The sequence below is a fragment of the Euprymna scolopes genome, chromosome 10 (genome assembly GCF_053919585.1).
Source record: "Euprymna scolopes isolate OS-2025 chromosome 10, ASM5391958v1, whole genome shotgun sequence".
NCBI lineage: Eukaryota > Metazoa > Mollusca > Cephalopoda > Sepiida > Sepiolidae > Euprymna > Euprymna scolopes.
Window position 1 is genome coordinate 49,103,288 of NC_136491.1, and position 72,089 is coordinate 49,175,376.

The 72,089-nt window shown below is 34.6% G+C and overlaps 2 pseudogenes; both read right to left on the reverse strand.

Moving 5' to 3' along the window:
- Positions 1 to 28,576: 28,576 nt before the first annotated feature.
- LOC145286733 (U2 spliceosomal RNA) lies at positions 28,577 to 28,734 on the reverse strand (annotated as a pseudogene).
- A 10,599-nt stretch (positions 28,735 to 39,333) lies between these two features.
- On the reverse strand, positions 39,334 to 39,470 carry LOC145286674 (U2 spliceosomal RNA; annotated as a pseudogene).
- Between the last annotated feature and the right edge of the window lie 32,619 nt (positions 39,471 to 72,089).

A 72,089-nucleotide genomic window follows, 5' to 3' on the forward strand; every position in this document is an offset into this window, starting at 1 on the left:
TGGATATTTTTGTAAATTTGTATATGAGAACCCTATGATCCACCGACCCCCAGATATATACTGGACGCACGCACATATGATTAAATACTGTTAAGTCGTTTTATTTTTGGAGCTTAATCATAGTATATTTAATTATGTCATATATTTCAGAATCTAGCAAATTATGAGATGAAAGTTTGGTTTAATATACTATATTCATAATTGTGGTTATTTATATTCGTAGTATTTAAATATATCCTATGAAAGTAAAAATCTTTAATTTTCTAAAATATAAATTTTACTTATCGATTTCCTAGAGGAAATATATATATATATATATATATATATATATATATATATATATATATATATATATATATATATATAGCTGAATCTAGCGAAATTTGAAATCGTTACCCCATGGTAAGAAGCATAAACCTTTGCAACTACAAAAAAGTTGTATTTTCTATCTCGCGCGACTGCTGAATATATCGCGATTTATGTAAATGTTATTTATTTGTTTTTATTTTGCGATACTTTTTAAACGAATTCAATTATTCATACGAAAGTGCATTTTTACCTAAATGCAAATTGGTCCAAGGGAAAATTATTTCCAACTCGCATTTAGGTAAAAATGCACTTTCGTATAAATAATTGAATTCGCTCAAAAAGTATCGCAAAATAAAAACAAATAAATAACATTTACGTAAATTGCGATAGCTTACACAATTACGCGAGATAGCCTAGTGGCAGAGGTTTACGATTCTGACCATGGAGTTGCGTTTTCGAATTTCGCTAGATTCAGCGACTCTGATGAGTCGTAGACAACGAAACACGTATCAGTGCATATTCGTAATACCGTTGTTCGACCATCATCTGTCAAATTCAATTTTTTTTTTAAATTTTCACACTTTTGTACCGATTTTCCCCGGCTAAAACCAAAATATAAAGTTTCGCATGGGTTCAATGAAGGTTCATGTCTGTAGACCAAAAACTGACGGAGGAGTTTGGTAGGTAAACTTTTGTAAACATATAGACGTATAGATAAATATCTATAGGAAGCCATTTTTGTTTATTATAACTTTTTACGCAAATATTACGCAAATATAAATCATGTAGAATATCTTCATGAATGTAATTACACGAAATAGTTTTCTAAAGATGATCAACCTATGAGGAAACCGAGAAAAAGTAATAGGGAATTAATTAATGATTGTTGAAAATATTATGCAAATTATTTAGATTTTTTGCGATTTCACGACCCATATATATTAATCCCACGACCCATGTATAAAAAAAGTTGTATTTTCTTTTTAAATAAACAGAAAAAAGATTCGCCCTTTTTATTCTTGGCCTTCATGCCAATATCGTTTTTCTGTTATCAAAGTGTAGTATCTGCAATCAAAGTAATATTCGGGGGCAACCCCACATATCAGACCTTGGTCAATGTAGGGGAAACCCTGCATACCAATTGTCACTATCCAGCTCTCCTACTCCCCGGGGAGTTAGTCCCCATTTTCCCTTCACTCCTCACATTAAAAATCGGCCTTGTGCCTTATTTGCTCGATGGGAGAGCAAATAAATACCAACCCCACATATCAGACCATTGCCCTTGTAGCAATCAGTTATTGGCCAATGTAGAGGAAACCCTTCATACCAATTGTCACTATCCAGCTCCCCACTCCCCGGGGAGCTGGTCCCCATTTCCCCAATCTCTCCACATTAAAAACCGGCCTTGTGCCTAATTTGCTCAATGGGGAAGCAAATAAATACAACCCCCACATATTAGAGCATTGCTCTTGAGCAATAAGTTTTTGTCAATGTAGAGGAAACCCTTTATACAAATTGTCACTATCAAGTTCCCCTTCGGAGAAACTGCCACCTCCCCTCACTCTCCACATTAAAAAACGGCCTTGCACCTAATTTGCTCAGTGGGGAAGCAAATAAATAACTAAATAAATAGAAAAAAGGATTTTTAATATTAATATCAATATACAACCTCCCCACCCAAATTTATAGGAGTATATATATATATATATATATATATATATATATATATATATATATATATATATATATATATATATATATATATACAAACTTGAAAATCTTGCTGTTGTTACATAGCAAAATATCCTATCTGGGGATGGTTTTATATGTTTTTGTGTTCCCCAGAATGTTCGCCACATTACAAATGTAACAAAATACGTTAGCGATGGAAGAGGGCGGTTGTGTCGTCGATGGGGAGTGCATGTAGGTGATTGAGACCCGAGTGCTGAACTTTGATCTCTGGTTGGGTAAGTATGTAAACAAGCTCTATCGGGATTCAGCAAAACAAAAACGAAAGAAAATATAAACGAAACGAAAACGTGCAAGAAGAAAAGTGATAAAACTACAAAACAAAACAAGACGCTAAAAAAAAAAATAAATAAATAAACGCAAATAAGAATATAGCCCCCTTCCCCCTCGCCACCATCCCACGATACCAATTGATATTTTTTACAGTGTGCGAGAAAAAAAAAAAAGGAAAGAAAACTCAAAATGTCTGAAAGGAGGTGACAACATGTGATTGACTTGCAAACGACATTAAACGAGTAAGAAAACAAGAGGAACGTTGTAGAAGGTTCCAACCGATGTGTTTCCGATGCAGAAATAGTCGTAGATTTATACAATTTACCTTTGCAAACAAATATGAAGAAGGAAGCTAAGTTGATAACGACACGGACTGACAACGTGTGTGTGGCAAGTTCAAATCCAGTTCATTCCTCAGAACCAATTTCACTCGGGAATCCTGACACGTGTTCGCCATCGTAAATACTTGGCGTATTTGTCAACGAGATCACATTCCACTCCCCATTCTGAGAAACCCTAGACATATGGTGGAGAGCAAAACCTTTGATTGCAAACTATGTAGAAAGAAATAATCTTTACAGCACATCCTAATCGGTTGCTTCAGAGTACCGCTGGAAACACCATCAGATCGGAGAAGCAATCGCTAACGAGTTAATGTAGGCAGTAAAGGTTAACAACTATCAGCTTAGAAAGACCTCAAAGCTACTAAAGGATACCAAGATAGAAGCGAGATTGTGAGCCAGTTATTTACTGCCGATGACTTAAATTTAATAGTGAATTTAAAAACCCAACCAAAATTTCTTAGGCTGTCGTTAAAATAATCAGGTGTTAAATCTCGACACACTATTGCCAAAAACTCGTTACTAACATCTCGACGCACTGCTGACAACACTTGCTACTCTGACATTCAAATCTATAATCAACCCAGTCTTTAAAAAAAATCAGCCTTTTTATATCACAACCGGAAGCATCTCATTTGCATATTAAATGACAATATCGCAAGCATATAAAGAGAAAAGGCGGCCATTTTTTTTTCTTGATTTCTTTTTGTCTACACGAAACTCTACAGATTGCACGCACACATATTTGTACTGCGTTTTAAAGCGTTTAATTACAAAAGAGCAACTTTTTTTTTGCCTTTGGAAACATTCCCGACTACATAGACACGTTGCATAAAAAAGCGCGACCTGATAATACATTAAAAAAAAAATCAAAGTAATACATAATCTGGAAACTGTCGATGCACGAACGCAGACCCCACAATTTTATAATAGTCAAGCATATGGGAGCCTGTTCGTTACTACACACACACACACACACACACACACACACACACACACACACACACACACACACAGACGTTCAGCTTTATATTATATATATATATATATATGAATGTATATGTATATATATATCTATATATATGTATGCACATGCACATATATGTATCATCAGAAGAGTAGAGATATATGTGAATAAATGTGAATATATATATATATGCATATATATCTATATATATGCATATATATCTATATATATGCATATATATATGTATATATGCATATCTATGTATATATATATATATATATATATATGCACATATATGTATATATAAATATATGTATATATCTATATGTATATATATGCATATATATGTATATACGCATATACATGTATATATATGTGTATATACATATATCTATATATGTGTATGTACATATATTTATCTATATGTATATATCAGGTCATGTAATATGCTACTGGTACCATGTAACCCAGTACTATGTGCCCTATGGTCGGGTCACCGGCGACTAAGCTGGTTCCCCCACCAGACTTATTTGCATGAGGAGGGCGGTTAGTCTCTCTGAAGGATTAAAAACAAGACCTTCCAAAGGGCGAATGAATCCTTTTTCGGGGTCATTGGCCAACTAGCACCGTGTATATTTGTGTTTATGTATATATGTGTTAGGGTTGAGAGAGCTCCCGTAAGCCGTGGTGAAGGCAACCTTTCTAGGAGAAGCAAATCTCTGATTAAAAAAACAAAACATGAAGCGTGAGACCAGTACCCGCATTAAGCTGGTCTGCAGTTTAATTTATTGCTGGCTATCTTGCTTTTGCTTGTTGCTGGATCTCACCATTTTGACCCGTGTCCGAGGGAGTGGCACTCGTCTGGCAAGACGTTGAAATCATCATCATTATATATGTATATATATATGCATTATGTATATATGTATGCATATATATGTATGCATATATATGTGTGCATATATGTATATGCACGAATGTATATATATATATACACACACACATATATATATATATATATATATATATATATATATATATATATATATATATATATATATATATATATATGATATAAAGCTGAACGTCTATGTGTGTGTCTGGTCACGAATAGGCTCCTATATGGTTGACTATTATAGAAAACTGATCACAGATAATGATAAAAGATTATCGAGACACAGGAATGGGTTTGTTTGATCTGGCATAATGATGATTCATTAAAATTCTAGGGTCTGCGTACGCGCCTGGTCCACAAAGTACGAAAAAAAAAATTTAAAAATGAAAAAAAAAAAAAACCTTTACAAGTGTTTTTGATATAGATGTAAATAATAATACTTTGATAAGTATGCTTTAACTTAAATAGCGATGGTATAATAAAATTGTGGGGTCTGCGTTCGCGCCTGGCCTCCATAGAATAGAAACAGGCACTAACTTTAATAAAGACTTTTCATATCTATCTGTGTAATTATACTTTAATAATTATGTTTCAGTTTGAAGAAATATGGTATAATAAAATTATGGGGTGTTCGTTCGCGCCTGACCTCTATAGAAGGGAAATATGTCACAAAATTTAACAAGGTTTCTTAATATAGATCCACAGAATATTGTGATAAGTTTTTCAGTGTGAACAGGTATGGTATAATAAATTATGTGGTTTATCTATTTTATTTTTACTTTCATCATATTTTGCTTTGGTTTTGATACCCCCAAATTCGAAGCTATCTCTTTACAACCCTTCCTTTTCATAATCTGTCATACTTTCAAAAATCAGAGTCCATTTTCTGTAGGCTGTTTTTGAACCCAGTCAACAACGGGTACATTTTCTAGTGTTATATACATGGGTAGTCTATAAATATAAAAGCGAAAATGTATGTATGTATGTATGTATGCATGTATGTATGTATGTGTGTATGTATGTATGTATGTTCGCTTTTTCTGTGTGTCTACAAAAGGTTTCTTTCAGAGAAGCGGTCGGTCGCCTAACAACTTTTAAAAACTTTTTATATCACATACAAATCGTAATATCTCACACTTAACAACGGAGCTCGCCTGTCTATTTAATTTGCTCGATTTCGGGAAGATACATATTCAATATTTGTCGCTCGCCGCATGTGGGTTAGTCTTTTTCCTATAACATCTTCGGAAAAAAAAAAAAAAAAAAAAAAAAAAAAAAAAAAAAGCGTTCAGCAGTAAATGAATACTATCCCGCAGTCAAAACTTGGCCTCATTTAAAACGGGCACCTGCTAAATCCAACTAATTAAATAAATTCAAACGTGTTTCCGTTAGCATCTCGCGGTGGGGCAATGGTTAACATGGCACTCTTTTTTTTTTCACACTTTAATTTACAACTTTGCCTCAACGGTTCGGGTTCGATCCTCATACTTACTTTAACTCCCTCCCCCTAAACACCCGGGCAACACCGGGTACCCCTCGCTAGTTTATAACAAGTAATTAACAATATGAGAACATACAGTTGTTTATGAGAAAGAAATGTAGAACAATTTTTAAAATTATTTGTTTACTTAAATCCTTTCTTTTTTAACGTTTCACTGCGATCAGTTGTTCTATGTATATACGGCGAAATTTCAATATTTTAGGTTTTGTCATGTGTTTCTATTTATTTGTTCAGACAAATATTTCTATATTACGTACATATATTCGTTGGTTCTCAGAAAACGAATATAAAGAATCGCTTGTTTTCCAATTTTTTTCCTCTAACTTCCGGTACGTTCCTGTATTTGTAAGCCTTCTAACAAACAACTTTTATTTATTTTAATTGTCCTGACCGTTTTCAAGCGGGAGTGACAGATTTCGACCCTGATAAGACATTCTCGACAAAGCCGGGATGGGCGGTAATCCCTTATGTTTACTGGCGATTGAAGTTGTATTATATACATATTAGCGACCACCACCTTCCCCTAACAATGGTTTGTTATTCAGCGTATATTTCGTGTTCCTAGCACCCACTAGCATAAACGCGCGTGCGCACGCACACACACACACACACACACACACACACACACACACACACAGAGTTTATATGTGCATATGCATATGTCTATCACGTCAACATACGTAAAACGTCCTTGATAAATGCTAGTAAACCAACAATATACGGGTGTATATAAAAATACCCACACATATATGCTTCCGGTAAGATGCCTCATCCCCAGCTTAAACAAAATTATTTTAAAAAAACACATATAAACACATATAAATACATATAAAACACATCTACATACGCGCATAAATACACAGGCACACATACACACACGCATAGAAGAATACATACATGATGATGCTTGCAACGTCTTGTCAGACGAGTGCCACTCCCTCAGACAATGAAAGTTCATGAGCCCGAAAATGAAATATAGTCCTGCCGGCGAATTCACATGCTAAAGCAGACATGACACTAAAGACGGTCATTGGTATATATACATATATATACACGCACGCACACATACATATGTACACATGTCACACACATATATACATGCATACATACACAATACACATTACGCACACATACATATACATACACACATGCAAAAATACACAAGACGGTCATTGGTATACACACATATAAATATATACATGCATACATACATACATGTCTATAAGCATACGCTCATATATATCCATATACATACACAATTAATAATACACAAACATACATATACATACCCACATGCATGCATACACATATACATACATATACATCAACATATACACACATATACAAATACATACACACATATACTTACACATACACATACATATACCTACGCATATGCACATATATATACATACACTTACCTACATATACATACATATATATGCATTCATACACATACACACATACATGCACATATACACATACATATACATACACGCATGCATACATACACATACACATATATGCATATGCACACATGCATGCATACAGACGTATATAAATATACACACACATACATATATAAATATACATACACAAATACATACATAGATAAATATAATGATGACAGATTTATTGTTACATGCATCCAGTATTTCAGGCGTACACACGTCACAGCTTTTTTATCGCCCCAGGACAAATGCCTGAAGGAGTATCTATACAAAGATGATATTACAGAGTTTTAGCTTTGTACGACAGCTAAATCTCTCTCTCTAGGTGCAAAATGTTGACATCCAGCAACAAGCAAGAGCAAGATAGCCAGCAACACATACATACATACATACATACATACATATATATATTGTGTAAAATATAATTATCCACTGGCACGTGTTTCGTCGTCTACGACTTAGAGTGGTTGAATCTAGCGATATATATATATATATATATATATATATATATATATATATATATATATATATACTTTTTATTTATTTTACATAAGAATTTATATGTCGGTACACCTTCATGTTTATGTTTCGGTCAGCCAGTTACAAGTAACTAGAGACCTCTTTAAGCAATATTACTTGAACAAAAGTCGAGTCCGGATTACAAACAAATAAGAAGTATACCTTGCCCTACTTCGGGCGTGGACACCATTGTATGAACCTCGTTAAAAGTGCATTGATTGCTTCATATCCGGAAAATATTAACGTGGAACTAATATATATATATATATATATATATATATATATATATATATATGTGTGTGTGTGTGTGTGTGTGTGTGTGTAACATCGTATTTTTTTACACGGGTATCACCACTTATCAAGGCCCAGAGACCACTCGAAGATACGGGTTAAGAGTTTACAGTAGTCCATTGGACAATATAGTAATCGTTAGTCATGGAAATTCGGTAAATTTGTTAACTTAAGTGGAACAGCTCATCAAGAACTTGTTTACATTGGACTTGAAGATAATCACATTGCAATCAGCTGGAAAGCGGAAAACAGTTCCACAGGCGTGGATTTCTAAGAAAGAAGCTTTGTTCATGGAATCTATGTTTAGGTTTAGGCACAAATAAAGAGTGGGGGGAATTATTGATAGTGTTTTCAGCTAGACGAGTGTTTCTTGTGGAAGTTTGGCGAGGGGGGGGGACGATAGATGGAAGTTCAGTCGAACACTAACGATAAAACAGAGAAAAACTCGCAACAGCTCTTCTGTGAGATAGAGGTTGCAGGGAAGATAAAAGGTCATCTCCTACGAGGCGTCGAAGTTTATTTTGAATTATATCAAGGCAGAACAAGTCCTTTCTATTAGCTCCTGCCCAGATGTAGCAACAGTACTCCATCCTTGGACGTACCTGGCTCTTATATAGATAGAGAATTGTATCAGCCGTGAGATATCTACTGGTTCGATAGAAGGATTCCACCATTTATTTATGTATTTTAAATTTTTAGGCGTTTCTGTGCCACTATGTAACTTAGCGGTGTGGTCACATATATCTGGCACATAGAAATGACCTAGTGTTCTTACCCCAGTACCATTTTCTTCTTCAGAATTTTGGTCAGCCAGTTACAAGTAATTTGCGGAAAGTAAGAGGAAGAAAGTGAATTTATTTACAGTTGTTGTAGTTAGACAAGTTTTTATTGTACATGTTTCATAGGGAGAAATTAGACATAATAGCTCAGTCGAGCTAACGATAGAGTAAGTTTGTAAAAAAGCGTGGATGCACTTATGGCGGCTGTATGCAAATGGCGAGCCGTGTGCGAAATTACATCACTGCAAGGAAAAAGAAAACTATCATAAAAAGAAAGTATGCACCGACCAACGATCACATTGGAAAGGGTAAAGGTCAGAGAGAAGGAGCACGATCACGTTTTATTTGGGAAAGTACCCGGAAATAAGTGTCGTTGTTTCAACTGAAAAACGGGAATCGAGTTATTACTTGTCGTCTGTTCCTTGCGACGGAGTCTACAACGTGTTGGGTCCGAATGTCTTCATGTTAACGCGTGTGTAAACGTGTATTATGTCACAGAGGCAGACTAGCAACATCTTTTCTTTTGGGAAAAAGCAACAACAAAAAAATCAACAGCTTGTATTGAAGACACGCGGACACCCTCGCTCGACTTCGACGTAGATGTTGTACTCTGACAAGACAAGAAAAGAGTCCCCTGAGCGACACTTTCCTAGGTCTGACAACGCTATTAGATCTTGAGACATATCTGATTCTTACACAGACTGAGAAACTTTCTGGAATGATAGTATTGATCAACCATTTTCTAGTGACCTTATCAATAGATTTGATGTAATAATGAGTCACCGTTTATCATAACCCAACGGCACCTTGAGGATATGGGTAGAGGATTTTGGATAGGAAATAGACATTGGGTTTACTTTCAGCAGCCTCATACCTCTCGCTGTATTTATTTTGTCATTCACTTCTCACACTTCATGAGCGATATTTCTGACAAAGGGTGAACAATTTATGCTTCCTGATCCGGAATCTATCCACTTCACGCTTATCATTAGCTATGTCTAGACTCTAAAGTAATATTTTCAGCTCATTATATTAAGTGGCTTAATGCCTAGTCTGGTGCGATTTCCATAAAAATAGATTCCCGTTTCAGAACTGGTGTGAAAGTCAGTTTTAAAAACTTAAATTACAATCTTAATTACTAGCCCGCGTCCCCGGTGTTGCCCGAGTGTTTGGAGGTGTTTTTTAATTTGGGATATTACGATCTTGCAAGTATGCGAAAACTTCTCGCGGAATCTAACTGATGCAAAAAGCCTTTCGTGAACATACGCACACGCTCGTGCCCATTCTGTCTTTTATATATTAGACTAACCTGAGTGCTTGGTGTTGCCCGGATGTTTGGAGGTGTTGGTTGACAAACGCCCGTGCCCATTTTGCCCTTTATGTCATAGATGGTAAAGCGATGCTACAAGCGTTATTGATGAAAGAGGCTAGCTTTGGTTTTAAAGGTATTGAAAGTAATCGTCCTTTTTTCCTCCACGGTATCGTGTGGTTTAGGTTGAAAAAGAAAGAAGGAACGAGATCAAGAGAGAGAAAAAGACTGAGAAAAAGAGGCAGAGAGAGAGAGAGAGAGAGAGAGAGAGAGAGAGAGAGAGAGAGAGAGAGAGCGTACAAAGTTATTTCGACTAAAGACTTTTACCTTCGACTCCCAAAACCAACAATTATTAGACCATTCCAATAATGAACTGGTCTCTGCTAATTGCGTTGTAATGCTAGTTCTATGTGGTTCTAGATGGTTCACTTTCCCAGGCTTTCTCTTTGAGAAGGGGTTTATTTATTGCTAATGACCTGAGGCACCCTCACCGAAGAATGTTTACGAAGCTGCCCAGACATTTTTTGCAGATCAGAGTGCTCCTCCTCAGAGCCGCTGATGTCTCAATTCCACTTTCCGACTCTGATGTCAGTTTTTTTTTTCAGAGGAAGAGTACGAAATACCTCCTTCTTAGTAAGAGTATTTTATTAAATTTCATAAATTTAAGATGGCGTGATTATCCGATCGGAAGCGAACGTGTTATAAACTGCATTAAACCTTTATACTTGCGCCGATGAAAGTTGTTTTTATCGCTGTGTATCCAATCACGCACATGCTAATTATAAAATAAAGCTAAACTTTCTAACAAGTTCGAAAACACTAAAATTGTAAACCTGTACATTCATGTCACCTTCGTGTGTTCTTCGTAATCTAATAAAATGTTATAAGTCAACCTTGCTGTCCAAACAAGCAACAAAGGTAAAAAAAAACAACTGATTAAATATTTTTCTACATTATTTTTACGAGTTCGTCGTAATGTCTTTACTGTGCGATTGAAACTAAAAGAAGTTAGTTTCAGCGCATAAGACGATAACAACGGTTTAGAGAACAAACATAACACCAGTAAAAAGTGTCACACAAGCGAAGATTTAATCTGTCTTCTGGCGAAGACAGTTGCCCCTTTATACGTTTCGTAAAATGTACGCTTCTAATTAAAAAATTCGTTAATAAAATTCTCAATCCATTATCCAATCTAACCAGATAAATTCTAATAAAATGTTATAAGTCAACCTTGCTGTCCAAACAAGCAACAAAGGTAAAAAAAAAACTAAAAAAACTGATTAAATATTTCTCTACATTATTTTTACGAGTTCGTCGTAATGTCTTTACTGCGCGATTGAAACTAAAAGAAGTTAATTTCAGCGCATAAGACGATAACAACGGTTTAGAGAAAAAACATAACACCAGTAAAAAGTGTCACACAAGCGAAGATTTAATCTGTCTTCTGGCGAAGACCGTTGGCCCTTTATACGTTTCGTAAAATACCGTTGGCCCTTTATACGTTTCGTAAAATGTACGCTTCTAATTAAAATATTCGTTAATAAAATTCTCAATCCATTATCCAATCTAACCAAATAAATTCCATTTTATGTCTGACTCAATTAATCTTATGTGGGAACACGTTGGTGATCGTCTCATCAGTAAGGGTGATTCTGAATAGGCTTCACACTTACTGAACTAGAGCAACCTCGATTTTTCTGTGTCATTATTTCAAAGAAAATGTCTATCACAACAATTCTCAGATGATTCCTCAAATAAAGGGAGCCATCACAGTTTAAACCAGGGCAGTGCTAATAGATGGGTCACAGTTATTGACAATGCTTGAAATTTGACAATTTTTTTAACATGTCATTGAATTGTGATAAAAATGACTGTTGGATATTTATGATTAAAACTTGGTGTACAAGTCAGACATAGATTGAAGTTTATTTGTATCAAAGATGGTTAGTAAGTAGAGAGATTTGTGAATGTTAGTAACGATTTAATGGATGATATTTAGGGAGAGGGGTGTCATGCCTAGAAAGTCTAAAATTTTCAAAATTCAATAAAACGTGTTCCGATAACACATGAAGGAGACGACTAGGACGTTTGTTGAAGTGCGAAGCTTATATTGACATTCTGAGTTCACTGAATATCTAAATAAAAATGGCTGCAATAGAAGTTAAATCAAACGTTTTCTGGCTGTCTATGAAACATACACATACGCATAAACAACCGAAAATTGACGAAGAACAAAAAAGGGCGAAAATTGTGACGTATTAAATTTATTCAATCTTTTTTTTTACGTGTCTTGTTTGCTTTCTTGTTGGAAGGAGTTTTCTATTGTCCATAACGACGCTTTGAATCGTGGATGCATCGTTGTTTTTAAACGTGGCACTCATTTGAAAGTTCTAATAACTTCCAATCTTCAGCTATACACGCTATTTAATCGGCCGAAACGAGTTTGTGAACTTTTTAAAAACATTTTCGGGGACAATAGCTAAATTTGGGAGGCTTTAATATGCAGTACGATTTTTCCTATTCAGAATCACCCTTACTGATGAGACGATCACCAACGTGTTCCCACATAAGATTAATTGAGTCAGACATAAAATGTATGATAAGAGGCATTTGAAATCATCATAATGAAAATGAGAAAAACCATAAATTAAAGAAAAAAAAATGAGAAAGAAATCTACATCCCCAAAATATAGAGGAATATCTAACCTCCGACTTTCTTTAGGTGTTTTATCAAACTCGGGAATTTGGATGGAATTTCAAACGGAACCCTTTATTAACTTCATGGGGTAGCATGCTCTCGTTCCGTCAGCCATAGTTGGATACAGGTTCTAAGTATTTCACAATTGTATTTTTCGGTCACCCACACTTCAATCTTCAAGAGAATATCACTTTTACAATTGATTTTGCCAAGTACTCTAACAGCTGCGCCATGGGCCCTTCTAATTGTAAAAGTGGCATTCTACTGAAGAGTGAAAGTTCAATTCTCAGTGTGGGCACCCCAAAAATACAATTGGGAATTACTTAGTACCTCTACCCAGTCACGGTTAACGGACGAGAGCATGCTACACCCGTAAAACAAATAAAAGGCTCCGTTCGAAATTCCGTCCAATATCCCGAGTTCGACAGAAACATTCTTGAGTTCGATAAGATACATCTGAAGAAGGCCGGAAGTTACATCGACAGAAACGTTGTGAAAATAAACACTTAAGATGAGAACAATAGTCCGCAGAATTCAAATTATATGAACAGCCAATCCTCATAACAACAATTCGGAAACTTAAAGTCACTTCGAATTGTTCAGAAACATTGTTTTTTGGTATTAAGCGAAAAAATACTGCGGGACTTTTCCCCACTTCCTTTTTAACTGTCTTCTATTCAACTATTATTTTCAGCATTGCACACAGTATTTTCACTATTAAAACTATATGAATATTCATACAAAATTACGTTAAATATTCCATCTGATACAACCTGAAAATGCCATCGTAATTCTTTTCACATTATTTTTGAATTAATCTCATCCATCCTTAATGTTTCCGAATTTTTGATGTGAGGGATTGATAATCTATATATTAATACAATAGCGTGTGTGTTATTTTCTGTGTACTGCTTACATCGTTTCATTGTTATGGACTTACATCTCTTGTAATAATTAATTTTACTAAAAATTCTTCATAAGTTTTGGTTTCGGTTTCGATTATAGCTGATGACACCACAGTAATCTATACTTTTTAAGAATAATTTTATCAAGAACCCTTTATAAGTTTTGGTTTCGGTTTCGATTACAGCTGATGGCACTCAAGTTATATATATAAATATATATATATATATATATATATATATATATATATATATAAGTTTTATATATACATATATACACATAAATATATATATATATATATATATATATATATATATATGTATATATATATACATATATGTATGTAAATATATATATAAGTTTTTGTTTCGCTTTCAATTAAAGCTGATGCACCGAAATTATATGAATATATATTTTTTTGGAAATTGCAACTTTATAATATATAAAAATCGATAGAACATTAACTCTATAATAATATATACGAAATCTGCAACAATTAAAATATCATATTTAAGCGTAATTTATGACCCGGACGTCTCTGATAGTTTAGATAAATACTTTTGCAGTTTTAACAAAAGAGCTGCAATAATATCAGAGCGTATCTATTTACGATGAACATCTACAGAATGCCAACATCAATATATTACATATGAATGAGTTCACTGTGGAATTTCCACGGGTCCTGCTAGTTTACATTATTTACATTATTCGGACTACTATTCGTATACGTAGTGTGATTTTCACAATGTTTTAACCATTGTAACTTACTACCTTCTACAGTTGTATCTTGTTGAACTCGGAATTCTTTCTGTCAAACGCGGGAATCTCTATTTAATTTTTAACGGAGCCCTTTATTAAATTAATGGAGGTAGCATGTGCTCGTTCCCTCAGCCATGACCAGGTAGAAATTTTATATAATTCGCAATTTTATTCTTAGTATCGTCCGTAAACAGGATTGAATCTTCAATCTACAAGAGAGTCTCTTAGAGTTGAATTTAACTAAGTACTTCATCCGTTACGCCACTCGACTTAGACTAATGCTAATATTAATCTAATCTGGTCACTTTAACTTTAAATGTGTGTTTATAAATTAGCGCCAAATATTTAATTTGTTTATAGATTTAGTTTTGAAAAAAAAAATGCCTCAGCAATATTTGCCTTTCATTAAATTTGAAAAGAAACGCGATGGAGAATAAGTATTTTTAAAAATGTGTCTTAGAAATTCCATCAGTTACTTTAAAACGTTTTAATTAAATATCTAATTCTTTTCTCTTGTAAATTAGTTCGCCTCCTGCTTTCCCAATCTTTCCTGTAACTATTTTCTCTCTCTCTCTCTCTCTCTCTCTCTCTCTCTTTATTAATGGTTTAATACCATTTGTTTTAATACTATTTTTAATTTAAATATTTATTTCTTTTTCGGAATCCTTCCACATGTCTCTGTGATAAGCTGGATCATGAACGTTCAGATTTCTTTCCTCTGGTGGACACTTATAGTCAGGTTGCAAGGCCAATCCGACTCCATAGTGTAATATTAGGTTAGTGCAAAAATAATGTTTTTTATCTGATAGAAAAAACGACATTATTTTTGCACCAACCTAATACTTTCGGCCAGATCTTTTGAGGTATCCATTCGGGGACCTATACATGACAGTGTGAAGGTTTTCAAGCAGCAACAAAAAAATAAGCTGGCACTCTCTCCTGTTTTTGACGAGGAAACACTCTGAGCACGCCTTAACTCCAAGAAAAAAACTTTCAACAGTTGAAATTTACCATTATTTATTTTTCTATTCATTGTCTTAACTTATGGCAACCTACACCTAGCTGTGCATGTCATAAAATCAATATACATACCATTTCTTTATTGAAGAGGACTTGCTTTTCTTTTATTTTCGGCAATGATTTTTTTTATATATAAGTGCTACTTTTACAATTTACGTGAAAATGAGGTCCTATAAACTAAGGGCACAGCATATATTTTCCTTCTTATTGACATTAGGTGAGGATTGATATGTCTGGTCTTGTGGTATAGATTTTTTCGTCGGTTTGTATTTAAATTTCACAAAATAATTCGTATTCCGAGAAAAAAACTGCTGTTCAAATTGATTATCAACACTTGGGATGAAGGGGTCTAGCGGCGAACGAATCAGCATAAGTTAACCGGCTGTCCGGGTTGATGGTCGTTATTCAGTGGTTGACAATTTAGCGGGTCTCAACTTAATATTTGCGAATCAACAAGTTATAAGGTTAAATAATCAAAAAGGAATAAGGTTAAATAACCAAAAAGTTATAAGGTTATATAATAAAAACGTTATAAGGTTAAATAATCAAAAAGTTATAAGGTTAAATAATAAAAAATTTATAAGGTTAAATAATCAAAAAGTTATAAGGTTAAATAATCAAAACGTTATAAGGTTAAATAATAAAAACGTTATAAGGTTAAATAAACAAAAATTTATAAGGTTAAATAATAAAAAATTTATATGGTTTAATAATCAAAAATTTATAAGGTTAATAATAAAAACGTTATAAGGTTAAATAATAAAAAAGTTATAAGGTTAAATAATCAAAAATTTATAAGGTTAAATAATCAAAACGTTATGATGTTAAATAATCAAAAAGTTATAAGGTTAAATAATCAAAACGTTATAAGGTTTAATAATCAAAAAGTTATAAGGTTAAATAATCAAAAATTTATAAGGTTACATAATCAGAAAAATTATAAGGTTAAATAATCAAAAATTTATAAAGTTAAATAATCAAAACGTTATAAGGTTAAATAATCAAAAATTTATAAGGTGAAATAATCAAAAATTTATAAGATTAAATAATCAAAATGTTATAAGGTTAAATAATCAAAAAATTATAAGGTTAAATAATCAAAAAGTTATAAGGTTAAATAATCAAAACGTTATGAGGTTAAATAATCAAAACGTTATAAGGTTAAAAAATCAAAACGTTATAAGGCTAAATAATCAAAAAGTTATAAGGTTAAATAATAAAAACGTTATAAGGTTAAATAACCAAAAAGTTATAAGGTTAAATAATAAAAAAGTTATAAGGCTAAATAATCAAAAAGTTATAAGGTTAAATAATCAAAACGTTATAAAGTTAAATAATCAAAACGTTATGAGGCTAAATAATCAAAACGTTATAAGGCTAAATAATCAAAACGTTTTAAGGTTAAATAATAAAAAATTATAAGGTTAAATAATCAAAACGTTATAAGGTTAAATAATCAAAATTTTATAAGGTTAAATAATCAAAAATTCATAAGGTTAAATAAACAAAAATTTATAAAGTTAAATAATCAAAAATTTATAAGGTTAAATAAACAACTATTTATAAGGTTAAATAATCAAAAAGTTATAAGGTTAAATAATCAAAAGGTTATAAGGTTAAATAATCAAAACGTTATGAGGTTAAATAATCAAAACGTTATTAGGTTAAAAAATCAAAACGTTATAAGGCTAAATAATCAAAAAGTTATAAGGTAAAATAATCCAAAATTTATAAGGTTAAATAATCAAAAAGTTATAAGGTAAAATAATCAAAAATTTATATGGTTAAATAATCAAAAAGTTATATGGTTAAATAATCAAAAAATTATAAGGTTAAATAATCAAAAAGTTATAAGATTAATTAATGAAAACGTTATAAGGTTAAATAATCAAAAGTTATAAGGTTAAATAATAAAAAAGTTATAAGGTTAAACAATCAAAAAGTTATATGGTTAAATAATCAAAAGGTTATAAGGTTAAATAATCAAAAAGCTATAAGGTAAAATAATCAAAACGTTATAAGGTTAAATAATCAAAAATTTATAAGGTAAAATAATCAAAAATTTATAAGGTTAAACAATCAAAAAGTTATATGGTTAAATAATCAAAAATTTATAAGGTTAAATAATCAAAAATTTAGAAGGTTAAATAATCAAAAATTTATAAGGTAAAATAATCAAAAAATTTATAAGGTTAAATAATCAAAAATTTATAAGGTTATATAATCAAAAAGTTATAAGGTTAAATAATCAAAAATTCATAAGGTTAAATAATCAAAAAGTTATAAGGTTAATTAATGAAAACGTTATAAGGTTAAATAATCAAAAAGTTATAAGGTTAAATTATTGTCGTTTATTGTGTTTGACACAAGGGTGGTCTTCTTTAATTGGCCACTCACTAAAATGAAACAACACGAAACCGATTGAACAATGTACAGAAAGCAAATGCATCAAGAAAGATGCAGTGTGACACGCGTTACTCCAAACGGACTGAAAATGTGATCAACAAAAATATTTAGTAAACTTGTTAGTAAGCGACAACGATGCGCTCGCAAACAACTGTATTTTCTAACGCTTGGACGAAATAACCGGCATAAGATAGAGTACTTTTGTCACATCTTGGGTGGAGTCCCAAAAGCATCCTTTCCTGCATTGACAGGGTACAATACCGCCTTCGAAATTTAGTGGGCGACGACATTTTTACCTCCTTGCTCACTCTTTCTCACATAAGAATTGTTGCGAGTGTGTCTCTGCTCTATCGATATTTTTATAATAGGTGTTCGACTGAGCTCCAATCTATGACCCCTTCCCGTAAAACGTTCACAATAAATACTCGCATGGCTAAAACAATCGTCAACAACTTTCCGCACATTTTATCTGTACCCAAAACTAAACGAAAATTCAATGAACAGTTTCTTTCCTAGAGCTATCCCTCTGTCGAATTCGATACCTTTTGTCTGCTTCCCGGCTGATTATATGATGGTCGTCTTCAAGTTTAATGTGAATAAATTCCTAGATAAATTTTAGATAATCTTACCCTATCCAAGCTCCACCGTGTCTGATCTTGTATTACCGTTTACCTAATACTTAACCCTTATCCTTGAGCGGCCTCTTGACCTTGATAAGTTGTGACTCACCAAGTAAAAAAATGGTTTAGGAAAACAAGAAAGTAAAGAGCAAATCAAACAACTCCGTCAGCTAACATGAATTCGAAAAGAAATAATAAAAAAGATTTCTCAAATTAACTTTCGTTTTTTTTAATATAATATTGGTTATGGTATGTGCTGGTACTTTTGGGCGTTTTATACGTTCAAATGTATTTGAAACGCTCTCCACATACCAACATTAAATACTGACTAAACCATTTCGAGAACTATTGGACACTGGCGAACTTCGATGCAGTCAGTAACAGCCGCTCATGTCATTCAGGACATCGCGTGAATCGTTCAGCTAAAAGAAATATGAAGAGAACGAGAAACATAGCGAATGAAAAAGGACAAAGTGATAAATTCGAAAGCACAAAAAGAACAACTTTCGTCTTCGTTGCTCTTCAATTTTTTGAGTAAAAAAAAAAATAAAATAAAATAATTGAAAGCCTTACTTTTGGAACGACGCTTGCATGACAAAGCGCGCGCCGGATGCCCTTGCGCGTTTATCGCTGGCAAAAGTGCATTAAAAATGAGAAAAATACACCCAGAAGCACAAAAGGTAGCCCGTTTTAATAGTACCACTCCCGTCTTCATAGCTCTTGTTTGTTCACATTTAAAGAAAATACACAGTTCTTGTAAATGATCGATTGCTTTCCAATCAAAGAGAATGTATAAAGATACACACACACACACACACACACACACACACACATGCACACACGCACGCGCGCACACACACACCAGAAAAAAAGAAAACATCAGAAAAAGATGTAAGTATTTTTAAAGCGTCGTGTAGATCATGCGGTCTAAAAGCGTAGTTGCAAAAAGCTGTATGAAATTATAGTGTAAGAACAACAAAGGCTGGAATTAACTGTATGTGATAGGTCCATTCTGTCAAAAGTTGGATTTCTACATCATCTCAAATCAGACGATCAAAGACAAGATCGACAATTTTATGAGCAGGCCATATCAGCACTATCTCTAGTATACGTTGTTATATTTGCGGTCTAATCTGCAAATATGAAAACAAAAAGCCTGACAAGACATTCGAGGATTCACAGTAGTGACATGCGAGCACTCTAACCTGTAGGTCATTTTTGTATCATATATCTGTGAACGTTCATGTAGGACTGAAGTTGGGTTGGAGAGCCATCTACGTGCACACAACCGCACAGTAGTTAAATGAAAAGATGACAAACATCCGCCAAGAAAAAACAATCATCCTCATCACATACACAAACACACACACACAAAGATATATATGTGTGTATGTGTATGTATATGTCTATGTATGTATGTAGGTATATATATATTTTCCGCTTTATGATGTTTTAAATCAGAGATTTGCTTCTCCTAGAAAGGTTGCCTTCACCACGGCTTACGGGAGCCCTCTCTACCCCAATACACACACACACACACACACACACACACACACACACACACACACACACACACACACACACACACACACACACAAATATACACGGTGCTAGTTGGCCGTTGACCCAGAAAAAGAGTTCATTCGCCCTTTGCATACCTATACATACATATACATATACCTATATATATATATATATATATATATATATATATATATATATATATATATATATATATATACCTCTATAAACGCACACACACACACACACACACACACACACACACACACACACACACATATATATATATATATATATATATATATATATATATATATATATACCATCCTCGTTCAAAACAAAGTCACTTAATTGACTACATCCCAGGAAGGCAGAGTTGCAGGACGTCTGTAGTGTGCATGTTATGCGTGGAGCTGAATGCGGCACAGATCACTTTTTGGTTCGCGTGAAGTTGCAGATCTGTATAAGAAGGAAATGTAGGTTGGGTGGTGTTAAGATTCCCAGGCGGTGTGATGTGTACAGGCTGGATGATCCAAGTGTACGTGAAAAGCTTCGATCCGTAGTTAATTCTACTGATTTTGATGGGTCGTTGGCGCATTTTAAAAATACAATCTATGAAATAAGTGTAGATATTTTTGGCTTCCGCAAATCTAAACATCAGGATTGGTTTGATGATAATGATTCTGAAATTACTCAACTCTTAAGTGCTAAAAATGAGTTGCATCATAAAATGTTGTCTGCCTCTCATGGAGGCCGAGAGCCCCTCCGACAGCCACTTAAAGCAAGCAAAAGGTCTTCTCGAAAAGCGACTCCGCCAAATGAAGAATCAGTGGTGGGCTAAACTCGCCAACCAAATCCAGATGATCGTAAAGACTTCAAACGCATGTACCATTTGCTTAAAAAAGCTTTTGGTTCTCAAACACTATCTACATCTCTCCTACTCTCAAGTGATGGAATTGTCCTTATAAAGAATTCTAACAAGATTCTCTGTTGGATGAGCATTATTCTGATCTCTTTGACAACCCCTCTAATGTTGATAAGGACGTCATCAATGGATTTTTATCCAACAGAAGCGTATCCATGCTTATCCTGAGAATGAAATTAGAGATGCAATCAAGGAAGTGAACGTTGGGAAGGCTCCAGGGCTTGATGGTATTCCTATGGAAGTCCTCTTACATGGAGGTGTAAACTTGTTCATGAAATTCTTCATCTTGTCACTGATGTCTGGAAGGGTATTCCCATTCATCAGGATTGGGTTGATGCAATTCTTATATGACTTTACAAGGAAAAGGGGTCCAGGGCCGACTGTGGGAGTTATCGTGGGATAAGTTTGTTGGAAGCAGTTGGCAAAGTATTTTTCAGAGTTCTACTCAGTAGATTGTTAAAGTATATTTGTCCATCCGTCATTCCAGAAATCCAAAGTGGCTTTCGTCCAGGCAGAGGAACCATGGACATGATTTCTGCTCGGCAGTTGCAGGAGAAATGTACTGAACACCGTGTTCCGCTTTATCAGGTTTTTGTTGATTTGACCAAGACATTTGATACAGTGAAGAGAAATGCCCTATGGATAATTCTAGGAAAGTTGGGATGCCCACCTCAATTTCTACGATTACTCAGGGAGCTCCACACTAATATGAAGGCTCGCCTGAACTTCAACGAATGCCTATCAAAACCCATCTCAGTTGACAATGGTGTGAAGCAGGGTTATATCCCAGCACCTACACTTTTTAAAATTTATTTGGCAACTATGCTTTCCTATGCTTTAAGAACTGTTTTCTGGGTGTTTATTTGCGTTTCAGAACCACAGAAAAGGTCTTTGGTCTTCGTCGTTTTCATGCTTCTGCAAGGACCTTTCAGCACCTAGTTCGTGAATTGCTTTATGCAGATGACGCCGATCTCGTAGCCCATAGTGAGAGAGATATGCAGGGTATCATGGATCTGTTTTCGGGGGCCTGTGCGCCTTTTGGTCTTACTATTTGTCTTAAGAAGACTAAGGTCATGTTCACACCTCCACCCGGTAGTTTGTATGTGGAACCAAATATTTTTGTCAATAACCAGAGACTTACCGTGGTTTACACATTTGTGTATTTGGGTAGTACTCTTGGCAGAGACGGAACCCTGTATGCTGAGGTCAACTATAGGATACAGCGTACCACTAAGGCTTTTGGTGGCTTGGAGAAGCGAGTGTGGTCTGACAGGGGTATAACTCTTCGTACAAAGATCAGTGTCTATCAATCTTGTATTTTACCATCCCTGCTTTACGTTTTCTGAGGCCTAGACAACTTATGGTAGACACATAAAAGTCATAGAGAGAGTTCACTAGACATTTCTGAGACACATTCTAGGCATTTTATACCTGATACGGATGTCCTCATGCGAGCTGAAGTACCATGTATTGAGAAGTTGATTATACGCAACCAGATGAGGTGGACTGGACATCTGACATGGATGGACAACGAAAGATTGCCAAAGCGCCTGTTCTATGGCGAAAATATACAAGGAAAGCGTCAACAACATAAACATAGAAAACGCTTTAGGGATAACATCAAAGATAATCTTAAAGTTCTTGCTATTGATGTGTCCAGTTTGGAAAATGCTTCCAATGATCGTAAAAAGGGGCGCTCGCTCCTTAGTCTATCATGGCTTTGATCGCTTTTAGAAAAAAAATATTAGTATGCAAAAACGAAGCGCGATATCCGGAAAAAAAATCTGTCAGATATATCAGGTCTGTCGGAGGCTTTCGTGCAGAACCACGTCTGTGATTTATGCGGTAATATGACTTTATCCACAAACGATCACATGAAGATCAATCTTTCTTGATGGAGAAAACACTGCGGGGCACAGATGTTCTGTTTGCTCTGTGGTCTGTAAATCGAGGAGAGGCCAGAAGCGTCATATGAACGTCCACAGTAGAGCAGTACGGGTTGGCATCCCTAAATCTCAGCTTAAGCGTGACCCCTGAAAAAGACTAAAATATATATATATATAAGTGGCCTGGCAAGGCCACAGCGAAGAAAACCAAGCAGAAAAACGGAAGCAAAATTCATTCAAAAGCAGCAAGACACAATATATATAAATGTAGGCAAATTTGGGCATATTTTACTGGCTTTAAAATATATGTTCTTTTTAACAATTGTCATAAAATTTAAATCATAGAATAGTATTATAAACTTCAAAAAGCCTGCAAATTTTCATGAAGATCTTTCCCATAGAACAAAAGATATGAGCATTTCAAATTTCAATTTGGCTTCCAGTATATATATATATATATATATATATATATATATATATATATATATATATATATATATATATATATATATATATATATATATATATATAAGAGCAAATAGTTAATAAAACATGCTAAAACACTTTGAAAAAGAGTTAAAAACATTTAATCTGAAAAGGAAACACTTAATAATGGATAGTTCTTAATCCGCGGAGTTTATTATTTTATTATATATATATATATATATATATATATATATATATATATATATATATATATATATATATATATATATATATATATATATATATGAAATTAAATAAAAAAAAAACCCGCGGATTAAGGACTGTTTTTCTACGAAGGGAAGATTAAACCTTGCTGCTATGGTTTCAAATGAGTTGAAATAACAACAAAGGGGAAACTTAATTCCTGTATCCAAAAGAAGAAAGATATAACATATAATAAAATATTTGGAATCAAGTCTCATCTTGCTGCTAATTCACATCATTTGAAACAATAGCAGCATATTTTTGTCTCTCTTCCATCAAAGTCAGAAAGTTTGTATATATATATATATATATATATATATATATATGTATATATAAAGCTGAACATCTGTGTGTGTGTCTGATCACGAATAGGCTCCTATATGGTTGACTATTATAGAAAACTGATCACATATAATGATAGAAGATGTATCGAGACACAGGAATGATTTATTAAAATTGTGGGGTCTGCGTACGTGTCTGGTCCATAAAGTATGGAAATAAAAAATTTAAAAAGTAAAAAAAAAAAAACGTTTGCAAGTGTTTTTGATATAGATGTACATAAGAATACTTTGATAAGTATGTTTTAACTTAAATAGGGATGGTATTATAAAATTATGGGGTCTGCGTTCGCGCCTGGCCTCCATAGAATGGAAATAGGCACACACTTTTATAAAGACTTTTCATATCTATCTATATACTAGCAGTTCAACCCGACGTTTCTAGTTTTACTCATGTCTAGGTAACCTACACCTAAATTTTCAAGATTTTAGACCCAAAATTAGCAGAGGAGTTAGGTAGAATCTGTAATGGTAAATTCTTTCAACTTTGATCTGTTGACAGCCAAATTTTCACCCAAAAACTGATTAAAAAGCTTGCTGCATATCTGAATACCGAAAATTTGAAGTGTTTGGACTCAAAATTGCCGGAGTTCAGTAGAGTTGTTAAAGGTCAATTCCTTGAACTTTGACCCCTTGACAGCCAAATTTCTGATCGGAAATGGATTAAAAAGATTTTCCCAAATCTCAATATCTCTTATCTCAAATCTCGAGTCTGTAGACTGAAAATTGACAGAGTAGTTTGATAGGGAAATGTACACACACAGACACGCACACACAGACAATTTCACTTTTACACACACACACACACACACACACACACACACACACACACACACACACATATTTATATATGTAGTGAGTATGACTTGTTAACCTGATAGAATTAAAACAAAAGTTTTCTTATAATCGATATATGAAGTATAAAATTACTTATGACCTCAAGATTGAATTATCGATTACTTTTGTTAAAAATTAAATACCAAAGTATTAGTTTCAGTACATATTAAAAAAAGTTAACGGTGTATTGCAACAATTTCACCCCCGTTGTATCTGTTTTTTTTTTTTCTGGAGTGGTTCCTTCCTGGAATAATCTCTAAATAACCTACAATTATTAAGTTATTTTTTAATTTAAAAACATTTTTGCTCTTATGACTTGAAAAAAAATTCATTTTTTTCTTCCACTTTTAGTCCTTTTCTGAAAAAAATATTTTATAAATTTATATGGATCTCTGATGAGTTGTTTGAGAACCCATTCAACGAAACATGTGTAAGACGTACCATATATCAAATAAAGTGATATGAATGTGCTATAAATATAAGGGATGGGCAAATTATTTTTTTAATAGACAGTTGATGAATCATTTACGAGCACCGATCTATCGTTCAGTGGTTAGAGTAGCCGACTGTCAACGCGATGGTTGTAAGCTCGATCCGCGGCTAGGGAAAGGTGCTAGTCTAGCCGCACTGATGAGTTGTGATACAACGAAACAGTACTGTATGTGGATGACTATATTAAGCCCCTCTCTTAGAGTCGAGCAATATCGTAAATGTATTTTAACCTGCTGCATAATTTGTTTAGGAAGATAATCCGTCAGATTCTTTTATCTTCTCACACGGGTTAACGTTTTCATTAGCCAATGGTCGGGCTTATCTCACACAAAGGTCGACTATCTTGATTTATCTTTTTGTAAATGAAACGAGGTATCTTCTATGTAGCTTAGGATAGCTGAAGAAGAGTGGAACATAAAATATATATCCTTATGTTATGTGGATACATGTGATATATATATATATATATATATATATATATATATATATATATATGTGTGTGTGTGTGTGTGTGTGTGTGTGTATGTGTGTGTTTAAACTATAAAGATCGAAGAAATGCGTTGTTTATAAGCACATTTGTGTACGCGTTTCGATAGCAAGTGTGAATACGAGTGTATTTGTGTGTGCGTGTGCGCCTGTTTTGTGTCTGTGTGTGCGTCGACGTCAGCGCCAATCTCTACGACGACGCGCATGCGCGTGTCGGTCCTTTTGGCCACGGCGTGTATTGAATTTCTCATTAAAATTATGTGCAGCTCGCACAAAAGAGACGAGGAAAAAAAGCTATTTTTTCGCTATTCCTTTTGATCTTGTCTTAGTCAGAAAACGTTTGAGCTTAGAATAACTAAAGTGGGAGGATGGTCGAAGGGTGGGGAGTAGTGGTTATAACCGGCGAGGGAAAGGTGGGAGGAGGGGCCCCGGAAATTTAAAAGACTCGCGATGGAGGCGAGGGTGGCAGGAGGAAGAGGGACTAAATGACGGAGGGTAAGCGTAGAACTAGACTTGGAGAAACTATCGAGAGAATGTGCGTGTTTACGTATGAGGGAAAGAGAGAGAAAGAGAAAGAGAAAGAGAAAGAGAGAGAGGCATACATACAAACAGACAGAAAGGGAGAGAGAGATAAAGATAGAGAAGCATACATACAAACCCATAGAGAGAAGGAGAGAGAGAGAAAGAGAGAGAGAGAAAGAGAAAGAGAGAGAATGTGTGTGTGTGTGTGTTTTAAGTTGAAGTGAGAGATTTTAATATCTGGCAATCTCTAAAAGTCAGCTGTAATACACTACAGTACTCGTAGTGAAGTGACTTCAAGTCTATATCAAGTCTAGCAGGGTTACCCGGTATTGCATGATGGCACGGATGATATGTAAAGCAAGAGTTAAAAAGTGTCGATTGTTTATTTTAAAACTTCTCTCTTTACCATTCCCTTCCACTGGCAACTTGTTCAATATAATCGAAAGAACAAAAAAAAAAAAAAAAAAGAAAAGAAGAAAAAAAGAAAGCCGGTGTTCCTTTTTGTTGCAATATCATGTTCTCTGTTGACTGAGTTATTTTTTTTTTTTTACACAGTGATCACCACTTATCAAGGCCCGGAAGCCACTCAGGGATAAGGGTTATTGCTCTAATCATGTACAGGAGGTCCGATGCCTAGGCTTTATCTTCTTTTGAGAAGAGGTAGGTTTATTGCTATTCGCCTAAGGCGCCGATACCGTGGAATGCCGATGGGGCTACCCAGCCACTTTTTGATGACTAGAGTGTCTTCCTCTGAGGCGCTGACTGCTTAAATCCCACTTTCCAACGCCCCTGTCGCATCGTACCTCCGTTCAAGGGAGATAAATAATACCGATTCGTTGTTTTCATTCAATTTTGCGTTTATTTATATCCTTGACCCTTTGACTAGAATTAAAATGTAGTATATGTTTTGATACTACACTGCATTTTTCTGCATTCAATCAGTCAAAGCTGATGCAATTCTAATCAATACAGATTGACCCTTTTTAGTAGATGGATTGTCCTACATTGTAAACATTCTCTGACTCCGTGCGGAAGTAAATTATATAAGGACGACAAATAAGAATAATTTAAAGAAAGTATGTTTTCTCACGTACCTCTTCATCATTGTAATTTGGTGCGCGGGGATCATCCAAGAATGTATATTCTATTATTTAAATTTTATTTTACTATAACCAGGTCAGGGTGACATTAAATTTAATGACGTATGGTTCATAAATGTATCTTTGGTAATTTCTAACTTTTAAACACACGCAAACACACGCCCACACACACACACACACATATATATCGAATTTCCTTTATGTATTCGATACATGATGCTACCTGATCAGGCTGACTGAAGATATCGACACCCTGACTAAAATGCACCAAACATTGATGTTATTGTATTTTACTTTTTCTTTTGCAAAACTTTATCATGTTCTGCGCGGACAAAGACAAACACATTTTTGGTCTACAAAACAGTGAAACTAAACGTAGCGTAAACGTAACATGCGGCCGCAACCGAGATTGAACTCACTACACGAGTTTGTAGTGTAAGTCAAATCTTGTCTGAATACTTGATGCTTCGCAAGGGTTATCAAGGGTATTTTTTCATGATGCCATCGTTAAATGAGTTGCTTACCACGGCTTAAGAAAGGCCCATCTAACCTCGAGAGAAGGATAAACCGCGCCAGTTTCCCAACCTGGTATTTTACCTCGCGGTACATACAGCGCCTTGCCTTCCTAAATGGTTACCCATCTGGTACTAGCCAGGCTCAACATTGCTTAACTTCGGTGATCTGGCGAGAATAGGCGTGTCAGCGTAATTATGCCGCATATAAACTAAACACATAAAGAACTTGAAGCATGACACGTTTTTGTTTTTGTCTAAAATGACTGGATTCAGCATTAAATAAGCCAAAAAGGGTTGACATGTCATCAAAGAAAACAATAAATATTAGAAAATATATTCAACTTGAAGAATATAAAAAACTCTTCTTTTTTTTTTTTTTTTTTTTTACTTGCCTCCCCACGAAGGCAGAGTCAGACACAAGTTCGGTTTTTAATGTGTGTGTGTGTAGGGGGGGGGGGAAGGGTAACCAGCTTCCTAAAAAGGGACACTTTGGTTAGTAACAAAAAAAAAATGTTTCAGCCATGAAGGATATCTCCTCCACTAACCGCGACCCAAAAAGTGAAGTGAAAGAGGCCGAAGTGCAGCATCAGAACAGATACTACACTTTGATCTTGGCCCAAAGGCCAAGAACCCTTTTTTTCTAAAATAGCTTAACGGGTTGATATGCTGTAAAAAAAGTCGAACTAAATACCATAATAAATAAATTGAGTATAATAAAAACAAGAAGCAGAAAACTTTTTTTTACTGGATGCAATATTAAACAACGCGAAAAGGGTTGATATGGTGCCAAACAAAACAACAACACCAAACATCATGAATAAATACTTTTAACATATAAACAAATTAAAGCATGATCACCTTTTCTAAAATTTACCGGATTAAACATTAAATAACCGGGAAAGGGTTTATATGTCCTAAAACTAAATAACTAAAACGACCATTATATAATAGATGTTTTTTTGTGAAGAGCGAAATAGGCTTGGGTAGTGATGAGGATAAGGATGCGTGGGAAGACTATTCTAACTAGTGGAAAAGAGGGTCGAGATGATGGAAGCCGTCGGTGGGTGCGTCAGATGGCGGGTATCTTTCCTGGGGAGGGGCTCGGAGTGCATCAATTTCATCTTTCTGCAAAATGGCGGAAGCATTTAGTATCGGTTTAAAAACCATTCAAAATCGTTCAAATATCTTGTGTAGCGCTTTTAGAAGTCCTTCTAGTGGAACAAACAAAATAATGACTTTCGGGGTTTAGGGTTAGGGTTGGGTGAATAAAAAGGGTTTGAGAGGAAAGAAGGACGTGTAGCGGAAAGGTAGAAAAACGAAGGGTAATGGAAAATGAAGATGAAGATGCAAGAGAATCATTAATGAAAAAAAGAGGATGAAAAGTGTTGATGAAAAAAAAAAAAAAGAATAGAACAAAGTGTTAGAGAGATAGAGTGGATGAAAAAAAATAAAGCGAAAGAAAAAAAATGGAACAGAATTTGTACGAAATGATTTTCGGTGCAGAAGATGAGGACAGAGAAAAAAAAATAGAAGTTGAAATGAAGGTAGAAAAAATAGAAAGCAGTGAATGATGAGAAAACATTGAAGGAGAATCTTGAACAAGAAAAAGAAGAAGAGGGAGTAGAGGAGAAGAAAAGGAATAAGAAAATAGACTTTTTTTTTTGCAAAATCCCCCCCCCCACACACACACACACAAAACCTGTAAACGCTGATAAATGTAACCAGAATATTCAGCCAGGACATTCAAATAAAATTCTGAATCGAAAAGTGTGCACTGCTGGAGAAGAAAAACAGAAAAAAACCGAGAAAATCGAAGAACATGGACCTACCCAACCAAAGGAAAACGAGGGCATTTAACAAACATAATACCTACTTATATTTGAGCGTTCTGAAAGTAGAACCAGCAAATCTACAGAAATGAAAGAAAAGATCGATCGGAAAATAATATTTGAAAAGAACTAAGAAACTCTTAGAATCAAAATTATATAGTAGAAATTTTATTGAAAGAATAAACACTAAGATACTCCGGGCCATTTATAAAACTGAGGAATAAAAAAAAAACAAAAAAAAAACGAGAAAATTAATATCATGCACCATGCTCTACACCAGAAATATGATACTGATCAACATACGTGAAAAGAAAATGAAGGACTTTTAAGAATATAAGACTTGGAAAATACATAACTCAGAACACAGAAAAAATGATTACGGCAGCAGGAGAACCATCAAAATAACAGTAAACAGCGAAAACAGAAAAAAAAAGACAAAAAAAAGAAGGTGGAAAAAGAAACAGCTACATAAGACTCATAAAAATGACAACAGAAGAGAATCATGAGTACATCTGGATATAGATAAGAAAAGGACACCTGAACAGAGAAACGGAATTATTACTGACAACTGCACAGAACAACACAATTAGAAATAACTGCATTAAAGCTAAAATTAGAATTGGAATTTCCTCCCTACCTTTTGGTTCCTTCACTGTATCAACATGCAAAAATTTAAATGCAGTGTGAAAGGACATCTCGCTGTTCAACTCCCTACATGGCGTTTCTGTAGACATAGTCCCAAATAGAAGCTTTTTCACGTCTAAGAAGCAATATGGCTAGAAGGAGCAAATAATGATTTAAAATACATAAAACCAAGGAAAAACAGTAGATATAGAGTCTGCGTACAAAGAGACGAAACGTTAGATCACAAAATAAATGAAGCAGCAAATTCATCCCCAAAACAATACAAAAAAACAGACCCGACCGCGTGGGGAAAGATAGATAGATAGAGATTGGAAACAAACGACTGTACTTCAAACATGCATACAAATGATATAAGCACAAACCGGTGAAAATACTGGACAACGAAAACCACAAAATCTTTGGGGTGGGGCATGGAAGTACAAATATATACATATATCCAAACCAGGAAACCGGTTGTCATAATAATTAACAAGAAAAAAAAAGAGACGGAAAAACAAAGTAAATACACTGAAAGTTATATAGAACATAAAGGAAGTCATTAAAATCCAATAACTGTAGGCGCACTAGAAACAGTTCCGAAAAACCAAGGGAAAATAGAGACAATACAGCGGACGGTAATGATGAAAACAGCTGAATTCTTAAGGAAACCCCTTGAGTGCGAAAACTGACAGACATAGCAATTATATATACTGACCAACCACATGAGAAACGCTACAGAAGTAAGAAAAATGGAAGAAACAGTACATGAATCCAAGGAAACTGAAAGAGTAAAAAAATCGTTTAGACTTTGTGTTCCTTCTGCCAATAAAAAAGCATCAGCTCGATTGGGGCTACAGATAATAGTTGTGAAGGATGAAAATGAACAGGAGAACCGAGGAAGGAAAACACTGTCTAGACCTCCACTGCATGTGTGCGGAGAGTACTGGGATCACAGGGAAGCCTATTACCATCTGAATTTAAGTGAAAGCCAATGGTTGTTGCAAGCGAGAAGGAAATGTTAAACGGCTTTTGCGAAAACGCAAAGTCATTTACAAAAGTTATCGAAAGAGGCGGAGAGTACTGGAAATCCGGGAACACTTGTTGTCATTCAGACTGCAGGGTATACCGTCGGTTATTATCAATGATTAATCGCTGATGATGGGAACTCCCAGAAATCATCATCATCATCATCATCACCACCACCACCACCACCACCACCACCACCACCACCACCACCACCATCATCATCATCATCATCATCATCATCATCATCATCATCATCATCATCATCATCATCATCATCATCAGCAGCAGCAGCAGCAACAACAACAACAACAACTATTATTATTATTATTATTATTATTATTATTATTAAGAAGAAGAAGAAGAAGAAGAAGAAGAAGAAGAAAGGGAAGAAGTAAAATGATAAAGCGGAAAACGAAAAGCGGAAGAGATACAAAAGAACTATTTTATATACAGTAGTAATTTAATAACTAAATATTTATTTGCTTAAGCATAATTTATTTATTCAATTTGTTTAATTAAACCATTTATAAGTAAACCTTTTATTAAGTTCTGAATTTTTTTTTAGATGAGGTCTGATTGTTTATCTTACTCGTATTATTGATCGGGCTATTGTTCTCATCTTGAGTGTTATTAAAGCAACGTTTCGGTCGGATTTGCCTTCGATCGTCCTACAAACCAACATGTTTGAGGCCGATCTAAGACCCCGCCTGAGACGTTGCACACAAACAACAATCAAGATAAGAAAAGAGTCCGATCAATCAATATAATCCTTTTTAGTTAAATAATTTTATGTTTTTTTTTTATTTCGTACGCTTTAGATGAATTTAATATTTTAGTTAATTAACTTTATTTAATTTGGTTCCGTACTAAATTTGGTTATTTTCTTAAATCTAATAACATTTATTTAGTTATATAATCAGCCACTTTACTAATTTATAATACTTAATTTATTTTATTTACATGAATATTTTACTTACATTACCATTATTTTTTATTTATTCGACTAGTTTTATTTTACTGACAATATTCCATTAACTTAATTAACTTTATATATATTTATTTAATTATGTTTTAATCGCCTGATTTTAATTTTTAAACCTTTTATTTAATTAACAAAAATTTATATAATTTGGATACGTAATTATTTTTTTTACTTTACTGTTTCATTTTATTACTTAATCTTATTTAATTAAATATGATGTAACAAAATGATTTAATGAATGAATGTATTTACTTAATTATAGTATATTTAAAAACTAATTTTATTTATCTTTTTAGTAAACTTATTTTATGGATTGCTGTAAATCCTGCGTACATAACTAGCATATTCAACAGTATTTTATTTACTGAAATAAAGTTCTATGACAAACAGTTTATTTTTTACTTAGTTGTAATTGAAATACTTTGCTATTTACTTTTTTTTTTTTTTTTAGATATATTTACATATATTTAAGTCAATTAAATGCAGTTAATCTAATTAATGGACTTGTCACTTTTACCTTTTAGCTTTTGAGGACATTTGTTATGCTTTCATTTTTTTAAGAACGCCGAGGGCGAGAATTAAAGAAGATCGAAAATGTAAAAGTTAAACGTAACATTTTGGTAACAGGAAAACAAATGCATTGAAATGACACAAAATAAAACATTGATTGAATTAAAATTATGTTTTTTAGGTTTGATAAAACAATTAGTTTTTTTAAAAAATAATTCACAACGGACATCTTCTGTGATTTTTAATGAATCAAAGTGTTAATTTTAATTTTCTAAAGAACATTTGATAAGCAGTCTCTCGAATTAAGAGAAAATTAAATTTTCACCATAATTAACATAATCGTTAATCATTTCTGCAGAATTCGCTCAGCTTACAATGCACGTTTGAAAGTCGAAAACACGCTTGACGGAGGGAAACTTTCCAAAATATTGCAACACGAATGCAATGATGCAACGTGTGTGTGTTTGTGTGGGTGTGTCTGTGTACATTTCCCTACACAAATAACTCTGCCAATTTCTGGTCTAGAAACTCGAGATTTGACAAAAGAAGTAACGAGATTCGGGAAAATCTTTTAAATTGGTTTTCGGCGAGAAAGTTGGCTGTCAAGGGGTCAAAGTTCAACGATTTGACCTTTGGAAACTCTACCAAACTCATCCGCCAATTTTGAGTCTAAACATTTGAAATTTTAAATGTAGGTTACTTAGACATGGATCAAACTTTTTAATGTTATTTGATCCCAAAATAATAAATGCTAAGGGGTCAAAATTAGGGTCAAAGTTAAAACAAAATGTGACCTCTGTGGTCCCTACCAAATTTCTGGTGTAAACATTTGGAATTTTACATAAAGGGTATTCGGATATATGGCAAGCTTTTTAATCGGTTTGGGTCGAAAATTTGAGCTGCAAAGGGATCAAAGTTCAAAAGATTTTACCTTTGCGGTATCAAACATTGCGTAAACATTTGAAATATATATAACGGGTATTCAGACATGCGACAAGCATTTTAATCAGTTTTGGGGCGAAAATTCGGCTGCCAAAAGGTCAAAGTTGAAAGAGTTGACCTTTTCAGATTCTACCAAATTCCTCCGCCAATGTTGGGTTTAAAGACTTGAAATTTTAGATGTAGGCAACTTAGACATAAGTAAATCTTTGTGTTTTGATTTAAGACAAAAATAATAAATGTTGCCGGGTGAAAATTGGGGTCAAAATTTTAAAAAATTGACCTCTTCGTTCTCAATGAAATTACTCAGACAATTTTTGGTCTTAACATTTTAAATCTTACATAAAGTGTATTCACACGTAGGGCAAGTTATGAACAGCACACAGGGCCCGAGCAAAGCCTGGCTAAACTACTAGTATAGTCAATAAATATGATATTTTCCAACCTAATTTGAACAGTAATTTATTCACCTAAGATTTTATAAAATATTTATCGTGCTTCGTAGGTTTGTTAATTATATAGATTATTGCAAAAATATTTTACCCCTGTAAACGTTCTTATATTTTGATATATTAAATTTTAAAAGGTAAAAATTTTTACCCTTGTAAAGGTTCTTATATTTTTATATATATAATTTTAAAAGTCAAAGTTTTTACCCTTGTAAAGGCTCTTATATAATTTGATGTATTAAATTTAAAAAGTTAAAAAATCTACTTTTGTAAAGGTTATATATTTTTATATATTAAATTTGAAAAGTAAATTTTTTTTACTCCTGTAAAGGTTCTTATATTTTAATATATTAAATTTTAAAAGTTAAAATTGTTTTTACTCGTGTAAAGTTCTCATATTTTGACTAGCATGGGTTGCCGAGGTATTTGGAGGTGTATGTTGAACAAAAAACAAAAAGCCAAAAAACAAAACAAACAAAAGCGGTCAATTTTTTTAAACTTTGACCCCTATTATAACCCCTTAAAATTTTTTGTTTTTGGTTCAAATCAAGTTATTACGTTAGATCCACGTCCAAGGAATCTCTATCTAAAATATCAAGTGTTTAGACTTAAAATTGTCTGAGGAGTTTTTTAGAGTTCTCAAAGGTCAAATTATTGAATTTTGACCTCTCAATCGCGAAATTTCTGGCCGAAAACCGATCACATCGATTTCCCCAAATCTCAGTACTCTGTATATACATATTTCGAGTCTGTAGACGTAAAATTGACAGAGTTATTGCGTAGGGAAATGTACACACAGAGACACAGACAGGCAGATACTCAAGCAGACAAATATACAGACACGTTCACCTTTATAGATATACAGATATATTACATTTTAAAAGTTAAATTTTTTACTCTTGTAAAGGTTCTTATATTTTGATATATTAAATTTTAAAAGTCAATTTTTTTTACTCTTGTAAAGTTCTCATATTTTGATATATTAAATTTTTAAAGTTTATCTTTTTTACTCTTGTAAAGTTCTTATATTTTGATATATTAAATTTTTAAAGTAAATTTTTTACTATTATATATATTATAATATATCAAAATATAAGAATATATTTTAGTATATAAAATTTTGAAGGTTAAAACTTTTTTACTCTTGTAAACGTTCTTATATTTGGATATATTTAATTTTAAAAGTTAAATTTTTCTTACTCTTGTAAAGGATTTTTATATTTTTATATATTACATTTTAAAAGTTAAATTTTTTACTCTTATAAAGGTTCTTATATTTTGATTTATAAAATTTTAAAAGTTAAATTTTTTTTTTACTTTTGTAAAGGATTTTTATATTTTATATATTACATTTTAAAAGTTTAATTTTTTTACTCTTGTAAAGGTTTTTATTTTTTGATATATTACATTTTAAAAATAAAATTTTTTACTCTTATAAATGTTCTTATATTTTGGTATATTAAATATTCAAAGTTAAAAAAAATACTTTTGTAAAGGTTCTTATATTTTAATATATAACATTTTAAAAGTAAAATTTATTACTCTTGTAAAGGTTCTTATATTTTTATATATTACATTTTAAAAAGTTAAAAAAAAATTTACTCTTGTAAAGGTACTTATATTTTGATATATCAAATTTTAAATGTTTTTTTACTCTTGTAAAAGTTCGTATGTTTTGATATATAATATTTTTAAAGTTAAAAATCTTTTACTCATCTAAAGGTTCTTATATTTTAATATATAAAATTTAAATACTTAAATTTTTTTTACTCTTGTAAAGATTCTTATATTTAAATAGATTACATTTTAAAAGTTAAAAAATTACTCTTGTAAAAGTTCTTATATTTTGATATATTAAATTTAAAAGTTTAAACATTTTTACTCTTTTAAAGTTTCTTATATTTTGATATATTAAATTTTAAAAGTTAATTTTTTTACTCCTGTTAAGATTCTTATATTTTGATCTTTTAAATTTGAAAAGTTAAGCAGATTTTTACTCTTGTAAAGGGTCTTATATTTTGATATATTATATTAAATTTTAAAAGCTAAAACATTTTTTTACTCGTGTAAAGTTTCTAATATTTTGATATATTAAATTTTAAAAGTTAAAAATTTATTTTACTCGCGTAAAGTTTCTAATATTTTGATATATTAAATGCTAAAAGAAAAAAAATTACTTTTGTAAATGTTCCTTTATTTTGATATATTTAATTTTAAAAGTTAAAAAAATTTACTCTTGTAAAGTTCTTATATTTTGATATATTGAATTTTAAAAGTTATTTTTTTTTATCTTGTAACGGTTCCTATATTTTGATACATTAAATTTTTAAAGTTAAAAAAAATGAATCTTGTAAATGTTCTGTATTTTGATATATTGAATTTTAAAAATAAAAAAATTACTTTTGTGAATGTTCCTTTATTTTGATATATTTTATTTTAAAAGTTAAAATTTTTTTACTCTTGTAAAAGTTCCTATATTTTGATATATTAAATTTAAAAAGTTAAAACATTTTTAATCTTGTAAAGGTTCCGTATTTTGATATATTGAATTTTATAAATTAAAATCCTTTTTTTAATTCTATTTTGTTCGCGTTGGTTCAGCCGTTTATTTTGAATAAATTAATTTTAAAATCTTATTTTGTTAATTATATCTTTATAGACAACCCTTTCCACTTACGCTTTCTATAATCGCCCTCTCGTAAATACTCGCTCCCCATCTCACCTTTGACCGATTTATTGTTTCTGCATATTGTTTGTTGCGCTCAATTCAATTTTCTACTATTCTAACCCGCGCTGCACAAAAAATAAAGTCCGTTATGACTCTCTTTCTTTTCTTTTTTTCACTCCTTTTTAAACACGATGATATAAATAAGATTGAAATTTTTCTACTGATTTTTCTCCTCATTAAATTAGAGACACAGAAAAATATACCTAACTGTTTATTAAAACATGCTGTTTATTTTTGAAGTCTCACAAAAAATTTTTTTAATATTTTATTTTTATTTTATTTATTTTATTTTTATTTTCATTTTATTTTTGTATCTTTTTACTTTTAGTTTATCTTTATTCTAAATCCACCGTTTAAATATCGGATTTGAATTTTTTTATATTCCAACTATCTTGATTGTATCAATAATATTTCGCTAGCTGGAAACTTCATTTTAAACGATTTGATTTTACTTTATATTTTTGTACCCTTCTTCCGCCAGAAAATAAATCGATAATTCTCCATTCCCAAAGAATCATTACACATTACTCTGGATGTTATATTAAAAAGATTTGGAATTTACCTTCTATGTGGATTTCTTCAACCAATTTGGAATCTAATAACATCACCCCATTCTATTCAAGGATTAAGGAAACGAAAAAATGATATGCGATTTTGGTATGCTCCATTCGCATACCAAAATCGCATATCATTTTTTCGTTTCAACCCTTCTTTTCTTTCTCTTAATCTTTAATATATTTTCTATGAATGTGCTAAAAGCAAAATTTTATCAAACTAAAATTAATATTTTGTTAATGACTTTCCTCTGAGGAGATAAGCCTATATCGAAAATTCAGGAATAAGGAAATTTGTAATGGTATACTTTGTTTAAATAATACATTTTTTTTGAAAAATTATATATTTTTCTGAATGAAATTTGAATATAAAAAATCTTATGTTACATATATTTATTATGTTATATATATATATATATATATATATATATATATATATATATATATATATATATATATATACACTAACAGGCTGTCATACATTGCCCGGGGAATATTTCAATTTTCCCACATGCATGATGTCATACACTACGCCATATATTACGACGTCATGTATTACGTCATAGCATATATATATATATTATACATATGTTAGGGGTGTGTTCCGTTATAGAAGCGTTGATTCAATTTTAATAAAATAAAATACGCTTCCGGTGCGTTTGAAAGTACAATTACAACGTAATATTGCGAAAATAAGCAAATATTTTACTTGTTTGAAATTTATAATTTAATTATATTTCGGAGTAAAACTCCATCCTCAGTATTTTCTGTCTTTCTTGTTTTTCTTCTTCTTTCTTGCCATGTTGTAAATTTGGAGAAAGAAAAGTCAGTAGTAAAGATCCGCGCGTTGTCTCTCAGCGGTTGTGTTTTGAAATGCCGGCATTTCAAAATACAACCACTATTCGTGCTTACGCAAAATACATTTCCGAATTTTACTAAAAGAAGGGTTTATCTTTAAACATTAGAAGCCAGAAGGACTTTCATTTAAATAATCTAAAACTTACTTGAAAGAACGGAAAAAAATGTATATACACACACATCCTGCTAAAGGACTACACCTCACCCCTACACTATGGCAAAATCTTTAAAATCTTAAAGTAAGAGGCCCGGTCGGTGAACGCGTGTAATCGAGTCCTTCCGGGAAACAACATCTTAAGACAAATGCATGAAAACTGGACCTCCCCGAGACTTAACGATAAGATTTTAAAAATTTTATTTTCTAGAATTTTACTTTTTGATTTCTCCACATATTAATTAATTTTTCTCGTTTTGTATTTTATCTTTTTTATCTTTGACAAAATTTATTCTAAAGAAACAAGGCCAATAGCCATTAGTAGCGTGCTCTCGTGTAATGAATGAATGCGTGAATGTAGGATTGACATGAAATTCTTAAAGATAAACTAAAATGACCGACACATGGGCTGAAATGACTTAAATAAAAAGTAAATGACTTAGAATGACTTTAATGAAATTAAGGGTGAATTGAATGACTTTAAGAATGACTTGAATGCTTAAAAATATCTGGAATCATTCAAAAACAACTTGAATGATCTGGAGAATGACTTGAATGGCTATGAGACTGACTGATTGTAAAGTGGGTGATCATTTTACATTAAATTAACACAGAAAAGTGATCCTCCACTTTATATCACAAAGTTACAAACATAAGTACAGTATGTAGTAAGAACAGATACTACACTTTGATCTTGGCCAAAAGGCTAAGAAAAGCTGTATTTATTTGCTCCCCACCCGAGAAAATTAGGCACAAGGCCGATTTTAAATGTGAGGAGTGAAGGTGAAATGGGGACCAACTCCCCGGGGAGTAGGGGAGCTGGATAGTGACCATTGGTATGAAGGGTTGCCCCTACATTGACCAAGGTCTTATATGTGGGGCTGCCCCCACATATGGTCTTTGCTTGCAGTATCTGTCGGAACAGATACTACATTTTTATCTTGGCCAAAAGGCCAAGAAAAGCTTAAAAGCAAAGAACAGCATCTATTAACAACAGAGCTTTGATCTTAACCAAAAAGGCCAAGCACAAAAGTCTTACGGACAGACGGACAGACCGACCGACGGACCGACGTACCGACGGACCGACGGAGTGACTTATAGAGTCACTTGCACGCGACTAAAAACAAACCTAAAAATTATGTTTTAATTCTTTTTTTGTTTGTTTTCTTTTTGTCTAGAATGTCAGCATTTAAACCCTGTCAAACCGAAAATTGGGGGGAAAAATCTTTGCTAGTTTAAAAATAGAAAATTATTCTGATTCCAAGACACCGTATATATGTCTGCACTATATGCATTATCTTTACTCGTTTAAACCCCTTAATCATACCTTAACACCATCTTTTAAATCTTAATATAAATTAATACTTGTACCGGATACGTCCAGTACAAAGAAAAGATGGATAGGATGCTCCAACACGTGAAGGACCTGTGCCCCCGATACCGTATACTCTCGCCAGAAGATTCTGACAACACAACATCCTCGGACAGCATGTCGGAAAGTCTGATATCTGATGACGACACATATTCAGAAGATGGTCACGAGGCGAGGAAGCCCACGGTTCTGAAAAGGCCGCTCAGTTGCGAAGAAGCACCCGACGAAGACGATTACCGCCGGGATACAGTCTATGTGATCATCAGATCACAAGGTGGGGGTGTAGCGGCTGTTGGTTCTACTGAGGTTACAAAATAGGACGTGCACAAGACCACCCTCATTCGAACCCGGAATCCGTCGAATATAAAAAAAAAAGATATGCGAATTGTGGTACTGTAGAGATTTAAAGTCTGCATATAAGGACTTTTTTTTTGTGAGAGCGACGGGATGTAATTTTGATTTTGTGAAGAAGAAGAAGAATTAGAAGAAGAATTAGAAGAAGAAGAAGAAGAAGAAGAAGAAGAAGAAGAAGATTGCTTTGCTAACTCTGAGTTACTTTTTGTGCGCGTCAATGTGCCCAAAACGATATTCGCCAATTAAAAAAATCAATTTCAACTCTTCATAGAGTATTTTAACCTCAACATTAATACAAAAAAAAATGAGGCGCTACTCATGTTTATGCAAAATACATTTCCGAATTTTAATGAAAAGAGGGTTTACCTTTAAACGTAAGAAGCCAGAATAACTTTTATCTACAATTTCTTTATGTTCGTATCTACTGTAAATATGTCCATATTGCTATTTATATCGAATTATTCATTCTGAATTTTCCATAGTTTATACCTTATTTCCAGTTATACCTGTACTGAAGTGTATTTTTAATTATGGTTATGTCGTTACTTAAATCTATATTGAATAGATACATTTATTTTCCATCGACTTAAAATATCCACAGTTTGTGCATCAAACTTTATCTGAATTTCTAATATCAATTTGAATCATACTTTAACGCTTTACCATATTCTTAACCTAATATATAAATGATATTTCAACCAATTCCTTTCTTATATCAATCACTTGTAAATCTAAACGCTTTTTTTATTATTTACCCCCTTTTTTCCATTAACAATGAAATGGAAAGCATAGTAAAAATCCTTTAACTATTTTGAGGAGTGCAACATTTCAGTAGATATATAGCAGTAACTCAATTAATCATAACAACCTATGCGGGGTGGCAGAAATACCCGGTTTAGGACCCAGACGCGGGACTAACCCTCTCAGTGCTGATGGACCTGTAGATTTCTGCAGATCTCCACAGATCATCCGTCTAGGAGAAATAAAACTCTGAAGCTAAACCTATTCTATTAGCCTCATGCACCTCGGCACTATATAAAGGGAAAGGGAGACCTTCCTAGAGCTGGTGACTCAAACAAATTTCCGGTTTGCAAACCTAAACTGCTTTCATACACCTTTTTGCCCGTTAGCCAGGCGCAGAGGTGCGATCACAGGAACTCGATCGAAACATTCATTTTGACCTTGTTTCTCGGACTAGAGCAATGAACGCCGTTACTTCACTCCTGTCACATTCCCTTCCCCTAAAACTTGGCATCTGGGTGGGTGCTTGAGTGCTGTATATGGCAATGCAATGGGATTGGGCTGATTTTGTTTTACTCAAACAAAACCAATTCGTCTCCTCCATTGAGGTTTGCATTCACATATATCCGCGGGCTTAGAACTAATTCATTTCTCCTAGCAAACTCCCCGCATATCTTAGCGCTAAGTGAAATTCACCTACATTTGGGCTACTTGTTTCTTACTCTTGGACAAGGTTCAAAAGAGAGCTGCAAATCTAAGTATCGCAAACTAATAATAATATAATATAGAGATAGATATACATTGATATACAGTAATAATTACTAATAAATAATGATATTTACAACTAGAAATAAAAATAGGTTTAAGGCAAAGACCCGTGGTGAAGTGGTTAGAGTATGGGGAAAAATCAATCATAAAAGTGATATTCTCCTGAAGGTTGAAGGTTCAATCCTCAGTGTGGGCAACCGAAGAAAAATACGTTTGCGAATTACTTAGGACCTCTATCCAGTCATGGCTGATGGAACAAGAGCACGCGACCCCCGTGAAGTAAATAAAGGGTTCCGCTTAACATTCCGTCCAAATTCCCGAGTACAACAGAAACATTCCCGAATTCGACAAGGCGGTGGCTACATCGACTGAGACGTTGTGAAAATCACACTCAAGATGAGACCAATAGACCGATGAATAAAACAAATATCGAAAAAAAATTGGTTAAAAACATTAATTCTTTCCCCCTCAACAGGGAATTTTTCTACAGGGAGGGGTCGCTTTTTTTCGCCGATATTTTCGAAAGTCATCATCTCTTTTCGATTGACTTGCCTTAATTTAAACCTTCGCCACTTCCGGTTTTGCGATGGACGCAACGACAAAGACGTCACGTTTTTTCCACGTTCTTTTTCTTCTTCGTTGTACGTGCCTGCCTGCCTACTAACACTTTTTTTTTGCTTAACACACACCTCCAAACACCCGAGCAACGCCGAGCACCTAGTACAATATACACTTAAAAATAAAAATTGTGTGTATCAACGTTATCGTCAACAAATTCTAGCGATAGGCGACCTTGTTTTTTATTCTCTCTCTCTCTCTCTCTCTCTCTCTCTCTAGCCAATGTTTACGTTGTTAAAAGAAAAATCGAGATCATTGCTTTTTTTGTAAGTCAATTCCCGTTCACTTTTTTTTTCAATGTCGAGGGTATTCCTTGTTTCAATTTGCAGTGACGTTCGTTCGTCCGGTTTTTCTTTTATTACAAGAGGTTTTACTGATCGTTGCGCTTCTTGGAGATTTTCTCACTTATACCTCATGTAAGGAACTGGTTTGCTTTGGTGTTCAAACTTTGCAACTTACTTCAGCCGTCTCTAAGACAGAACTTTCTGCTCTTTCTTCCGTCTGACAGACTGACTCTCTGCCGAAAAACAACTCTGCACCGCTATTTATCTCGAAAATGTGTTCTGGCAGAAGCGCAATCTCTCTCCTCAATCGTTCAATCACTGCTTGACACATCCAATTATGCAGGAGTCGATTGGTCAATCCAACACACCAAACCGGCTTATGCAATTCAGCTTTACCCCGATGACACGCGATGACAGCAAATCCTGTGTTTTAGCTAGGCTCAACAGGTTAATTCTTCGGTTTTGACGATTTCCTTTATCATCAATCGAAATGACATTTAACAATAATTAAAAAATGATTTTTTTCATTCGAATCTGAAAGCGAGTAATCCCACGGCCAAATTTGATCTCGTCACTGCGGTCAAATGTTCAACACTTTGAGTTGACATTGTCTTTTTGTTCTCATTCGAAATAACACTACCGTTTTTTTTTTTTGCGCAGGAATAAATCTTTTAGCAATAACTAAAAAAAATAATACTAAACCAAAATAACCAATCATCAAAGGCATGCTGGTCTCTGTCAGTGCGTTAAAGTCAGCGGTCAAATCATAAAAAGACTGGCTTTTAACTTTTTTTTTTTGTTTACAGAAAACTAAATCTTTAACTGAACAATTATTCATTCGTGGTTCTTGTTGGTCGATTAGTTTTATTCAGTTATGTAACAAACAAACCCACAGATCAATTGAATTTGCAAAACGAATCAACACCTCCTTTCTTGGTCATTATTCTTTGTTATTTTCGCATCGATATTGCGTCATTTTATTATCCAGCACAACACACACACGCACACGCACACACACACACACACACACACACACACACACACACACACACACACACACACACACACACACACACTCGAACACACGGGCTCTTATTATTACTAGTTGACATTTTGCTAATATCAGTCAGGGCCCATAGGTATTATGGCAATTAAATTGACCTGGCGGCTGAATTATTCGAGACTAGCTACACGTAGGGGATCGCAATGGGGCTCCGCTCAAGCGATATCGTTGCAGTTAACACTGTTATAGGAACCAAAGTACACTACTTGTTACCAGGATCGGCACTATCAGGTCACTTATAAAATGTGAAAGATGATGAAATTACAAAATACACAGATAAATAACGAGAGAGAGAGAGAGAGAGAGAGAGAGAGAGAGAGAGAGAGAGAGAGAGTAAGAACAAGGAAATGGATAATGTTCTTATAGAATAGAGAAAAAAATACAAAAGAAATACGAATAAACTGCTGTATCAAACTCTCTAGTAAGGGCTTCACTTAGTGTAAATAGCTAACTCTTCGCAAAAGAACAGAGCACTAAGATAGTGTTGAAATTGTGGAAATACGTGTTCATACGTATTATGATCACTGATGGCTCAATTGTGACGCGTCAACTGCAGAAAATGTACTCCGGTTTCGAGTTAAAGAGCTCTAATACAGATAAACAGCGTTTGTGCATGGATTAAATTCCAATTAGTGGAAAGAAGCGGGAAAATAAGATGATATACCAGACAATCATTTTCGTTTTACCACGCCGACTGTATTGAATTCCGAAATAATTCCATTTCAGTATTATAAGTTATCGGTGAGTATTTGAGTTCCCTTTTAGGTGACCAGAATATATATATAAAGTGAAAATGTCTGTGTATGTGTCTGTCTGACCGTCTGTGTACATTACTCTACACAATAACTCTGTCTTCAGACTCGAAATTTGACATAAAGCGTATTAGGATTTGAGAAAATCTTTCCGATCAGTTTTCGGCCAAATATTTGGCTGTTAAATGGTCGAAGTTCAACGATTTGATCTTTATGAACTCAACGAAACTCCTTCGCCAATTTTGGATCAAAACACTTGAACTTTTAGATATAAGTTCATTGGACATGGATCAAACTTGATAATTTGATTTGTGCCCAAAAGAATAAATGCTAAGGGGTCAAAATTGGAGTCAAAGTTTTAAAAAATTGACCTCTGCGGTCTGTACCAAATTACTAAGCCAATTTTTGGTCTAAATATTTGAAATTTTACATAAAGTGTATTCAGAGATAGGGCAAGCTTTTTAATCGGTTTTTGGCTGAAAATTTGGCTGATAAGGGGTCAAAGTTCAAAAGATTTGACCTTTGTGGTCTTTAGCAAACTATTCAGCCAATTTGGGGTTTAAACATTTGAAATTTTACATAAAGAGTATTCAGACATGCGGCGAGCTTTTTAATCAGTTTTTGGGCGAAAGTTTCGCTGCTAAGAGGTCAAGGTTGAAAGCGTTGACCTTTGCAGACTCTAACAAACTCCTCCACCAATTTTGGGTCTAAACATTTGAAATTTTAGGTGGAGGTTACTTGGACATGGGTCAAATATTTAACTTGATTTGAGTCCAACACAATAAATTTTAAGGTATCGATATTGGGGCCAAAGTTTTAAAAAATTGACCACTGCAGTCCTTACCAACTTTCCTCCATGGTAGTTTAGGAAGTCTGTTATATAGAAAGGCATACATATGCACACTTTTTAATATATTCATATGCACACAGAGTTATGAACAGTACATGGGGACCGAGCAAAGCCGGGTTGAGTGCTAGTATATATATAAAAGTGGAAATGTGTGTGTGTGTGTGTGTATGTGTGTGTGCACGTCTGCCTGTCTGTGTGTATACATTTCCCTACACAATGACTCTATCAGTTTTCGGTCTACAGATTGAAATAAGGAGTATTAATATTTGGGAAAATCTTTTCGATCGGTTTCAGCCAGAAATTTGACCTTTGAGAAATCTACCAAACTCTTACCACAATTTTGGGTCTAAACACTTGAAATTTTAGATATAGGTTCTTTGGACATGGATCAAACTTTATTATTCGATTGGAGCCAGAACCAATAAATGCTTAGAGGTCAAGATTGGGGTCAACGGTAAAACAATTACCTCTGTAGTTTCTACCAAATTACTCAGCCAATTTTTGGTCTAAATATTTGAAAATTTACATAATGTTTTTTTAAACTTGGGCAAGCTTTTAAATCAGTTTTTGGCCGAGAATTTGACTGCCAACGGGTCAAAGTTCAACAGATTTACCATTTTTCGGTCTCTAGCAAACTATTAAGCCAAATTTAGGTCTAAACATTTGAAATTTTACATACAGAGCATTCAGAGATGCAGCAATCTGTTTAATCAGTTTTGTGGCAAAAATTTGGTTGCCAAGTGGTCAAAGTTGAACACACAAAAAAATGTTAGTATTCAGGCAGACTCGAACCTGTTACGAACGCGTGATGTGAAGGCAGAAAAGAAAAGTTGAGATCTTACCGCTACGCTATGACGTGAGAGAAAGTGAAAAAGTGTTTAAATTTATCGATGTTAAGTAAAACAACTTGCTATGAATTCACGCAGGCCCAGAAATAAACATTGGCTTAAGGCCAGTTCAGCTTTCCGTCATTTTATTTATTTGTTTACCCACGATGTTGAGGAAACTGAACTTCCCTGAAAAAGACGGAACTCTCAAATGAATAGCAACTGTCTGATATGAATGTTTTTCCCAACATCGATCAAAGCTAATTGCTTTCAAGAGGTTGCGGCATGAAAGGCCGTTGATGGCTTTGCTTCGAAGAGTTTCGTTTTATTTATACGAAAAAGACAAACAAACACGTGAAAGGACAAAATAGCCACACATGCTTAAGGCCATCAGAACCCCCAAAATTAAATTTCTTCTAATCAGGCCATAGAACATGGTTCCAGTTATCTATGGGCTTTGTTGACATGTCTTCAGCAAACTGTTTGCGGGCTTTCTTGTGTATTCCTTCGGAAGTGGCTTTCTCCTGGGGGACAGCCATGCACACCAATTTGAGGAGTACAAAGATAAGTGTGTCATGCTTATAGTCAAGCAAGGATGTGGGAATGTCATGGTCTGGGGCTGTATGAGTGCTGCAGGTATTGAAGAGTTACATTTCATTGAGAAAAACATGAACTCCAACATGTACTGTCAAATACTGCAGCAGAGTATGATTCGCTCCCTCCAGAAACTGGGTCGCAAAGCAGTGTTCCAGCAAGGCAATGACCCAAAACACACACCCAAGACAACCACTGCTTTACTGAAGAGGCTGAGGGTAAAGATGATGGACTGACCAAGCATGTCTCCAAACTTGAACTCAATAGAACATCTTTGGGGCATCCTGAAGCAGAAGATGGAAGTGCGCAAAGTCTAAAATATCCGCCAGCTCTGCGACGTCATAATTGAAGAGTGGAAGAGCATTCCAGTGGCTACATGTGAAACTCTAGTAAACTCAATGTCCAGGAGGGTAAAGACAGTTTTGAACTTGGTTGATGGTGGCTACACAAAGTATCGTGTTTGAATTATATATATATATATATATATATATATATATATATATATATATATATATATATATTCATCATAAAAATATTCATGAGAAAGATTTTTTTAATGCATTACGATTGGTATATACAAACCGAGTACGTCTAAAGTAAATAATAAACGTTATATATATATATATATATATATATATATATATATATATATATATATATATATATATATATACATAAAACAACGATTCGCCTCCTCCCTTGAGGCTTGCATTTACAAATATCCGTGAACTTAGAACTAACTTAGATGATGAAGAATAATTTCTCCTAGTAAACGCCCCGGACACCTTAGCATTAAGTGAAACTAACTTGCACTCCTTCATCCTCCCTATCATCTTTCCCATGTCTGGTTATCTTCCACTTTGTCGTAAGACACATGCGCAGACTTGGAGTCTATATTTTTGACACCCTCCCTATGCCTAGGGAAACTAGAATCAGATGACGAGGGCTTTATGTGCTTTAAGCTAACTCTACAACATAGCATTAGCTACCTATATTTTCTTTATCGCTCTCCCTTCGACACAGGGCTGCAATCGAATAATGTCTCTGACAGCATAAACGTAGCATCCTCCGTGAAATTAGCGTCCAAAATACATGTATTTGGTGACTTTAACGTTCACCATAAAAATGGGTTTGGCTTCTCTAACTACACAGACACAGCTCGTAGCATCATCCATAACCTTTCTATATCCCATTCCTTGACAGACAGTAACATTCCCGACCCGACTCCCAAATCGTCAGGACCAGCAAGCCCCAATTCTTGATTTATTTGTGAAACAGTTACTGAAGATTGTGTAACAAATACCCCCTGCCCACTCGGTAATGATGATCATGTTGTGATATTGATTGACATCACTCTAAACTCTCGACCCCAAGTTGGAGAGCCATTACTTAAAACGATAAGGTACTACAATAAGGCTGATTGGGATGCGATAAGAGATCACATCAGAGGTGCCCCATGGGGAAATATCTTTTCTCTTTCTGCGGAACAGCGTGCAAATGAGACAACTGAATGCTTCAAAGCAGCAATTAAAGCACATGTTCCCACACGGAAGTTCTATAGCAAACTTCCGATGGTTTATTTCTACTTGCGCAACAGCCATTGCTCCGAGGCAGCATGCATACCGCAGATTTATCCAGTATAAGTCAAGTATAAACAGACCAAAGTTATAGAAGCTAGAAATAATTGTAAGAAAGAAGTAGCGACAGCTAAGAGAGAATATACCGAAACCAACAAAAACGCATTGATTTCTACAAAATTTACAACAGTGTAGTAAATGATGGGCAATCAACAATTACCCCACAATCCAACAATCATGAGACTGTTTGCACGACAACTCAGAAGGCTAACATGCTTGCCTGCCAGTTTGACTCAATATCTACTTTGGGTCCAGCAAACCACTCTCTCCTTGATTTTTCTTTGCGGGCAGAAATCATACTAGATAATCTGAAAATAACTCCTTCCCAAGTACATGATATCAATAAAAACCTAGACAAAAAAAGCACGTGTCTGTACTATTAAAAAAATGCTCTACTGAGGTTGCTCCAGTTCTCTCCAAACTCTTCGACAAATGCCTTAACGAATTTGCTTTCTTGACTGCTGGAAAACAGCTTACGTGGTACGAGTTTACAAGAATTCTGGCGAAAGAACTGACTCATTAAATTATCGTCCCATTAGCCCCCTTCCTCTTTTCGTCAAAATATTTGAGTTCATAATTAATCAAGTTCTAGTCCAATACCTTACAGTTGCTAAACTTCTGTCCGACCATCAATATGGATTTAGGCAATCCTGTTCTACTGCAGATATTCTAACTGTAATCTTTAAACGTATATACTAAGCATTGGATGAGGCAGGTAAAGAGAGGGCAGCAGCCCTAGATATATCTAAGGCTTTTGACAGGGTATGACAGGATGGTCTTCTCATGAAAATCAGATCCTATGGTATTACTGAACGAATACTTAACATAATTAAATCTCTTTTTAAATAAAAGAAAAATCTAGGTTGTCCTTAATGGTCGTACGTCTAAACAATATGATATAAATGCGGGTGTACTTCAGAAATCGATTCTTACACTCTTATTATTCCTGATATTCATAATTAAAGTAACTGATTAAATAGTCTCTGAGATGGATATATTTGCTGATGAGACCACGCCCTATAACACACACGAAAGGAAAACGAATAAACACATATCTAAGGCAATGGCTGAAACTCTAGAAGAAGAGCTCCAGTCTGTAGTGGAATGGCGCCATAAAGAGATAGTAACGTTCAAAGCTGCCAAGACTAAGTTAGTTTTCTTTAATAATTACAAGAAACCTGATCAACCATCAATAGCTATGGCTAAAGATACATTACTTGAAAGTAATTCGTTGAAGCTCCTCAGCTTTATGTTCACAGGGAACATGAGTTGGAACAGATAAATCGAGAACATTGCCAAGGATGTTGCGAAGAAGGTGAGCTCTCTCTCTACCATGCCAGAAAGCTACATATGCCTTAAAGTATCCTATACCTTTACAAAGCCACCATTCGCCCATGTATGGAGTATTGTTGTCACATCTGGGCTGATGCATCAACTACTAGTCTTTCACTCCTGAACAGAGTTCAAAAGAGAGTTGCCAGCTTGATAGGTCCTTAACTGTTATCTAAGCTTCAAACTCTGACCTATCGACGATGTTGCATCCCTCTGCCTGTTCTACAAGCCCTTCTACTCCATTCGACGTAAATACCCCCGACAAACCCGACAAACCCGACAAACAGTAAAATGCCACCCCTACACAGTAGTGATCCCTAGATGTAAGAAAACCTACTACTCTAATAGTTTCGTTCCTAGAACTATTAGATTATGGAATTACCTTCCAAGTTCCTGCTTTCCGGACTCTATTGACATGCAGAAGTTCAAGTGTAATGTAAAAAAAAAAACATTTTGCTGCTTAACTACTTACATAGTATCCCTGTAACTTATGTCTCTGATAGAAGCCTCCTACATCAAAGTTGCATTGTGTCTTGTTTGAGGTGAAAATGCATTAATAATTATGATAAAACTACTACTACTACTATATATATATATATATATATATATCTATATATATATATATATATATATATAAACTGCGTCAAGCGCTTTATTGCAAATTAGTAAAATATCAATATTTCACTAAATATACGTCACAAAAGAACTGAAAATTGTATCATCAAAAGACTGTTTCAAGGTTAGTTATTTACTGAAATTTTATTCAAATTCGTGTGATATTCATGAAGTTATGACATTTTATTTATTATCAAGTAATTTATACTGTCTAGCGCTTTATTGCAGGGTCTTTTAAAATTCCAAAAAAGGGGCGATTAATGGTTATCGAAAAGGAAAGGATTGTTGCTGGGCTCGCAGAAGGATTGTTCATCAAAGATTTAACTGGAAAGGGGTTCAAGAACTTTGGCTTTATTCGTTAAGAACCCCAACACCAAACCCAAAAAGAATAAGGGCACCAGGAGAAACCTTTTACATTGTGATATTCGGAAAATTCGTAGAAAAGTCAATCGAAACCCAAACATCACCAGTGCTTCCCTTTTTGCAAGCCTGAAGAGTCCTAGAGTGAATGAAACGCGGAATATTCAGTGTAGCTTAATCGCCATATATATTTTATAACTTACTATATATATGTATATATATATATAGTGGCTTCCTTAACCCTTGGTCTTGGATATGACCTTAAACTATATCCGATGGTGACGCCCCAGCTTGCGGGCTTTGGGGAGTGTGGAGACACCCTTAAATTGCCATTGCTCCCAGGTCCACTCTGACCCGGAATGGTAGTACCTGTCAGGGTCCCAACTACGGGTTAAATAAAAACCGACTTAAAAACCCCCCAAATATATTCTATTAAAAAATGTCTTTAAAATCACTGTATTCGGCATTAAATAACCCGAAAGGTGTTGATATGCCGTAAAATAAAAAAAAAACAAACCCAGCCAACCTTCACTCTTGACATATTATAGCTACACTTTGTAAGAGTATCTGTGCGCAGAATTTTTGTGGCAAGAGTTGCGCAATCTCCAACCACACTACTGGGTCACATTGTTAAAGAACAATGGCAAGTGGAGGTCCAAAATGACTAGAAACAATGTGGAGATAAGCGGAGAGCTCATACAGCGCCTAGATTTTCCAAATTGTCGCCCATCTGCTACTAGCCAGGCTCAACGTTGCTTAACTTCGGTGATCTCACAAGAACCGGTGCAACGTGATTATACCTAATATATATGTGTGTACACACACACACACACACGGACACACGGACACGGACATATAACTTTTTCATGATGAAACTAACAACGTAGTCTCCACACACCAGGAAAGCCGCAAACATTGTTTGGATTCTTCCTTAGAGTCGAAACCCGAATCACTTGTATACGAATTGGACGTGTTGTCATTTGATCACTAGAAAGCTAGAGGATAAGAGAGAGAAAGAGAGAGAGAGAGAGAGAGAGAGAGAGAGAGAAGGAAGAAAAGAAAAATAGCGAGAAAGAGTGAGAAAGAAAGAAGCGTAGTCGAAGAGAAGAGCGTAAAAATGATCTAAGAACAAACCATCGATCGAACAATTACACACTGAAAGATAGAGAGATAAATAAATGAGGGGAAATAAAGAGAAAGATAGATAGATAGAGAGAGAGAGGGAGAGAGAGGGAGAGAGAGAGAGAGAGACAGAGAGAGAGAGAGAGAGAGAAGCTGATGGAGATCGTTTGAAAGAATGTTCGATGGCTGAGTGTGGTGATCTGGGTTGGGTGTGGCGATTTTGGAGGAGTGAGTGTTTAAGGGGTTGGGGATGAGGGGTGGTGGCGAGGTCGCTGCTCAGTTTGAACATCTTCGCAACTATCAGAAAACCTTTGATGTTTGATCCGATTCTGTGAAATAATTCTTTGAAGAATGTAATCAATTTCTGCTCTACACACAGACACACAGAAGCGAAACACACGCTCGTGCGCGCGTCGACCGCCTATTCAATCGGGCGAGTTCAAAGACGGGCAAAGAATCGCGCCTTTCCCGTCTCCACCTCTCTCACTCAATCTCTTTCTTTGGTCTGTTACATTTTTTTCTTTCGTTTTTGTTTTTTTAATTATTATTATTTTTTTCGTTTTATGCGGTGCGTGAGCGTATGTGCGAGTTTTGGGTTCGAATTCGATTTAATCTTGCCGGGATCTTGTTACGTACATTTTTTTTCTCTCTCTCTTTCATTTCGTAATTTCATTGTTTTCTTTTCTTTTCTTCCGTTTTGATTAAAATCAATTAGACATTTTCGTTTTTTTTTTCTGTTCTGTGTTCCAATTTTCTATCCTTATTCACCGCACCCTCCCTCTCCACTAGGGCAAAGTAAGACACAAGGTCGTTTTTTATGTGGGGCATATCCAGTTCACACAAAAGAGGTACCTCGGATTGGACACAGATAAAAATGGCCGCAGTAAAAAGAAAATTATCACCCTCTAACCGAAGACAGAACAGATACTATGCTTTGGAATATAAATTTGATGAAAATATAAGAATTTTACATCAAAAACAAACTAAGCACAAGGACATTCAAAAGTGAGGGAAAATTTGGTAAAGAAATGTCAATGTTACTCTTAACTAGAATCATTTCAGTCACTAAAATACCGCATTTACTTCAAAGAGTGTCCGACTTTTTATATCCTCAAATGATTAGAAATTGTATTGTCCATAAATATGCATATTTATAAGGATTTTGTTGGCATAAAACGGGGAGTCGAGAAAAAACAATTTTTTTTTTCTGAATCAGGTAATATTACCTTCACAGTCCTTTCTTGATGCTAAAAGGTCCACTGTTCCTCGGTTTGTTCTGAACCGAAAACAAGCAGGTCTTTAAATGGGAACGGGATCTTAGCGTGATAGAAAAAAAAGCGAGGAATTATCCAGATACTAGGCTTTAAAAATTATATATTTCAAAAAAAGATTTATAATATATACATAAAATTTGGCACAAGGCAATTTAAAAGTTTGGGCAGGGAGGTGGTCTCTGGTCATCCTTTTTACTGTACCTAATATTTGTCTGTCCTTTTCTTAGCTAGATTCCCCAATCACCATAATACCACATTTACTCTAAAAGTTGTCCTACTTATGATTACCAAATCGATTTTAAAAAATAAATATATACATAAATACATAGTTTTTATTAAAAAGACTTTGAGACTAATCCGAAGGTTAATGAATTTTTTCTTTCTGGACATGTTTTTTTCAATCTTTCATCTATTCCTTATTCGTTCTTTCTTTCTTTCTTTCTGCCAATAACATTCTCGTTCGTTACTATTTTTTTCTTTCATTGATGTTTTTCTTTCAAACTTTCGTTCGGTCGTTTCTTTCTTTTGATCAATCTTTCGTTTTTTTTCGTCCGTTTTTTCTTTCTTTCTATTAATCATACATTCATTCGTTGATTAGAACGTCTTTTTTTTCTTTGTTTCTTCGAGCAAATCTGATTTTTATTCATACATTTTATTTCTTTTGTTTGGTCTGCATTTTTTCTTGGTTATTTTCCTTATTTTTCTTTTCCTTGTTTTCCCCTTTCTTTCTTTTTTCTTTCTTTCTTTTTTCTTTCTTTCTTTCTTTCCTTTCTTTCTTTGTTCTTTCTTTCTTTCTTGCCGTTGTCTTCTTCATTCTAACAATTTCGTTAATTCGTTCGGTTCGTGTTTCTTTCTTCTTAAAAGCTACAGTGGTTAGTTCGAGTTTATGTTTTCTTATTTTCGTAATCTTTTTTCATTCGTTCAATCTTTCTTTTCCTCTAGCAATCGTTCCTTCTTTCTTTCTTTCTTTCTTTCTTTCTTTCTTTCTTTAACCCTTTCTCTCTTTCTCTCAGCATTTCATTTTTCTTTTCCGTTAATTCTTTCGTTTATTCTATTTTTATTTATATTTTCATAATTTTCGCATTTTTTTGTTTCATTTATGAATGATTAAAATCGACTTCGATTAAACAATCGCCGTAATGTTGTTTTTGTTTTGTTCTTATTAATAAGAATCTGAGTATTAATTTCCTTCTCAATTCCATCTGTTTTTTCATTTATGATTTTTACACTCATATCGTTTTTCTATCTATCTATCTATCTATCTATCTATCTATCTATCTATCTATCTATCTATCTCACCGCAAGCCTCGATGAAATGACAATTTAATGTTTGTAATATATAAACAATATCAGACGCCGATTACATTTCTATCCACTTATAAATATTTTCACATTATCGCGGTATATATATATATATATATATATATATATATATATATGTAGTCATCCACACGCATATGCATATATATATATATATATATATATATATATATATATATATATATATATATATATATATATACACGCCTATGTGTGTATATATGTGCACATGCACATGTATACACACACACACACATACACACACACACACACACACACACACACGCACACATATATATAATGGATTCTACAATCGATTTCGACGTGTGGCGGTCATACAATAATAAAGTTATCCGAAATCAACGCAAATGATTTGTTTATAGTGAAGAAGGCTTGTGTATGACCATCAACACTTTTCGAAACAACTGCGATGACATAATCACGTTGACGTTTCAATCCAAAAACTGTATATATTTCCCGAGGAATCAATGTAAGTCTCTGATGTTCTGTTTGGTATATCCTTCCGATTCGGCACCCAACTCAGCTAGGGATCTTTAACCTGGACCCCTAAATCAACAGAGATTAGACCATTCTTGTAATTATGCGGTCCCTGTTCATTTTTTGGTGGGAGTAAAATTCTGTGCAATTCTAGGAAGTCCACCCTCCCAAACTTTGCCTTCTCTCTTTGAGAAAAGGTTAGTTTAATTCTAATCGCCTAAGGCACTTTCACGGGGAATGACGGGCCATCTTTTGCAGATCAGAATGCCCCACCTCTGGGGCGCTGACTTCCCAATCCCACTTTCCGAGCCTAGTGTCTAAGCTCTTGCAGTGGGACAGAACCAAATACCATCTTTGCCATTCAATGAAACACGTGTAAGATAAATGCAATAAATAATATTAACGTGAATTAAGTAACTACTTGTTAGTTATATATATATATATATATGTGTGTGTTTATATATATATGTATATATATATATGTGTGTGTGTGTGTGCACGTGTGTGTGTGTGTGCGCGTGTGTGTGTGTGTGTGTGCGTGAGTGCATGTAATATTCTAATGTGTATATATCCTGTATGCGGCTTATTATAAGAAACTATGGTTTCATGTACGTCTAATCCGCGTTAAGTTTGACTATTTTTTGTTGGGACGTGAAGAGTTAACCATTGATTTGGTTATTACACTTTTAATAATTGATCGATGCATTAGTGTCTTTTATTCTTTATTATAATACCATGATTTGTCAGTGTGCGCCTGTATAAGTTCGCGTATATATATATATATATATATATATATATATATATATATATATATATATATATATATATATGTATATATATATATATATATATATATGTATGTATATATATAAATGTATATCTTGTTAGCAGGATGCACCGCGATGATTTACTTTTGTGACCGTGTGTTTGGCCCTTATCCACAAGCACTGCGAACTTTCGTTGAACAAACGCATTTGTATGTGGCTGTGTGTTCGTACGAAATTATCGTCTGGAAATGGAGGAAGATTTGAAATTGGATGAGAGAAAATAAAGACAGAAAAATATAAGAAGAGAGTAAGAGAGAGAGAGAGAGAGAGAGAGGATTGAAAGAGAGAGAAAGATTATGGAAATAGGGATAGAGAGAGAGAGAGAGAGAGAGAGAGAGAGAGAGAGGGGGGAGAGGAGAGAGAAGCGATGGAGATAGATAGATAGAGAGAGAGAGAGAAAGAGAGAAAGAGAAAGAGAGAGAGAGAGAGAGGCGAAGAAGGGTAAGAATTAGGTTGGTTGGTTGTTTTTGTTTTACGGCATATCAACCTTTTTCAGGTTATTTAATGCCGAATCTAGTTATTTTGAGGAACGACTTTTAATGGAGTATATTTTGTTAAAGTCAGATTCTATTTAACCCATAGTTGGGACCCTAACAGGTACTACCACTCCGGGTCAGAGTGGACCTGGGAGCAATGGCAATTAAAGGGTGGCTCCACACTCCCCAAGGCCCGCAAGCTGGGGCCTTACTATCGGATATAGTTTAAAGTCATATCCAGGACCGGTAAGAATTAGGAGAGAACATCCTAAGGAAATACATGTAAGAAAGACGGAAACGTTTCTAGCAACAGTAAAGGGACGTGATACAGATGAACTAAGATGAACTAAGTAAATCCGCGCAATAGCCACCGTGAGCTGAGCTCTCTAGTAAGGGATCTTTAATGAGAACGATCGTGCCCCACACTGAAACAACTTAATGATTGTAATATAAAATAGTTGCTGTGGAGAAATACTGTATAAAAATACAAATATTTTTTAATAATCTTCATGGATTTATCGTAAAAAAAAACTTCTGAAAAAAAACAAAAAAAAAACAAACAAATAAAACAAAATCATTGAGACAAATATTCGGAGGCGCCGATACCTAAGTGGTTAACGACACGGACTGACGTTCTGGGTGTGCCAAGTCGAATCCATGTCATTCCAGAGAAACACTTTCGCTTAGGATGTTGGCAACCTTCACACGGTCGACCCAATAAGTACATGAAAAATTCTTATGCAAAAGATTGCAACGTCTTCTCAGACGAGTGCCACTCCCTCAGACACATTAGCTCAAAAACGACTTTTTTTAAGTCCTACCGGTGAATTCACACGCTCAAAGAGATTCTTTCAGCATTTCAAGCCTCAACGCGTCACGACTTTTCCATCGCTACAGGACCATTTTTATAGACAAATGCCTGAAGGAGTATCTATAAACAGATGATGTTACAGAGTTTTAGTTTTGTACGACAGCTAAGTCTCTCTCTCGGTTCAAAATGTTGAGATCCAGCAACAAGCAAGAGCAAGATAGCCAGCAACAAGTTGAACTGCATACCAGCTTAATGGGGTACTGATCTCCAGCTGTATGTTTTTTTTTTTTTAAATCAGAGATTTGCTTCTCCTAGAAAGGTTGCCTTCACCACGGCTTACGGGAGCCCTTTCCACTCCATCGCACACGTACATACACACAAACACACACAGTGCTAGTTGGCCGTTGTTTTTAATCCTTCAGGGAGACTAGCCACCCTCCTCACCAATCAAGTCTGGTGGGGAAACCAGTTTAGTCGCCGGTAACCCGACCATGAGGCAGGTAGTACTGGGTTACATTGTACCAGTAGCATATGACATGATCTGACATGATATATACATAGATACATACATACATATATACATATATACATGTATATATACATATACACATATGCCTATACATGTATATAATATATAAATATACATATACTTATACAGGTATATATATATATATATATATAAATATACATATGTATACACATTAATATATATATACATATACATATATACATATATATACATGTACATATACACACACATATATATATACATACATACATGCATACATACACACATATATATACATACATACATACACACATACATATATATATATTCTTTATATATATATATATATATATATATATATATATATATATAAATATATATATATATATATATATATATATATACCCCATCCACATAAGGTATCAGACTGAGCTATAAAAATCGTTTTCTTCTTTCCTTATACAGGGATTGAATTAGACAGCGAACGACCAAATATAAGAAACTTAATTGATCACCTATGAAAACTTGCCAGACAGTTAGATTTAAGTAGCGAATATTAGTTTTTTTTTTTGTCATCTCTCTTCCTTCTTTGTTCAATCGTTTCGGACAAGAAACATTCAGCAAAAAAAAAAAAAAAAATGTCCACACATAAACGTGATACGTGAACCCTGGTGGTCAGATTCGATTTTAGTTCATCGTTTTAAGAACTCTTCATTGCAGATTTAAAAAGGGAATAGTTTCCGAAATTTTTTTTTTAGAATATTCCAACAACAATTAAAATATAGAAGAAAATTTGGAATTTACCTTATCTTATTTTTTAAAATAACACTCAGTACGAAACACGAAGTTACACGGTAATTTGTTTATTCATTATTATTTATATAATTGTTTACTTATGATTTTCCTTCGACTGCGGACACTCACACGCCGGCACGCACGCACACGCACGCACACACACACACACACACACACACACACACACACACACACACACACACAAGCAGACTATCCTACCTGAACAGGCAGTGTTTTGCTAGTTAAAATATCAATGGAAGAGTTCTTTACCACTTTAAAACTTCCTTACGGGAATATATATATATTTAAAAGAGTGTAGCCATCAACAATTGTGTTTTTTTTTTAAAGGTTTTCATCATATTTTTATTTTAAAATATTTTTATAACGCGTTTCGAGCTTAGGGTGTGCTCTCATCAGATGTTTTCGTAAAAAGTTTTTCTTTAAAATGGTAGTTTGAAAAGTTATTTTTACCTCCGCTGATACTAAATGTGTTTTTCAGAGTGATGTGTGGTCTCAGACATTCTGTCTCCAACCGTAAGTGTTCAAAGTGTCCGGTCAAAGTTAGATTCAAAGAGGACGCTTTTAGCCAATTTATGTTTTTTAGGGTTTTTTTAAAGACTTTCTTTCCCCATGTATAGCACACACTCACACACAATCACACACGCATACATATACATACATGTACATGTACACATGTACACGCACACGCACGCAGGCACACACACATACACACACGCACATACACAGAAATACACGTAGGAGCATACATATATACATACCCACCTACACACTCACACACGTCCACCACTAACACGTCAGGCATATATTGTTTATTTTTATTTTAATTTTTATTATTTTTATTTTTTTCCCAACACGCATGTATATATGCGCTTAATCATTCAGACATAAGTACACGCACACACACACAAGTAAGATGGAGAATAGGTAGGAGAAGATATTTATACACACATATACACGCACATACACACGTCCTACCTAACTAATATTCCTGGTGAACCAAGTGCAAAAGAGATTCAGACAATTGCACTTAAGGGAACAGCGAGGATACTAAAAAGAGCTCTCGGTTTGTTTCAATAAAAAAGCGGGGCAATGTTGGCAGCTGGTTTGGCTGCCCCATACCCGGCATTACAATCTTCAAAGGAAGAAAAAAAAAATATATATATATATATATATATACATACATGTATGTGCATACATACTCACAAACATCCACATACTATGTAGGCACATACACATACACACACACATGCACACACATAGAGAGATATATGCAGGGGCTCACACATACGCGTATATCCATATCCACACGAACACATTTACCTTATCATACATATGCATACATATGTATATATATACACACACACATACAGATGCGTATACATTCATCCACCCATATATATATGGACACATGCACCCACAATCACACATACACATACATATTCATACATCCCACCTTATGTATATATTGGTTGAAGTTTTCTTTCTTTTCTAATCCAAGTACATATGCATACATGTATTCGGTCACCCAAACATAAGTGCACGTACACACACAAACAAGATGGAGCATAGATAACAGATGATATATATACATATACACACACACACACACGCATACACAATCATGTATACACTCACACACACACACATATATACATGCACACATGTGCGCAGATACACATACATACGTATGATTTCTAATTGTTTAGTTTAGAGAAATGGTACGGTACTGGGTATGGACGCGCGCACCCGTGAAAGTGTGCGCGTACTTTATTGTGCTTCTTTTGTTTCGTGTGTGAGGGTGCACATCTACTCCAGTATGCATGCGTGTAAGTATATTTTGTGTTTTGCCTATTTATGTGTATAATTATAGAGAGATGTTTAAGGCGGGGTTAAACTTTGCTATGAAGTTTTTTTCTTGTGTTAGCAAGTAGAAGTAGTTGTCAGTTTGGAAGATGGGCATTATCTCGAATCTGCCTCCACTGCATGTGTGTATATGTTGTGATACATGCAGGTGCCTATTTTCCGCGATTTTGATGTTGGATCGGTGTAGGGCTACTCTATTACTAAGGTTTTTTGTAGCGCCTATGTAGGATTTATCGCATGCTGGACATTTTATTACATAGATCACGTTTTTTGAGGTGCAATCTAGGTTTTTTTTAAATTTTGAATGTTTGTATGGGGTTCATAAATGTGTATGTGTTTCCCTCTAATATTATGTTGCAGACTCCACATCGTTGTTTGTTGCATTTTGTGACTCCTTTTGTTGCGTCTTGATTGAGTTTGGATGAGGTAAGAATATATATGAGGTAAGAGTATTGGTAACTAACAATTTTCGACCCAAACTGATGAAAAAGCTTGCCCTATCTCTGAATACTATTTATGTAAAATTTCAAATATTTAGACCAGAAATTGTCTGAGTAATTTGGAAGAGACCGCAGAGGTCAATTTTTTTATTTGACTCCTATCATGAACCCTCAAAATTTATTGTTTTGGGCTCAAATCAAGTTATTAAGTTAGATCCATGTCTAAGGAACCTATATCTAAAATTTCAAGTGCGTAGACCTAAAATTGTCGGAGGAGTTTGGTAGGGTTCTCAAAGGTCAAATCGCTACAACTTGGACTCTTTAATCGCCAAATTTATGGCCAAAAACCGATTACATCGATTTTCCCAAATCTCAGACCCTGTCTATCAAATTCGAGTCTGTAGACTAAAAATTGACAGAGTTATTGCGTAGGGAAATATACACAGACACACAGACACACAGATACACAGATACACAGACACGTTCACTTTTATAAATATATATATATATATATATATATAGATAGATAGATAGAGAGATTAAACAAAAATATATACGTATACATAAATATATATGGAAACAATTTTTTGTTTACTGTAACCTTTTTACGAAAATATTATGCAAGTATAAATCATGTAGAATATCCGCATAAATATAATTATACGTAATAGTTAACTAAAGATGATCATCCCATGAGAAAAAATTAAAAGGGAATTAATTAAAATGAATGTTTAAAAGAATATGCAAATTAGCTAGATCTTTTGCAGATGAATGCAATTGCACGATCCATATATAAGAAAATTGTATTTTATTTTAAAATAAATAGAAAGGAGGGTTCTTAATATGAATATCAATGCACACAAAAGAAAAACGAATACATAGGAGTATATACCTGTCTATACTCCTTTTGGAACTTTATAATTCATATTGTATTAAAAATTCTTTTAGCTTTGCTAACTTCATACAAAATTATACTCATTCAGACAAATTTATGTGTTCTTTCGATATTTCCAGTCTTTTTACTTGCATCCGATTGTTAGAGACTATTAATATTTGTGCTGACGCTTTATATCGGAGTAAACTTCCGACCCCCCCACCAATACCAGAAAATATTTTTGTAGAATTGATGAAATTCGCCACCATGTCGGTAGAATTCAGTTTTAACGATATTATGTACAGACAGACAGATGGTATGACCATGGGTTCCCCATTTGGGATCAGCGTTGGTTAATGTCTTTGTGAGTTTTCATGAACAGGATCTATTGTCTGGTTTATGCAAACCAGATATTTATTTTCGTTACTTTGATGACACATTTTGCTTATTTTACAACGAGACGAATGCGGATGCTTTTTTTGTGTCCCTCAATAACGTCCATCCAGCCCTTAAGTGTACGGTAGACAAGGAAACGAATTATACTCTTCCGTTTTTGGATGTTCTTGTGTCCAAGACATCCTCGTGTTTTCTTACTTCTGTTTATCGTAAACCAACTTTTACGGGTCTCTATACGCGTTGGGACTCTTTTTGCCTTATAAACCAAAAATATAATTTAATCAAAACTTTAGCACATAGGGCCTTGATGATTTGTTCTGAAGTTAATTTGGATGACGAACTCAAATTTATCACTAACACCCTTTGTAATAATGGTTACCCCTCGGATATTGTTGAAACTACTATCAATAAGAAAGTTTCCAATTTTAATAAACCCAAAGAAATTATAGCTAATAGATGTCCTGTGTACCTACGTTTACCTTGGCTAGGTAACATCAGTGACCGATGTGCTAAGCAAATTTCTTTGTCTGTGCAACGGTGTTATTTTGCATCGAACCCGCGTGTTGTTTTTTCAACTAGGTATATGTTTCCGTCTATTCGCAAAGATGTTCTTCCCCCCACCATAATAATTCTATTATTTATTTATTTAAATGTAGTTGCAGTGCGCACTATGTTGGCCGAACATCACAAATATTAGATTTTCGTTTGAAACAGCCTGTACCTTCAAAGATTCGACATGAAAATTTTTCACCCTCGGATGTTCTGAGTAATACGTATTGTTCTGCGATTTGCGACCACCTTATAAATAACCATGCGTGTGCCACGAATTTCAGTGCTGACATGTCCTTAGTAAGTCGCACTCTCCCTATCATTTGAAAATTTTAAAGACTCTTAGAAAATCTTTTTGGGCTTAATTTAGTCTCTATGTAATTTTTCCCCTGTTTATTTCTGTTTTTTTTCCTACCCCCGCCATATTCATGACTTTTTTGTTTGTTTTAAATCGTATTTTCATCGATTTAGCTTTGATAAGTGAGGAACGAAACCTGATTAGCTAACCTTTATTTTCATTTTTTATTTTTTTAAATTCATTATGCTTTTTAGTCTGTATTTTGCCGACACACACACACACACACACACACACACACACACACACACATATATATAGTGTAGTGTGTGTGTGTGTGTGTGTGTGTGTGTGTGTGTGTGTGACCAGCTAAGTATTCCGTTCTGGAAACTCCTGTAAAATTATTTTCATTAAATACTTTTCTCTAAGCTATATCGCTTGAATAGGTCTCTAGTTGCTTGTAACTGGCTAACCAAAATATACCGAAACATACTCATAAATGTGTAGCGACATATAGAAGCTTATATATAAAAGCGAAAATGTGTGCATGTGTGTGTTTGTGTGTATGTGTGTGTGTGTGTGTGTGCATTTCTTGTATGTTCGACAAAGGCTTTTGGAGGGCGGTCGGTGGGGTCACTCATGCTTACAATGTTTTATATACTCGCTTATAATATCTCCAATTTACGAAACGAGTTCGGGTCCATCTTTTATTTACACGACTTTTATGTAATAAAATTCGCGCTGTGATTTCATTTCTCTATGGGGTGATATTTGACCTAGAAGACCACATGCTGGTGTTCATTTAACCACCTGCTTTTTCAAACGTTTAATGTCAGCCATTATCAACTCCCTGTCCTCGTCGCGTCCTGATAAGTCTTCGGGTTCGAGCCTACTTCCCTACCAAAATTCTTTTTCTTTTACATTTATCTTACTTCGGTATTGGCCACTCTTGCATTAACCGTGTTAAAACTCCATTGGCTGTTACACCTCTGGAAAATATTAAGACGGAATCATATATATATATATATATATATATATATATATATATATATATATATATATATATATATATATATATATATATATATATATATAGTAAGTTGTGAACATGCATATGGCAATTACGCATATATTTTTCCTAACTTCCTACCCAGTTCTCTACTAACGTTTTGAGCATTGTTAAATAAATAATGGAGATCGATACAAATAAATAATGAAAATCGATACATACAGTGATAAATAATGTAAATCAATACATAACTATATAATAAATATCAATACGCACATGGATAATAAAAATCGATATAAAAATTTCATGTAGATGCATGAAAACATATATATATATATATATTATATATATTATACTTTTGATTTGTTTTATATAAGCATGTAAAACAAATCAAAAATAAAAAAAAATACATATCTTTCCCTACTTCGGTACTGAGCACTGTTTCTAGAAAATATTAAACTGGAATAATATATATATATATATATATATATATATATATATATATATATATATATATATATATATATATATATATATATATATTTATTTATTTATATATGTACAAAAAACTTTAGCTCCTTCAGCTAAAATCGAAACTGAAACCAAGATTTATGAAGAATTTTTAATAAACATATTTTTTATAAATAGATAATTGGAGTGTCATTAGGTATAATTAAAACCGAAACCAAAATTATGAAAATATTTTAATAAAATTATTTATAAAAAAAAATAAATGACGTGAGTGTTATCAGCTATAATCGAAACCAAAACTGAAACTTCTTATAAGAAGAATTCTTGGTAAAAAAATTTTATTACGAGAAATGGAAATACATAACAATTAAAAGACTCGGATGTGAACGTAACACTGGAAATAAAACTTGCGCTATCGTGTGTGTGTGTGTGTGTGTGTGTGTGTGTGTGTGTGTGTGTGCTTATATAGGTATATATATATATATATATATATATATATATATATATATATATATATATATACATTGTTTTTAAATATAATTATCCACTGACAAGTGTTTCGCCGTCTACGATTCACCAGAGTAGCTGAATCTAGCAAGATGTGTCGTAGACGACGAAACGCGTGTCAGGTTATAATTATATTTAAAAAAAAAAACAATTTATATGCCGCTCCCCATACGGGGGTACCAAATTGGTTAAAGGGAAAATTATTCCCAACTCGCATTTATGTAAAGATGCAATTTCGTAAATAATTGAATTAATTCAAAACGTATCGCAAAAACAAAAACAAATAACATCTATCTATCTATCTATCTATCTATCTATCTATCTATCTATCTATCTATCTATCTGTCTATCTGTCTATCTGTGTGTGTGTGTATGTGTGTTTGTGTAATCGTCTTAGAAACGGTCGTATTCCTAGTTTTTGTTATCCTTAATTCTTTGAACTGAATCAAATAATTTAATTATCTAAACTCTCTCTACACACAGTGTATGTGTACGTGTGTGTGTGTGTGTGTGTGTGTGTGTGTGTGTGTGTGTGTGCATGCACGCCGATGCCAGTAACAGAAAAATGTACGGTATTCGATTTGCCTTCATGACAGATACATTTTGACGAATGCGTGTTATACGAAAAATCGGTCTCTCTTTAGCGCCTCTTTTAAATTCAATTTTGTGTTTTGTGGCTACGTAAGTGCTCGCGTGCCTTCTAAAATTCGAAGCAAATCGATGGATTACCCATCTATCGATCGATACGCGAAAAGACACTATTAAAAAACAGGTCTAAAAATATAGACCGATAAGTATATATATATCACGTGTCCTGTTTAAGTGACCAATGAAAACGGGAAGATGTCTGGAATAATTGATGTTCATTTTGAAACGCAGACAATCGTTTTTGATGAAGTTTGAATGAAATGGACGACGACAAATGCGCAAAAAAAAAAAAAAAAAAAAAAAAAAGAGAAGCGGAAGTTAAAGGCAAAATGGCGGAACATTTCATGAGATGCGTGTTAAGATAAAGAAGTGACTTAGAAGCCAATTACGGGCCGGTCGTCTGACCATTAATGTTGCATTGCTTGAGGATAAGAGAAGCGGTTGAAAAAAAGCAAGAGCAAACAAAAGGAAAGAAATGAAAAAAAATCGTAAACATTCAATATTTCACAAAGGAAATGTTTCCTACTGATTTATTTCTTTTAATGCTAGTTCTAGTGTTTTTTTTTTTGTACATGGGGGTCACCACTTATCAAGGCCCAGAGGCCACTCAAGGATAAGGGTTATTGCGTGTACAGTACTCGATGAGATAGTATTGTAGTAATCATTAGTATTTTAGATTTGATAGAGTGTCTTACTTAAGGGGACGGTTTGTCATGAATTTGTTTATGTTGGATTTGAAGACATCCAAGTTGTAGTCAGGTGGCAAACAGGTGAACGGAAGGGAGTTCCATAATCGTGCACTTCTGAGAAAGAAGCTCTGCTTATGGAATCTACGTTTGGATTTAGGCACAGATAAAGAGTGGGGAATATTATTGACAGTAGTTTCAGCCAGACGGGGGTTTCTCGTGAAAGATTGGCGAGGGGGGGGGACCAGAGATTGGAGTTCAAACGAGCACTTGTCATGGAAATAACGATAAACAAAGACAGGCTCGCAACGTCTCCTCTGTGGGAGAGAGGCTGTAGGGAAGAGAAAAGAGCATCCCTTACCAAACCACGAAGTCTATTTTGTACTCTGTCAAGGCAGGATAGGCTGTTTTTAGCAGCTCCTGCCCAGATGTGGCAGCAATATTCCATCCTTGGACGTACTTGGCTTTTATACAGATAGAGAATTGCATCAGTAGTGAGATATCTTCTGGAGCGGTAGAAGGATCCCACCATTTTCCCAGCGTCCCTGGCAACAGATTTGATGTACGTGTTCCATTTCAGATCAGGAGTAAAGGTCAAACCCAGAAGCTTGTCAAAACATGGAGCCTCTCCAAGACGAGAGCCATCCATTTCAATTGATGCCAGATGGGGATCAGAGCGTTGATGATCTAAAGATAGAAGCTTTGTTTTGGATGCATTAAAAATGACCAGCCACCTCTTCCCCCATTGTACCACGCGCTCAAGATCAGAAGAGAGAGAATTAGAGAGAACTTTGTCATTTACGGCCTTTGATGTGTTGCCATAGATGGTCGTGTCATCAGCATAGATGTCAACGAATGATTTAAGTATGTGTTTTGGGAGATCATTGATGTAGATCAGGTGAAGAGTTGGGCCCAGGAGGGACCCCTAAGAGACTCCAGCATTAATACTGTGATACTCTGATTAATACTGTAATATTCTGATTTCTGCCCATCAACCACTACTCTTATGAGCCAATCAGAGAAAATGATTTAATAATTGAGAAAACATTTCCAGTAATACCGTAGCTGGAAATCTTGTGAAATAGGCCCTTATGCTATACCTTATCGAAGCCCTTCGATATGTCAAGAGCAATTGAAAAACCTTTGTCAAGAGATTCACTAATCCTATGTGATATAACCGTTAGCACATCTGCTGTAGATCTTGCAGAGCGGAAACCATATTGCATGTCACTAAGAAGGTTGTTTCTGTTGAGGTGGTTGACTACTTCTTTATTTAATATGGATTCCAACAACTTACTCATGACACACAGGAGACTTATTGGTCTGTACTGAGGGGGAGATGACTTTTCACCTGAATTCTTAAATACAGGGCATACTGATAAGGTTTTCCAGGGTGTTGAAAAGCACTTCTCCTTAAGGCAACGCTTAAACAGTTTTGTAAGTATGGAGGCAAGTTCTGGTTGGAGTTTTTTCAGCACTATAACTGGAATGCCGTCAGGGCCAGTTGCTTTACTGGAATCAAGGTTCTTGATTAGCTTGGCGACCTCACGCACATATATTTGTATGTTGCATAGCGTGTTGTCTGTTATAGGAGGAAATACAGGGAGTTGATGGCCATTGTCGCATAGGGTAGAATTAGCTGCAAAGTTCTTGGCAAATAGTCTGGCCTTGTCTGATGCTGACGAGATGACCTCAGGTCCATTGATGATAGTTGGGAGAGAACGGACGCTTCTGTTCAAGAACCTGTTTGGTATTTGCCAAAACTTATGGGGACCAAGCCGCTGCTCAGCTACTTTGGATTTAACAGACTGAGCATATAGCTCTCTTGCATTTTTCATTTCTCTTTCACAGCTTTAGTCTCAGTACATCTATTACGTTGGTAACTATGGAAAAAGTGATTTCTGTGCGCGATGGCAGCAGCACTTTCAGGGGAGAACCATGGCTGGCCGTTAGGTTTTTGTTGGAATTTTTTGGATGGTATGAATCGGTCCATGCCTACAATTAGCTATTCGGTCAGGTCTAATACTATAGAGGACATCCTTTTTAAACATGGAATGCAGAGGTAGGTCAGATATGAATGTATGGAAGCTATCCCAGTCAGCCATAGAGTATTGATATACAGTACGGTGGAGTGGTACGTCTGAAGACTTATTACAGTTCATTTTTATCTTAACTGCTACAACAGAGTGGTCAGAGGATCCCAGAGAAGATAGAACGGAACATGAACACAGCTCAGGGGAAGTTGTGAGGAAAAGGTCTGGAAGGCTTGCATATTGACCGGGTGTATCGGGCACGTGGGTGGGTTCGTAAACAATCTGAGTGAGGTCATAGGCAGTGGCAAAATCATGACAAAACCTCCACTCGTCATCGGTTTTATTTGAGTGGGTCAGCCATTCCACATTATGGACATTGAAGTCATCGCAAATGTGAATGTTAGCCGAAGGATGAGCAGACAGGATGTGGTCAATTTTCTCAGATATGCTCTTAAAGATAGTAACCCCACTGTTGTGGGGCGATAGAGGGAAAATATAAATGCAGTGTTGCAAGCTAGTGCAACCTAGAAACACATATGAGGTAAATTAGGGTCTTCTCTGGAGATATCCCTCCCACATGGAAAGCCATGTTTGATGTAGGCACATATTTCATGCCCATGGCGATCTTGGGGGTCAAATTTAGATGTTAAGTTAGAGTATCCTTTAATTATGAATTCGTCTAGAGAAGTGGTTGGCCCTATGCCAGTTTCACTTAAAAAGAATATGTCCGGTTTCGTCTCCTATAATTGTGTTTCAACCTCTGGAAGGTTGTAACGTAGACCCCTGATGTTGGAGAAGGAGACCTGGTAGTAGGGGGGTCTACGTTGGAGGATGGGGTTCTAGGTTTATTCGTGTTTCTTTTTTTGAGATTTGTCATGATTGTTGAGGTTTTGGGGTTTGTGGAGCAGGTCGGTAGACTTGATTGGAGCAGGACAGAGAGGGGAAATAAACGAGAAAAAGACAATAATTTTTTTGCGTGTGTGATTGCGATTCTATTTTATTTCTAACCACAAAAAATACGAACCGTTTGGTCAGCCACCGAGTTCAGGTTAGGTCGTTTGAATTTGCAAAAAAATGTGTTTGCAAATTCAGTTAAATTGGAAATTAAAAGATAAAATAAAAACTTTGTCTCTCTATCCGCCACAGCCTTTTCTCTATCTGTTTCATCTTTCCCTTTCCTTACAGCTATATGTTAAACTAGTATTTCAGCTCGGCGTTGCCCGGGTGTTTGACTGTGTATGTTGAGCAAAAAAAAAGTGGTAGTAGGAATGCAGGCTCGAACCCGTACCGTAAAGGAGGAAAAGAACGGGGTAAAACCTTACGTTTATGCTGTTACGACCACTGCCAAACCGGAAGCGACATTTTTTAAAAATTAAAGCTAGACAATCTAAAGGCGATGATAACTTTACAAAATATCGGCGAAAAAAGTGACCCCCTGTAGAAAAGTGCCTAGTTGAAGGGAAAAATATTAATGTTTTTAGCCAATTTTTCGATATTTGTCGTATGAAGGGTCGAACTTTAAAACGATAATGATCTTGGTAAAATCCGTTGACTCTATTGAAAGTTTAAGGTAGACATGCAAACAGACATACATACAAACATTTATATATTGGTAACGAAAAATTTTCGACCCAATTTGATGAAAAAGCTTGCCCTATCTCTGAATACCCTTTATGTAAAATTTCTAATATCTAGACCAGAAATTGTCTGAGTAATTTGGAAGAGACCTCAGAAGTCAATTTTTTTTTAAATTTGACCCCTATTATGCCCCCTAAAAATTTATTGTTTTGGGCTTAAATCAAGTTATTAAGTTAGATCCATGTCCAAGTAACCTATATCTAAAATTTCAATGTGTAGACCCAAAATTGTCGGAGGAGATTGGTAGAGTTCTAAAGGTCAAATCGTTGAACTTGGACTCATTAATCACCAAATTTCTGGCCCATAACAGATCACATCGTTTTTCTCAAATCTCAGTACCATGTATATCAAATTTCGAGTCTGTAGACTAAAAATTGACAGGGTTATTGCGTAGGGAAATGTACACAGACACGCACACAGACACGCACACAGACACACACAGACGCACCCATACACAAAGGCACGTTCACTTACATATATATATATATATATATATATATATATATATGTATATATATAATATTAATATTTGTGTTGCTATTTCCTATTGCGTATTTCCTATTGCGTATATATGCTATATGTGCGTGTTGTTTTTTTTTACGTTTGGATGTTAACGAAAAGATAAGGAAAAAAGAGAGAAAGAGAATGGCAAGAATCCTCCAAAGTTAGTATAAGACTTGTTAATTTGTGAGGAAATTGCAAATGACAGCTAATTAGAACAATTAAAATAAACTAAAAAAATATAATTGAATCCCTAATCTACGTTGCATCGTCGAGTGGGAGAATCTTCGTCGTCGGGCGCGTGTAGAAAATGTGTAAGGAAAGTCCTTTAAAAGTACTGCGCCCTCTGTAGATGTATAAGGAAAATCCTTTAAAAGTACTGCGCCCTCTGTAGATGTATAATGTTGTAATGCAATTCAGTAACCAGTAAACATCGGTTCTGCACGGAATCCAACTAGCAAGGTACCTAGACGAACGCGAACGGTTACTCAGAACGGACCCAACAATCCGTTACTCAGAACGGTCCCAACAACGGTAAGATATGCTCACACCCACACGGCACGAGAAGCAACAGAAACACGATTCCCGACCAAGTCAATCATCGCCCTCCCAACGTCTTTCAATCACCCGCTTTTATGGCCGTTGCAGGCCGGATAAATTTGCATATTGCGAGAATTCAGGTGACTTTGCGAGATATCATCCTTTACAAAAGACGGCGGCCGCCATCTTGATCTTTCTTTCTCTATTTTCGGTCGAGCCGGCCCCGAGGTAAGTCTTTCCTTTTCGTCCGTCTCTCTTACGCACCCACACAACACACAAACACGCGGGCGCTTGTCTCTTGGATGCACATTACAATCCCCCCTGATCTGATGATCACATAGGGAGCATTGTGTGGGTGGCCTTTTAGTGCGTGTGCTTCTGCTAAGAGGTACATTCACTGTTTAAGATTCGGGCTCTGGATCTGGTTCCGCCTCATCAGACGAAGTATCACTATCAGTCTCTGGAGGGGGCTCACTGAATCCGTGTATCGACGCTTCACTGCTTTCTTCTGTAGTTGTGTGACGCACCTCGGTAGCTGGGCGAAGATCTCGCACATGTCGTGGGGTTCCATCAACCAAAACAGACTGCTGGCTAATCACTCCAGATATTTGTCCTCGCTTAAACTTGTCGGTGCACCGATTTCCTGGGGGCCGCACCCACACTGGATCTCCCACTTCATATCTGTTACATGTTCCCTTGTTGGCTGGCTGCGTAGTGTTGATTCCCTTCACTCCGACTCGGTATGTGTAAATAGCATTCGCAGGTGCGGTTGAAGGAGACGTCCCGTCCTTTGGCGTAATGTTATACCAATATGTGGCTTCCGTAATAGTACATCGTTTCCTGGCAGCAATTCTCTTGATGCTGCGATGGCTTTAAAAAAATTATACAGTAAAACGTACTGGTGAATTCTATCTTAATAAAATCTAATGGATAAATTTATCTTGCACTCTGCTGTAGGAAATAGTGTTTCGTACTTAACGTAATGCAATGTTCGTGTATGTCTCTCCTCCCTGTCCCTCTCCCCCTTTATCTCTCTCTTCCTTCCCTCCATCTCTATCTCTTCATCTC